Below are 72089 nucleotides of genomic sequence, written 5' to 3'. Positions count from 1 at the left end.
GGCGCATCATCACACGCGCAGACACGCACCCTCACGCGCGGCGAAAGGAAGAAGGCGAGTGACGCGGCCGCCACGTCAGTGCCACGTCATCGACACGTGTCTGACACGTCATCGCCACGTCAGCTCGGACCGCTACGTTATCTGCCACGTGTCCCCACGTCATCGCAGAGCCGTTGACCAAGCCATCAAGCTATTGACCGAGCCGCCATTGACCGTGCCGCGCCGTTCCGGAGTAATTATCCAGTGCATCTCAGACGCACCAGATTCTGCAGATCTGAACCGTGCACACTGTTTTTGCCCGATCGAAGTCATTCGGAGTCCGTTTTTGACAATCTAATTGTGCTTTCCAACTATTTGGAGTATTCTGGACACATCCATACGGTCAGTTTTTTGAATCAAAGTTTCTAAAAAAAATAGTTTAATGGCAGAATCTATAAAGACCAGATCAACCGAGTCCGTAAGTAATCCAGCGAGTACAAGCAACTCTAGGCATTGGACCCCGGTGTTCCATGCTAAGTTCGAGGTAGAAAAGTTTGATGGAAGCAGTAACTTCGGCATGTGGAGATGCGAAGTTAAAGATATACTTGTCCAGATGAACCTGCACTTCACTCTGGGAGACAAACCAGATGACCTAGACGGGATAGAATGAGAGAAGGTGAATCTCCTGGCCTGCAGTTCCATCTGACTTTGCCTTGCAAAAGAGGAGAAGTACGCTTTCACAGAATATGATATTGCGAAGGACCTTTGGAAGGCACTGGAAGATAAGTTCATGAAAAAGAACATTGAGAATCAGCTCTACTTGAAGAAGAGGTTGTGTTCGTTTCGACTACAAGAAAGGTATTTCGATGAACGAACACCTAAACAACTTCAACAAAATTCTTACGGATTTGAAAATTTTGAATGATCACATTGGTGATGAAGATAAAGCACTGTTATTGTTGAATTCCTTGCATGACTCATATGATCATCTCACTACCACTCTACTATACGGTAAAGAAAAGATCAAGTATGTTGATGTTGCAAATGGTTTGGTAAATAATGAGTTCAGAAAGAAAGATAAGTTTGCAAACAGGAACTCAGCATCCGAGGCATTGACAGTCAGAGACAGAACAAATATCAGAAGATATGCAGGGCGAGGAAAGTCTCGCTCAAAATCTAGAGGAAAATTATCGGATAGAAGACGTCTTGCAAAAGATGAGTGTGCTGCTTGTCGCCAGAAGGGGCATTGGACAAAAGATTGTCCCAATAAAGACAAGAAAGAAGAAAAAGTGAACATTGCACGAGATGGAGATAATGGTGAAGGATCAGCCTTCACAGTTTCATCATATGGCCAATCTGATGAATGGATAATAGATTCCGGATGTTCCTACCACATGTGTCCTAACAAGCAGTGGTTCTCGAGTTTACGAGAGTTCGATGGTGGAGTTGTGCTGATGGGCAACGACCAAGCTTGCCAGACAAAGGGGATTGGAACAATTCGACAGAAGATACATGATGGAACAATTAGAATTCTTGAAGATGGTTCGGTATGTACCAAATCTAACAAAGAATCTCATCTCAGTGGGAGTTTTAGACTCCAATGGTTACAGAGTAACTATGGAAGGTAAAGTCCTCAAAGTTGTTCGAGGAGCATTTGTTGCAATGAAGGGTACTTGACAGGGAAATTTATATTTCTTAGACAGCTCTACAGTCACAGGGAGAGTGGCTGTCTCCACCAGCTCAGAAGATGATGCATCAGACACTTCGAGACTTTGGCACATGCGCCTAGGACATGCCGGTGAGAAGGCTTTACAAGGGTTAGTAAAGCAAGGCCTGTTGAAAGGCACCAAAATAGGAAAGATTGAGTTCTGCGAGCATTGTGTACTGGGCAAGCAAACAAGAATCAAGCTTGGTACTACTATTCATCGTACCAAAGGGATTCTAGACTACGTTCACACCGACGTATGGGGTCCTTCCAAGAATGCTTCATTGGGAGGTAAACACTACTTTGTGTCGTTCATTGATGATTTCTCAAGAAGAATTTGGATTTACACAATGAAGCACAAAGATGAAGTCTTAGACATCTTTCTTATGTGGAAGAAAATGATTGAGACCCTGACAGGTAGAAAGATAAAGAAGCTCAGATCTGACAATGGTGGAAAATACACATTAGATCCCTTCTTTGAGGTTTGCCAGAATGCAGGAATAGTGAGACATTTCACAGTTCCTGGAACACCGCAGCAAAATGGAGTTACAGAATGCATGAACCGCACTTTGGTGGAGAAAGTTTGGCGTATGCTGTCACAGTCTGGATTGAGCAAGGCATTTTGGGGTGAGGCATTGAACCATGCTCGTCATCTTGTCAACAGACTACCTACTGCAGCACTAGATGGCAAGACTCCCATGGAGGTATGGTTAGGAGTGCCAGCTACTGATTATGATCAGTTACGTATCTTTGGATGTCCAGCTTATTTTCATGTTACAGAATCTAAGTTGGATCCAAGAGCCAAGAAAACCATCTTCTTGGGCTTTAGTGACGGGGTCAAGGGATACAAACTCTAGTGCCCTGAATCAAAGAAAGTTGTCACTAGAAGAGACGTTACCTTTGATGAGTCTACAATGCTGAAGCAATCAAATCCTCAAGAAAATGATAAAGCATTGAAGAAGTCAGTGCAGGTGGAGTTTGAGACTCCAGCAAAGACTAGTCAGCCAATCAACCATCCTGAAGAAGTCTCAGTGGATAGCTCTGAAGAGAGTTCAGATGAAAATGAAGATTTAGAGGCCCCACAACAATCAGAACCCATTGCGATCAGGAAAGGACAAAGGATTACTAAGCAACTCAGTTGGATGACCGATATGGTACCCTATGCACTTCTAATCATTGAAGACAATGTTCCTTGCACTTTTAAAGAAGTCGTGCCGAATGCAGAAAGTGTTAATGGAAGGAGGCTATGGATGAAGAGATCGGGTCACTTCACAAGAACCAGACTTGGGAGTTGATGCAACTTCCAAAAGGCAAGAAAGCAATTGGGTGCAAGTGGGTTTACACCAAGAAAGAAGACATCCTAGGCAGAGACAACATCAGATTCAAAGCTAGAGTGGTAGCTAAAGGCTATGCTCAGAAGGAAGGAATAGACTACAATGAGGTATTCTCACCTGTTGTGAAGCACACGTCTATTCGTATCTTGCTAGCTTTGGTTACACAGTTTGATCTCGAGCTCGCCCAACTCGATGTCAAAACTGCCTTCTTATATGGAGATCTTGAAGAGAAGATATACATGTCCCAGCCAGATGGTTTCAAAGTTGTTGGAAAAGAGAATTGGGCTTGTAAGCTAAACAAATCATTGTACGGATTGAAGCAATCCCCGAGACAGTGGTACAAAAGATTTGATCGGTTCATGATAGAGAAAGAATACACAAGAAGTCAATTTAATCATTGTGTATATTCCCGTAAGCTTCCAAACGGTTCCTTCATCTATTTGCTCTTATATGTAGATGATATGCTGATTGCATCTAAGAACAAGGTAGAGATTGACAAACTCAAGGCACAGTTAACAAGAGAGTTTGAAATGAAGGATTTGGGAGAAACAAAGAAAATTCTTGGCATGGAGATCAAGAGAGACAGGAAGAAGGGCACGGTTTGTCTGACACAAACCCAGTATCTAAAAAAGGTATTAGACAGATTTGGTATAAATGGGAAAACAAAAGCTGTGAGTACACCATTGGCCCCTCATTTCAAGCTCAGTGCTTCGATGTCTCCACGTACAGAAGAAGAACATAAGCATATGGCACAAGTTCCATATACAAATGCAGTTGGTGCATTAATGTATGCTATGGTTTGTACAATGCCTGACATCTCGCATGCTGTGAGTATGGTAAGCAGGTATATGCATGATCCAGGAAAAGATCACTGGCAGGCAGTGAAATGGATCCTAAGGTACATACATGGCACGGTTAATCTGGGATTGAAGTTCGAGAGAGATAACCGATTTGGACAGAATTTGGTTGGATATGTGGACTCAGATTATGCTGGTGACTTAGACAAACGCCGGTCAACAACAGGGTATTTATTTACGCTTGCTAAAGGGCCGGTGAGTTAGAGGTCAACACTTCAGTCAACAGTGGCTTTGTCTACTACAGAGGTAGAGTATATGGCAGTGACAGAAGCCTTTAAGGAAGCTATTTGGCTACATGGGTTGATTGAGGACTTGGGTATTGTTCAGAAGCACGTTGAGGTGTTCTGTGACAGTCAGAGTGCCATTTGTTTGGCAAAGAACCAGGTTCATCATTCCCGCACCAAGCACATTGATGTTCATTTCCATTTTATCCGAGAAATTGTGAATGAACGGGATATTCTGCTTCAAAAGATTAGTACTGCAGATAATCCGGCCGATATGCTCACAAAAGTGGTTTCTGGGATCAAGTTCCAACATTGTTTGGACTTGGTCAACATCTCTCGGAACTAAGCACCTTCGGGTGCAAGGCAGTGTTGATCGATCACTATGGACAGAGGGCAAAGGCTGACAGTCAAGGGCATCTCAGCAGGGGGTGCAGAACATCCAATCAGGGAGTGTATGATATCTTGGTTACGCAAGTTCAAGCATAGCAAGTGCAGATATCCGAGACAGAAAGCGTGGAAGAGATCTGTGGGAGATAGGAGCAGAGGCTCTCTCCAAATCAGAGAGTGGTGTGAGTTGAGGATGTAGGATTCCCTCCTCCTCTTGTATCTCTGGTGTATTATCTCTAGCTTCAGGAGATGCAGACTATGTTGAAATTTGGGCGTAACAAGATTAGCAGCAGTGTGTGCAGTAGATCACCTCACATGGGTTGAGGGGGTGATTTGTTGATATCACCCTATGTGAGGGGGGTGATTTTCTTCCTGTGGGAACACACAAATTAGTCGGTTGCAACATTCCTCCATTACGGCTGCCAACCGACAAGCCGCCATGGTTGACAATCCACCTTCGTTGAACAACAGCTGGCCATGTGCAAGGCCAGCCAGCTCTCTCCCTTTGAGTGTATAAATAGAGGTAGAGAGAGCAGAGAGATTATAGTGAGTGGTAAGCCTAAGAGAGATTACAGAGAGAGAGAATACAGAGTGTTGTAATCCTTTGTTCAATATAGTAAATCCGCTGCCCGTGGACATAGGCGACTTGCCGAACCACGTTAAATCTCTTGTGTTATTGCTTGTGTGTGTTTCCTGGTGTGCCCCTGATCCACAACAGTTTGGGACTGCAAAGGAGATTTTCGGACCCTGCAAATGCAACACAGTGAAATAAATGCTCAAGAATTAACAAGGTTATCCAAAGTGTGAACAAGAATCAACTGAATTTACTCTTTTTGTGGTGGATGGTGCTTTGGGTTGTTTGTTTGATGAAAACAAATGTTTCACAAAACTACCATGCCAAGGTTTCTTCAAAGAAATTATTTTGTTACACTTTTCATTTTTTTCTTTTTTTTATCGACGAAAGTCAGTTATTAATTGTTAAATTAACACTTATGAGAATTGGTCTCCCTATCCTTACAAAGTAGTAAGTACTTGCCTCCTAATTCAATTATTTTATTACACTTGATAATGTGTACACACACCTTTGATTGGTTAAGATAGTACAAGAGAAAAGAAATTCTATTAACTTATAATTTATATCTACATTTTTGTTGAGAATTATTTTGTGTGGTGGAGATCAAATTGGTGAATTATGGGATTTGTGAAATGAATTTGAACTATTGATTGTTATTTTTAGATAAATTTTAAGTAACAAATTCTGAATTTATAGCCCCTATGTAAGAGAAAAGCTATAAAATGAGAACACAAGAAATTTACTCAAAAGGTTGAAGTGTGGTCTAGATTCTATTTTGTACAGCAAAACCTATATTTTTTGTTGATATTTTTTCAGTAAATTTTTTTGGATACATTGCATTGCTAATAGTATAATAAATCTCATTTAAAGTGTAACGGATTTCTTTCTCTTTTTCGTTATTAGCTAAAAAGAGAGATTTTATTGATGAAAAAACGACTACAAAGTAATGAGATACATTAATAAAGGGGAAAGAAAGTGCAAAAGAATCACAATAAAGCAACTCCATCCCAATTAGGTTGGCACCGGGAAGAATACCCTATCATTTGCAAGTAGTAATCCTCATAAGTTTGTGAGCTACCAACAAGACAGTAACAACAGAAACAAAACTGACAGCAACACCAGCCCAAAAGGACCAATGCACCACTAAACTACATTACACACCTGATCTGTTTCAAATTGGATACTAAATCATGCATTGAGTAATCAATCCCTTCCATGTGTAGCTTTGCCCATATCCACTGAGTAATCGGATCACATTTAAAGTGAAGGAATGTATTTTATTCACATATTTGGTTAGTTGAGTCAAGTGTGAATAATAAATCATACTCTCCTTCGCGTAGCGAACAAATTCAATCAATCAAGTTAAAAGTTTGACTATATTCACCTATTTATGAGATGTTTAATTTGATATATTCTCAGGATATCCACATTTAATCTCATATCAAGTTTGGCCAAACCAACAGTACTAGTTAAAGACAAGTCTACAAACCTATTTTATACTCTCTCCACCTATAATGTTACGTGCATAAGAAAATCAATACATTACCCAAATTCATTTTGGCCTCATATTTTTATAATTTTTTGTGCACAATTAGGATAACTAGTTGATTTTGGTTGCAAGAGAAGATTAAATAGAAGCAAATTAAGAAGTGATGACTTACCCAATCATGGCAAGCAAGCATGAAATGATCAGCACCAAGGCTTCGATTCCAGTAAGGATATTTGTTGGCAATGACATCAACATAGTCCTTTGCTGTGTTTTTCATGGGACCCCAATCATGAGAATCAACAACATAAACAACTTGAGTTATCATTGTCACACTGAATGGAAGGAAATAAAGATGGGCTCTCTCTGGATCTCTGGTCCTAAACTTGCTAATCTCCATGCCCTGAATGAAAAGTCCCTCAATTGCATGTGTGCGCTTGCAGGGACCATAGTGGAAGACTGGGGGGTCTCCCTCTTCATAGACAAATACTTTGAGGTGCTTTTCCATCTCCATGTAGCTCTTGCAGTTTGGATTAAAAATTATTCTAGAGATTTTATTATCGATTTTGAAAAAATAAATAAAACATAAATATTTGGTTGATAATGTTGTCGGTTTCTTGTTTTACGTTACGTAAGAAAGGAACAAATGTTTTGAAAACAAAGAAACGTTTTTTGTGAGTTATTGAAGGTTGACCTTCTGTTACTTTGTAGTGTTTGAAATTTGAGTGATAATTGAAACATAAAGTACTAATAAAGTGAAATTTAAGTGAAAGTTGGAGAGTAAAAACGTGGTATGGTATAATTAATTCAAACCTTTCTTTCAAATTTTACAAAATATGGTATAATTAATTTTAAGTAATTAATATCCAACAGTTTTTTTAATAAAAATAATTTTAAAGTAAATAAAAAAATTAACAATTTTAGGATGAGGATTTGGAGGCCTTAGAGGCTTCCTCATTAAAAACCCTCTTTTACTTAATATATATATATATATATATATATATATATATATATATATGTAGATATAGATATAGATTATATTATATTTAAAAAAAAAAGAAGCTATTTACCCTTCTACTTTTTATATATACACTTCATATTATGTTTATGGAGAAATTATAAAAAAAATTCTCAAGATTTGACTATTGTAACAAAACTAACAGTTGACTAGTACAATGCACGTGTTATTTTTTTTTTTTCAAAAAATATTTGACGATACAATATCTGTTATAAAAGAATAATTTTAATTTTAATTATTTATTTTAATATTCTATAAATTGTGACATGAATACATATTAATTTTAGTTATATTATATGTGTATTTTGATAATTTTAGTTCTATCGTATTGTAAAAATATGATTATCATATAATAATTTTGTATGATATATATTAAATTATAAAATAGTAAAATAAATAATCATTTTGAAATTAAAAATAATAGTTAAATTAGAAGAAAAAATTAGTAATATAAAATTAAAAGTAATTCCAACTATTTAATTTTCTTTTATATTCATTTGAAAAATAAAAATATGTAGAAATAGAAATTATATAAAATTTGTTAAAAAAATTAAATATAAATATGTTGTAGTTGGATTATCATATAACAATTTTATATGATATATATATATATATATATTAAATTATAAGATTATAAAATAAACACTCTTAATTAAATTAAAATATCAACTATATAAAAGTAATTTAACAATGACTAACCAAGAAAGAATCATATAACATCTAAACCCAAAAAGAAAAAATAATTAAAGTATCCAAACAATTGATAAATCTGAGTGTGTGAAGTGTTTAATCATCTGTAATATGATATCAAAACATAAAAAAACTTATTGTTCAACAATTGAAAAAGTAATTCAAGCCGTAAATTCAAACTTTAGAAGTTCTTGGAGAGTATTATTGTGTAGGTTTTTCTTCTTATGAATTGTGATTATATAATACACGAGAAAATAAGAAGGAAAAAAAAAAGCAATTTAGTATTAAAAAAAAAAATCCACTAACTTTGAAAGAATTAATTCATTATGAAAAATATATGAAAAAGAAATATTTGTCAAATAGAGTCCATATAAAATAGGTAAAGTTAGTATAATTTTAATCAAGTTTGAGTTTGTGTACAACTCTATATGTAATTAACAAAATACATGCTGATATGGTTCTCGTAGAAAAATAAATAAATCCTTATAATGTGCCACTGAAGAATGACTTATTTTTGTTAATTAAAATTGACAAAAATATATTTTAGTCATTAAACTCAATATAGGTATATATAAAATCTATAAAATATTATTTTTTGTCAATTTTACTTAACGAAAATAGTTATATAATTTATATTAAGAACATATCAAAAAATTAAGATTTAAATGGATAAAATTAATAAATTTACAAATATCAAATTTTGAGATTTTTTTAAATAAAAGATCATACATATCATCAGTGTCAATACTGTTGAAATTGAAGTATTATTGATTGATTGTATGTATGATACAAGATTGATGTATTGTTATTTTTATCTGTATATTACAAGTCCTATATATAGAGAGGTTTTGGGAGTAGTAGGTGTAGAGTGGGTGGTGGTAGTAGGTAAAGTGGAGGTGGTAGGTGGAGTGGGTGAGGAGTAGTGGAGGTGTGTAGTGGTAGTGGTAGGTTTTAGTGGTGTAGGAGGTGTACATTAACAGCCCCCCTCAAACTCAAGGAGGTTAGACACAAACCAACTTGAGTTTGGAGAGAGTTACAAAACAGAAAAAATAAACTGATAAATAAAATAAAACAGGATAGGAGACACGGTATGGTCGTGTCAGACCGTTGTAGCAGACAGTTTACGGGGTCATGTCAGACCGTTGAAGCAGACACTGTGTGGTCGTGTCAGATGTAGAAGACAGTTTACGGGGTCATGTCGGACCGTTGTAGCAGGACAGTTTACGGGGTCATGTCGGACCGATGTAGAAGACAGTTTATGGGGTCATGTCGGACCGATGTAGAAGACAGTTTATGGGGTCATGTCGGACCGTTGTAGCAGGACAGTTTACGGGGTCATGTCGGACCGTTGTAGCAGACACTGTGTGGTCGTGTCAGACCGTTGTAGAAGACAGTTTATGGGGTCATGTCGGACCGTTGTAGAAACTGACCGGAATCAATGTCGGGACAGTTTATGGGGTCATGTCGGACCGTTGTAGCAGATTGTGGTGGTGCACCAAGGGGGCGACTTAGGGAGTGCGCCATGAGGTGACTTGAACATGAGACTGTGTATAACCCCCCCTCAAACTCAAATAGGTGTGAAGATAGAAACCTATTTGAGGTTGAAACAAAGGGATTGATAAAGCTGACCGGGGTAGAAGACACTGTATAAGTGGGTAGATAGGCGGCCCAAAAAAAAATATACATGTAGATATATATCGAGCCCTCAAAAGTCGTGCCCTCAAAAGGTGTGCCCGCACCCTCAAAAGGCGTGCCATCAAAAGGCGTGCCCGAATGCATCAAAAGGCGTGCCATGAAAAGGCGTGCCAGTTTGTCGGCGAGAAGAGGCGCGCGATGCGCGTGGCTGCCTCGGCTATTTAACCAAGACGGAGCTGAGGCCGAGGCAGAGGCTGAGACAAGAAACTGAGAGAAACCTCTGAAGAATTCTGCGTTGTGCTGAGAGAGAGAGGCTGTAACACTGTTGTGCTGAGAGAGAGAGTCTGTAACACTCTGTTGCGAGAGAAAATGGCTTCGTCGTCCCGTGGGCTGCTCACTCTCTTTCCCGATCTCAACGAGTCCACAGGAGAGAGAACTGGTGCGGTGTCCCGTGAACCTCAACCAAACACCACTGGGTTTGCTCCGTTGAACTTTCCGATGCAGTCGGTGGAGCAAAAAATGGCAGTGCAAACGGATGTGGAGGCTAATCAGTATACTTTGAAGGCATGTGTGGAGTCCATGACGGCGGTCACAAACTTGTCGCACCGGCTGCAGAGTAGGACAAATGAGGTGCAGCAATTAAACTCCCAGCTGGCTCTGCTCCAACGCATGTATAAGGATGCGCGAGCAGAGATAAGCGTGCTAAGGGCAGAAAACAAGGAGCTGAAGCGGAAGGCCACCGTGATGTTCCGATTTGGAGGTCCTCCATATGCTGCAGTGGAGGAGTATGGGGGAGTGATCATGCCCAGTGGAGTGGGAAACACGGAGGCAACACCGGCAAGGGCCGCCCAGGACGGAGGCAAGAAGAAGAGACCTGCAGCAGAGTAGAGAAGAAAAATCCCACTGTGGGTGGGTGTTTTGTTTTGTTTTGTTTTGTTTTTTTTTTTTTTTTTTTTTTTGTGGTTGTAAAATGGTGAGCGGGGTGAGCCCCTGACATGAATAAAAAAAAGTTTGGTGTGCAGGTTTCTTCTTCGGGTTGTTTTTGTTGTTTTTTTTTTTTTTTTTTTTTTTTTTTGTTTTGGTTTTGTGTTTTGTTTTTTTTTTTTTTTGTTATTGTAAAATAAAAAAAAAAAAAATGGGAGATGCAAATGTGGTGGGGCGGGTCCGACCACAAATGGAAAAGGATGGAAAAGGAAGATGATGGGTTTGCTTGGTGTGGCGTGGGTTGTCAAAAGATGGAGGAAAATAAATAAAAAAAAAGAAAAGAAAGTGGAGTGGGGAACATGAGTGTGTGGAAAGAAGGAAAAAGAAAAAAAGATGGGTTGGAGAATCGCACTGACAGATCGTGGTTTGGAGAGGACTTGTGGGTCTAAGCTCTGAAACAAGAAGAGCATTAAAGAGCATTAAAAATATATACAAGATCATAGTGCGTTGGCAGGCACTATGATGTCTTTCGACTCTGTAACGGATCCAAAATTTTTTCTTTCTCACTGACTTGGGATGGTGAAGCAAATTCTTCATCTTTGACTTGATTTACCAGCTCGGGTACATGGATGATGTTGGTTGCATCAGTATGGAAGTTTTGGTGAGAAGGGTTTGCCTGAAAAACTATACTTTGTCGGCGAGAAAAGTGAATGAGAGGAGGGAGACGAGATCGCTGATGATGTGAGGACGGTGTAGCTGGTGGCGGAAGGAAACACGGTTGTTCTCGCATTGTACACCGGTCTTTGAAAAGGTCTGTTGGTGTCCAAGCTGCCATGGAACACAACACCATTGAATTGACTTGGTGGAAAAGTGAGGAGGTTCCATGAGGTGACTTCCAGGAGGTGGAAGCGAGTGAACCCACGTAACCCGCCTGGTCGAGAACGAGTTCGGTGACTCGACTCAGCGCTGAAATAACGAGGTCGCATACCCACATGTGAATTTGTCGCTGAAGAGGTTGCCGCATGGATCGAGAGTGAAGTCCCATGAGCTCAGACACGAACCGGGTCTGACTGAGTTAGGAGCGAGTCCGTTCTTGAACTCTCTCAATGCCTCTGTGTCTTGCCAAAAAAAAATGATGGAATGGGCTTCGAAGAAGGAGTCTTTCGACATGGATTGCTCACAATAAAGGTGAATTGAGTGGATGAAGAGAAGAACAGTGAGTGAGACAGAGAGAGATAGCAAAGTTGGGTGACATTACTGCAATTGCTTTAGCGGTAGTGACTTTGGAAGGTACCTCACAGTGGACGAGCATTTCGTCGAGAGAGATCGGAAGGGTGGTGTCGTGGCCATCATTGTTGCAGACATGGTGTTTGACGAAATGTCTTAGAGGGATTTTAGGTTTGCTTCGGCGAGGTGGTAAAGAAGAGTGAAGGTATGTGTCGAAAATTCTAGCGGACTTGGTTGAGGTCCGGCGGGCGGCCAAGGCGAGGTTGCCGCCCGCCGGTGAAGCGAAAAATACTAATTTCTTAACCTTGCTCTGATACCATGTTGAAATTGAAGTATTATTGATTGATTGTATGTATGATACAAGATTGATGTATTGTTATTTTTATCTGTATATTACAAGTCCTATATATAGAGAGGTTTTGGGAGTAGTAGGTGTAGAGTGGGTGGTGGTAGTAGGTAAAGTGGAGGTGGTAGGTGGAGTGGGTGAGGAGTAGTGGAGGTGTGTAGTGGTAGTGGTAGGTTTTAGTGGTGTAGGAGGTGTACATTAACAAATACATAGCATAAAATGGAGACTGTGTCATCTTACTTCAATTTTCATTTGAATGTTTTTTTTTTTTTTTTTGGGATACAAAAATATCAATGCCAATCCCAAGATATTAAAAAGAGGAAAAGGCCATTGTAGAAACCACCAAAATAACCGCCCCGGTTGATGTTAATACTATCCGGTTTTATTCCTATCCATCCATTCATGTTCTCCCGCTATATAAACCCCAACAACTCCTTTCTTTCAAACTCTCTCTCTCTCTCTATAGATAATTGTAATATTTGTCTGCCTATTTACAAACTAGTTCTGAATTGCTTTTTGTCTGTGTTTCTTTGTCCCAATGGAGGCCTCTTCTTGGTTTCTTAGGATTTTGGTAGTTGTGATATTGTGTGGTACTGTCTTTCTTAACAATGGTGGGGTTGTTGAAGCCTCACACAAAGTGTATATGGAGTACCAGTCTGTTTCTGCTGTCGAACTCAATCACCTCTACAGAACTGGCTTCCACTTTCAACCTAAAAAGCACTGGATCAATGGTAAGTCTCCCTATTTCCAAAATAATCGTGTTGCTATTTATTTCTTATTTCCTATTTATTTATTTATTATATGTGCAATTAAAAAAAAGAAAATATTTGGGACCCCCTTTTGGAAGATCCCCACCACCCCCACAGTGATGTGGATCAATGATGTGTTTGTATTATTTTTTTTTTCTTTCTCTTTCTTGCTTGGACCAATCACAAGTAAGTGGGGATTGTGGGGTGATATTTTATGGAGGTCTTAAAAAAATATGCGTGTTATGAGTCAGTTGTGATTCTGTATGTCTGTTTTTGAATCTCTCTCTGTATATCTGTCCATATATGTCTGCTATTGTGTTTCTATGGAGATGGTTATACAAAGGTAGTTTATGAGAGGTAAATTTGGGAATATGAAAAAACCATAACATAAATATCAAGCCAAACTTTTATTTATAGAATAAATTATTAACATGTGTATTGTGTGCATAATTTAAGAATGGTTTAATTAACAAAGTTTGTAATAACTGTATGATTTTTATAGAATTGTTTGCTAGAATAATTTGTTACTGATAATTTTGATATTGTGTAGTATTCTTATATGTTTTTGTTTTGAAGGCATGAGTGAAAAATCAGCCAACTCATTTTGTATGCATTTTTTATTTATATATCTTTGTTGGGAATTTGAGATTCGGAAAAAGAAAATATTTTTAAGATGGTTAGGGTCAAGCTACACCTAACATAAAAATTTATTGTCAATAACTTCGTACTAATCTAGTAGTTTATACATTTAAATAGAAGCATTATTTTTTAGGAAGCCTCGAACATGAAATCTTGACTGGAGTACACGCTGTCATTGACGATACATGCATTGTAAAATTATTATGTAACCTAAATTCCAAGTTATTTAATTTAGTTATCTTTCCCAATATGAAATATCTTTCAGTTACTCACCAATATATATATATATATCTTTCTGCTTTGGTCTCTCTTTAACCAATTCAAGCATAGTAGTCTAATCCACAAACAAATCAGAGACAGGATTTTACTAAATTTATTAATATGGTCTATTTTTTTTTAAAAAAAAAAAATTGTCCATTAATGTATTCACATTAAGTCATAAATTTCTCCATAAATGTGTAAATATTTTTTAAAAGCATCGCTGATGTGGAATTTCTCTTATATTATTTGTGTACATGTCAGTTCCAACTATGGAGTTAGGTCGAGCTATAAATATATATACGTAGTGATTTGTGAGTATTGTTATTTAACCTCTTTTTTCTTTTATTTTATTTTTTGAATAAATATGGTTATATTGTGTGGTAAGTGAGCCAGTTTAATGATAAATAAAATTAAATTAAAAAAAAATTATTGATCCAAATCAAAAATAGAAACAGCACAAATGAATAACATAACATGAATAAAAACGAAGACGCCAAATTCAAAAGTACCCTTACCTAAAACATGTTCCAATTAGGGTAAGGTCGTTACTAAGAAACATATGTTTGGAGAAATTGTAAATACATAGAATAATCTGACACACAGAAAGAGTTGCACCAAAGATAAGAATGAATTTACACCATGCACAAAGGAGAGTTGCATCATCATGAAAATGCAATTTTTTTTCAATCCTTCACTGAAACGCAATTTTCCCAAGTTTTTTTTTTTTTTAGGTCATAAATGCTTACAAATGAATAACAAGGTTGATAATTTGAACCTCCAATTTATTCTCTGAAACTTTTTTATTTTTTATGGAATTTCTCTGAAACTGTTAAAAGTGATAAACATGTTATTTTATTCGAGGGCAGGATTAGCAGCAATTGTTGCAAAATATTTGATTCAAATTGGTTAATTGCATCTATCAAATTCGTGTGTAGGTGAAAGTAGGGGTGAGAATTAATAACACTATCTAACATTATTTAGCATGATAAGACTGGTTTTATTTTTTTGACAAGAATCTAATTGTAACACAATATGATAACATGATAAATAATTAGGTTAGATTAGTATCAGATTTGAATGATAATAAACCCATTTTATGAAAGATTTGTTACATATTTTAATATTATATATCTATCTAGGAGTGTCATGATAGGTTTAGTCACATATGTAACCTCATATAGTTAAGTAAAGACGTAAAATAGAATTCTGGATCAGTACGATCTTTTTCTTTTTTTATTTAAGACAACTCAATATTTTCATTTATTATTTTGGTAATAAACAAAAAAATAACAGGGTTTAATGTTTTGCAATTATTTTTTTATAAATAAATTTTATCTAGTAAAATTTAATTTTATAAAATTTAATTTGTAGGGAATTTTTTTTCATACACTTTGTATGAGAAAAAAATAAAAATTGATTTAGTATTTAAGAAATTTAAAACTCAGAATAATACAACATGGATCCTTATTTTAAGAAGAATGATAGAGATTTATAATTTTAGTTTCACAAATTTACATACAATGATTTGATAAGAAAGTTAGGCCCTGTGTAGTTGATGTAGGACAAATCACAAATTAACACTTATCATGCTATATTATTGTTTGTCAAATTAATTTTTTTTTTTAATAGTTTCAAACATGTTTCTTATAAAGTTGTAGACCACCTCTACTGCACAAATTCTCCCAAATCCTATTTTGTTCACAGATTCAAAAAGTGAGTAAATAATACATACACATTTATTTATTTATTTATTTTTATTTTAGGTGAATATACACACACATTTGGACTGATGTAGAATAATAAGACCTACCACTTTAGATAGGTGTTATGCACACACAGATATATATATATATATATATATATATATATATATATATATATATATATTAAATATAAGATTCAAATATTTAAATGAAGAGGAAAAAAAATTCAAGATTTAAGTCTTGTAAGAAAATAAATCTTAAAAGTTTTAATTTTATCAATTTAACTTATAAAATTTTGATTTATTTTCAATCTAAATAATCTGCCTACATCCATTAAATAAAATCGATAAAAAGATAGATATTTTAGTTATTAAATTCAATGAAGACAGAATTTTAGATATATATATATATATATATATATTTAAATTAAGTTTAATGATTAAAATATTATTTTTTCATTAATTTTATTTAACCAAAATGAAGGAGAATTTAAACTGAAAGTAATCAAAAGATTAAAATTTAAATTAATAAAATTAAAAATTTATTTTGTTACAAAATTAAATTTTGAAATCTTTTTTTTTTTTTTTTTTTTGTATAGATCGCTCAGTAAATTCATTTTCGATTCCCCATCCAACTCCAAAAAATGAGTTGTCTTGTCTTACACGTCAGTTTTGGAATCAATATTTGGGATTCTTTTTGTCTTTATTTCTTGGAAGTGTCGGTGAAAATGTTTATTTTATTTTGGAAAAATATCAATTTATTGTATTTTTTGTATAAAAAAAAGAAGGAGAGAGAGAGATGAGATTAATAGTAAATTTAAAAATAATAATAATAATTAATTTTTTAATTTTATATTATAAAGTTTCAAATATATTTTGTAAAACTATCACTAATTTGTAATTTTTCCTTAATTTTTCTTTGATCACTTCTGTCCTCAAAGTTTAAAATCACGAAATAATTGTAGAATGGGTGGTGGTTTTTTTCATGAACAACTCTTCAGTGGTTCAATTCAACCATCACTTATATTTATTGACAGACCTCTTCCAAAACAACAGTGTTAGTTACTTGGGCCTTCGGTGCCTCGCTGAGTAGAGGGAGTGTCTTGCATAAATTGATCTGTATAGAGGGAGTGTCTTGCATAAATTTTAGAATTACTCAAGTTTACCTAAATATCGATTATCAAAAAAATAAAATAAAATAAATAACAATAATAATCACAGTTCACTTATACTTTATATGTTTGATATTTTTCTTTTAATATCTTGTAATTTCAAAAGAGGTATAAATTAGAATAAACTATGAATACATTTCTAAAGATTTGTTTAAAATACGAATTGTCTCCTGTAATTTTAGAAATTACATCTCACCCTTTGAAATTTGTTATTTCATAATAGATGACCCATTTTACTAAATAATTATCAAGTCATTCAACAATTTTTAATGACGCCAAATATTTATTTCAATTAATAATTCAACTAATTTTATTATTATATAGGAAAGTAGTTAGGGATTTTATTTTTTCAATTAATTCTTTTAAATAATTTTTTTTGACAAGGAAGTATTTATAATTTTCCAAACTATAAGTGACAATGTAATTTAAGCAAGTCTCAAGAAATATGTTTATAATTTCCCTAAAATGTAAGTTGGTATATAATTTTGGAAAAATCGGTCTAGGGTCCCTCTCCCACTTTTCGGAATGGAAGAGATCCACAAAATTATTTTTTGATGTCTAAGGTCCTTAAACATATGTCAGAGAAATTTCAGTCCTTTATACTATATTCATCATCTAACCCGCGTCGACAACCACCTCCGTGAAAACGCAGAGGCCACCATGGACGTCCCCTCCGACCATATTCCTTACCTGAAGAAAGCCTTCGACGGACTCGAGACTGGGTTGGCTGGCTTCCTTCAAGCTTCCGCACCTGATTGGATCATTTACGACTTTGCTCCTCACTGGTTGCCCCCTATCGCCACCAAACTCGGCATGCATGATGATGAAAACGACAGAGTCGATCCAGTGATTACCGAGTCGAGCTGGACATTTGGTGCTGACTCGGACAGTGTTTACTTCTTCGGCAACGATAGAGACAACAGTGTACTGAGCGAATTTGGTTGGAATCTTCGGCCCGAGTCGGTTGTTAGATGAAGCTTTGCATTTGTGTAGAAAATGAAGTCAGGTATGAGGATCTGGTTTTGCATGGTATTTTTGGAATAGAGAAGATGGCTAGTGATGCCATTTACTGGGTTCTCCTCCTCCTGGCAAGAGACTAGTCATGTTTGAGGTTTGATTACTCAGATTTTCTTCAACGAGAAATTATTCGGTGGATTAAGCAAGCTCCTGGATTTTCTCTGGGTTGTGGAGTCTAGAGAAATTCTCTGGGTTGAGAGAATTTCTCTGGAAATATGTTTGGGAATTTTCTCTGGGTTGTGGAGTCTAGAGAAATTCTCTGGGTAAGAGAATCTCTGAAAATAAAGGGTAATGTGCTTGATTGACTTTGGGTTACCAGTTGATCGAGAAGAGGACAATGACTTGGCAAATGGTCGTGATCCGATGCTGAAGAAGTTGCAGAACTCTCCCATTAATGGAAGACTGAAGCGGAAATATAAAGGCCACGAATTGGAAACGAAACATAATGGTAGAAAGAATTTTGAATTTTGTGCTTTCAGAGACTCTGTTTTATTTGTTGGACATCTTTAAAAAAAATCTGTGTTGATCGTAGACAAACCATGGATGGAAGTGGTTAAAACTTTTGATGCCTCACCTGTTCATTGACATATTCATGGGACATAACTGCTTGTTGAAGGTGATTTTCTAACAGCTTAGGTGGAAGAGAGAGAGTTCAAATGACTTTTAGGTACAAAATAATTTCGTCTTAAAATAGTTTATTTTTTGAGACAAAAAATTTGGTCCCAAAAAGATAATAATTCACACTTAATGTCCAATTTTCATTGCTAAAAATATAATAACAATACTTTTCGTAACAAAAATATTTGGTACTGAAAAAATAATTTTGTCTTTAAATTTTAACCTCTAAACTAATTTTTTTGTAGTGATAGTTCAATGACATTGAGTATAGCAATTTCTTGTATCTAAATTTTATTCTTATATATATATATATATATATATATATTAATGTATGTACACCGTGCTTTCAGTGAACAAGAAAAGAAAAATAAAAAAATAAGGAGATAGGTAGAAAAATAAAAAAAGAGGAAAAATAAATAAATAAATAAAAAGCAAAGAGGGAAAAAGGTGGGCAGGAGAGAGAATATATGAGTGAACAAAAAAAAAAGAAAATAATGTGGGCGTGAGAGAGAGAATACATGAGTGAACACAAATGGAGGAAAAGAAGTGTGAAATAAAGAAATCTTGACCTTATAATGAATTTGAAAATTAACCTTAGCCATTAATACAAAATGTATTTTTTAGACATTTTAACACATTTTAAAAAACAATCCAACTTTATCATACAAATATATATTATATTTTAGAAAATTTGGATGAGACTATCTATAGCGATCCCGGTATTCCCTGTTGTTATTGAACTGTAATCCGGACTTGGTTCCATAGATTCGTTGTTGTCTTATCCTCATTTCTATCACTTACTCTTTGTTTTAGAGTTTTGGGTTGTGTTGGGCAAGTTGGGAATTAGTTGGTTGTGTTTTAAAGCTTTGAAATTTTGCCCAAGTTTTGGTCTCTCCGCTCGAGCGGCGGTTTGGACGCTCGAGCGTGAATTTCCTTCTCTCAGCATTTTGGTCGTCTGCAGAAAATTCTGGGAGAGTGCATCCGGCGCTCGAGCGGATCTTTGGACGCTCGAGCGTGAACCTGTGTCTGACACTCGAGCGGGGTGTTGTACGCTCGAGCGGACCTGTTTTTATATCAGTCCGTGAAATCACCTTTTTTATCACTTTTTGATTTTCTTTCCCTCTCTTACTTTTTCAAAACCTTCATTGGAGAGCACCTCACTCTAAAACCGAACTTCTCTCTTAGGATTGATCTAACTAGAGTGTTTTCCTCACCTTGGGCCTTTGTAAGAAGTGTGTTGATCGTCGAGGGCTTTGTTGTGATCCAAGAAATTTGGGATTTGGAGCACTTTGATTTCGGGTCGTCTTCTCTATTTGAGTTCTCCATTTGAGGTAGGGATTCTCCTTGTTCTTTTTCAATACTTCGTCTATAGATAGACATGTGGTAATTTTGTATTGCATAAAAATCATATCCATGTTGGATTTGTTGAAATCATGTGAAGGAACCTAGGGTTGGGTGTTGAAAAATGGTTATGTTGTCATTAATGGTTGTTTTGGGCTAATTGGAGTGTAAATTAGCATGTTGTAGTTGATAGAAGAAAAAGGCCTAAATCATATTTTGATTGATAAATTAAAATGGAGAATAGTGAATCTATATTGTAAATCTCTATTGTTGAGGTGGGTTTGGTGAAGGTGTTAATGCCTAAGGGATTAACTTGGCTTTGGAATGGTTTGAAATGAATGTAGTGGACTAATGTGAGTTATGACTTTAATATCAATGGAAGTGGCTTTGTAAAACAAAGGAATAAATTTGGTTTGTAACAACAAAAGTGACAAAGTTGATTTTGTGAAAACAAAAGGGATATGGAACTTGTTTTGTGAATTGGGAAAGATATTTTGAAATACGTATGAAAATTGGATTGTTGTTTCGTGAGTGTTGAATACACAAATGTGTGAAATTGTACCTTGAACTACCATGTTGATGTGTTGTCGGGTTTGTGGTCTCATAGTAATTGAGTCTTTAATAGATGACTAAATATTTGCATCTAGAGGTTTTGTCCTTGGTCATCGGTGGAGGATGACGTGGTTGTGTTGAATTGTTGTGTATGCATTACACCATTGTTGATTGAACATCTTATGTGATGAAATATTGAGATGCATTAAATATGTATGCTTGTTAGGGAGGAGAGAGGGGTTGTACTCCAGTGTGTGTGAGAAGATGGGGGATGAACTCCACACACCTATGTGTTCATATACTTTAACACATTGTTTGTACCTGGATGGTTTATGTATATAAGTTGTACATGTTGGTTATGCCCTGTTGCATTTCGATTGGTGGTATTACACCTTGCGCTGATAATCAGAGGTACCGTTACCTTCCAGCTAGCGCCTGGTAAACTGACTGCGCTGAGAATCTAAGGTACCACACCCTTCCAGCTAGCGCCTGGTAAACTGGTATGTTGTTGTGAAGAGGTGTATCTTTGGCTTACTATGCACATGGCTAGTAGAGCAAAGTTTTGTTGTTGATATTTCAGTGTGTTTAGGGAATATCATGGATTGTGTTGATTATGGTTCTGGAGGGCCGAGTTGCCTCATTGGTTTATCTTATGCACGTTGGTGAGTTGTTATTCTTTTTTTTAACAGTACTTGTATAGAGTTGATTGTATCGGGAAAAAGCCAAAATGTCATATTTGTCGTTTGGAAAGTGTGAAGGAGAACGGACTTTTTAAAGAAACATATACTTTGAAAAGCATATCTGTGTATGTTTGGAAAATGGAAGAGTGTGGTGGGCTTAGTGAAATTATTTCCTAAGGTAATGTTAATGTTATGAAAGAGTGGGAACGGGGATTAATGAAAAGAAAAGGAAAGATGAATCGCCTATGGCGTTGATTGAAATGGTTGTTTTCAAGAAATGTTCTTACTTATGTTATTTTTGTATAAATTGTCACATTACTATTCTAGTATGAGAATGGGTGTTCATGATCATAGCTATCTGTAAGTTGTTATTGTTGAGGATCATGTTGAGTTCCCTACTGGACTATATGTTCATCCCACGTTGTTGAATTCTTTTCAGGTATTAAGCAGGTTGGGTTACAAGATTTGGATCTACTTAATTACTGGACACGGGGCCTCAGTTATGTTGGCGGAATGCCATTGTTGTGAAAGGGTTACACCCTGCTTCTTGTACCTTAAGTGATGTAAGCCCAAGGGCAATTTATTAAGTATGTTCATGTAATATTTACTTTGCATACGAATGAGAGAATGTTAATCACTTCTACAGATTGAATGTATGAGTTTATTTCCGCATGTTATCCTTGAAATTGAATTAAGTTAATGGATTTGGTAACGACTTCGAGTAATAAAAGGTGGGGCGTGATAACTTGGTATCAGAGCGAGCCGGGTTTGAATACTTTGGGCTCGTGGGAAGTGGTTTTTACCACGGTGGGTTTACTACGTATTGTGAGGACGTTGCATATAGATATCATGAAAGTTAGGACTTATGTGTTGCATTTATGTGAGCATGGGATTCAGTCTCCTGGATAATATTCATAGTCAGTGAACTTACTTTGAGGTCGTTTTGGAAACACGCCTGATCAACGTGGTTTCTGATGGGAATTCCTTGAGAGTTCCGAGATGAGTGGCTATCCTTGTGGACTTGATTCGATTATGTGTTTATCTGTCTAAATGACTGTATGCAAGAGAGGTGTATATTTTGTGACTTAGTAGTGAAGTGTGCCTCGGAGAAGGCTATAGTGTTGTGCACTAAGCGTGGTGTTTGCTTTTGTGCTTTATAGGATGTCTACACGAGGAAGTAGAGGACGGTTGAGTAATAGGAGTGTCGGTAGAGGCACAACAGTTCCTTTAGCACCCGCCGTTGCAGCATCGGCTGTCGGCGAGGACGTCGCACGTGAGATTGTGAGAGCAGTGCAAGACGCCCTAGCTCGCACTGAGGGCGGCAGCGGGCATGCTCTCAAGCTTACTAAGGAGTTTTTCCGCTTCGGTCCACCAGAGTTTGTGGGGGAGGCTAAACCGTTGGAGGCAGAAAGCTGGTTAGAGCAGATTACCAAGACACTTGATATGCTCAGAGTCGAAGATGAGGAGTTGAGGGTTTCTTTGGCGACTTTTCAATTGAAGAGTGATGCGAGTTATTGGTGGAAGCATGTTAAGAGTACGGTAGGTGGCACGTGAGTTGCTTTTACCGAGGCCTTTTTGGCCAATTATTTCCCTCATTCTGCACGGGAAAGGTTGAGGGATCAATTTTTGAAGTTGCGTCAGGATGATACTCCTGTGGCACAGTTTGAGATGCGGTTTGCTAGCTTGTCGAGGTTTGCTCCAGAGTTGGTGGCAACAGAGGAGCGTCGTTGTTTTGAGTTTGAAAGGCGGTTGTGTTTTGATATTCGGGAGAAGGTAGCTGGATCCTTTTGGAAGGATTATTATTATTTAGTTGAGGCAGCGGCCCATGTGGAGGCCATGGTTACGAGTGATGATGGGGTTAAGGAGAAGACCATTGCGGTAAGTCCTTCGGTTCCTAAATACTCTAGGCTCAGTAAGGGGTGGAGGCGGAAACATGCTCAGTCGGGGGCTGGTTCCTTTTCTACGTCAGGGGTTTCGGATTCTTCTGTTGGGAGGTCCGGGGAGGTGCAGGTTTCAGACCAGTCTCAGCGTAGGGGGTCTGGTGGTTGTTTTATTTGTGGTCAGCTGGGCCATGGTAGACGTCTTTGTCCTTTGCGTGTAAGTTCTTCGGGTGTTTCAAAACCCAGTCAGACTCAGTTGTACCAGTCCAGTCAAGGGCGCTATCGGTACCAGAAACGGGCAGGGCAGGCTTCGGGAGCCTCGCGAGGGGCGACTTATTAGTTAGTCCTATAGTATTACCCTGGAGGGGGACTTTTGTATTGTTGACCGGTGTTGTATTATGTGAATCATCTTGTTATTGACCGGTGTACTGTTGGATGCTGAGGCACCATGTTTTTGTATCGTATATATATGTACTTTGTTGTTGTTGGTTTAACCCTCATGTATTGGGGTGTATGAATGGAACCTCGAATCCTCTTTTTCTGTTGAGGAGTTGTTGAAGGGATCAATGATCCTGATGTTGTTGCTTGCTTGGTACCTGTATGTTGGTTCGTGTTTTGGGCCTTGCTACTTAGTGAGTCCGTGGTGACCCCATCGGTTGTATTGGGGTAGTGTTTGTGGTGTGATTGGTTATCAATTGTGGGGGTATAGTTTGTGAGTGGATGCTGGCAGCATTCTTTGGAGGGAGAACAGTTTGAGTTCTAGAGTAATGAGAATAGCGTTGGTCAAAATTGTCCTTCGTGATTGGGTTGTTGTAATTAAGGTTTACCAAGTCGGTTTTCGGTCGAGGAGATGAGCAGGCTTGCTGCATAGCCATAGAGGGGAGGTAGTAATCCCTGTAAACACAGTGTTGACGTGGTTTGATTTTAGGAGATCCATTGAGCTTCCTAAGTTTGGGGGTTTGTGTGGGGAACTCCGTGTTTGTGGTTAGTGGCACTTCAGCGTGTGATTTACTGGGAGTGGTGAATTGTTGAGTTGATTAGTCAGCTTGTGGTACAAGGTTTTGGGTTGACATCGGTCACCGTGAGGTTAGTCTCATTCGTTGTAGACTTTGTGTGTTGATTGAGGAAAACCGAAACTAATCATCCGGTTGCGTCATTGAATATGACGGTTATAATAATACAGCAATTTGTGTATTGAATGATCATTGTGAATGATTGGATTTTCTTTTTACATTATATATGTATATTGTTTGGGAGGAGATAGGGGATGGACTCCAATGATACAGCACCAAAATGTGTATCTGTTGAAAGACTGATATAGCTCATATGCTTATCTATTGTGAAGTGAAAAAAATGTTTTATATGAGTTACTATCTCATTTAAATTGTTGATCAGGTTCTGAACCATATTTATGATTTTAACTAAGTTAAGTAAAGAGAGGCGGAATGAAATTGCAAAACCATGAATTTCTTATGCCTTATGTGTTGATAGTACTGTTGTTATTTCTATTAGCTATTATTATAGAAATGTTATGTTTTGTGTTGGTTATGGCATCACTGTGTGAGTGATGGTGGTTGATGATGTTATTTTGGAAAGAAATGGAAAACAAAAATTTTCTGGTGGTTGGGCCACCTAAAGATGTTGTTCAGAAATTGATTTAATTCAAGGGTTTAGAGGAATTCCAAATGAATATTTTGGCAAAAAAAAAAAAAAAAAAAAAAAAAATTGTGCATGGTTATGTGTTTTGGACAACATCGTGTTGGTGAGAAAATTTATACAAAGTTTTTGAGTTTTGCGTTGAAAATGCAAGGTTTATTTTGAAATGTCTCATGAGCAAGAAAATGTTTTCCTTATATTAATGTGAAAGATTTGCCTTGAGTATCCTTTTATTGGAGTAATGGTTGTTGAGTAGTGACTTAGCTTGAAGCGCTGGTCAGATGATGGTAAACTGGTTCAGAAGGGTTGATTTGTTATGGCTTTTATGCCTACAGTGTTGTCGTTCGGAACGTGTTCCCCTGGTTAGTCTCTTCCTTGGTAAGAGTGGATTAAAGGTTTGTAGTGAGAGTAGTTTCTTTCCTAGTACCCGGGTGTTGGTGTTGTGTGATCAGTTGGCTATGTGTTTTGGCGCATCCTTAATTTTGGGGACGAAATTCTTTAAGGGGGGGAGGTTATAGCGATCCCGGTATTCCCTGTTGTTATTGAACTGTAATCCGGACTTGGTTCCGTAGATCCGTTGTTGTCTTATCCTCATTTCTATCCCTTACTCTTTGTTTTAGAGTTTTGGGTTGTGTTGGGCAAGTTGGGAATTAGTTGGTTGTGTTTTAAAGCTTTGAAATTTTGCCCAAGTTTTGGTCTCTCCGCTCGAGCGGCGGTTTGGACGCTCGAGCGTGAATTTCCTTCTCTCAGCATTTTGGTCGTCTACAGAAAATTCTGGGAGAGTGCATCCGGCGCTCGAGTGGATCTTTGGACACTCGAGCGTGAACCTGTGTCTGACGCTCGAGCGGGGTGTTGTACGCTCGAGCGGACCTGTTTTTATATCAGTCCGTGAAATCACCTTTTTGATCACTTTTTGATTTTCTTTCCCTCTCTTACTTTTTCAAAACCTCCATTGGAGAGCACCTCACTCTAAAACCGAACTTCTCTCTTAGGATTGATCTAACTAGAGTGTTTTCCTCACCTTGGGCCTTTGTAAGAAGTGTGTTGATCGTCGAGGGCTTTGTTGTGATCCAAGAAATTTGGGATTTGGAGCACTTTGATTTCGGGTCGTCTTCTCTATTTGAGTTCTCCATTTGAGGTAGGGATTCTCCTTGTTCTTTTTCAATACTTCGTCTATAGATAGACATGTGGTAATTTTGTATTGCATAAAAATCATATCCATGTTGGATTTGTTGAAATCATGTGAAGGAACCTAGGGTTGGGTGTTGAAAAATGGTTATGTTGTCATTAATGGTTGTTTTGGGCTAATTGGAGTGTAAATTAGCATGTTGTAGTTGATAGAAGAAAATGGCCTAAATCATATTTTGATTGATAAATTAAAATGGAGAATAGTGAATCTATATTGTAAATCTCTATTGTTGAGGTGGGTTTGGTGAATGTGTTAATGCCTAAGGGATTAACTTGGCTTTGGAATGGTTTGAAATGAATGTAGTGGACTAATGTGAGTTATGACTTTAATATCAATGGAAGTGGCTTTGTAAAACAAAGGAATAAATTTGGTTTGTAACAACAAAAGTGACAAAGTTGATTTTGTGAAAACAAAAGGGATATGGAACTTGTTTTGTGAATTGGGAAAGATATTTTGAAATACGTATGAAAATTGGATTGTTGTTTCGTGAGTGTTGAACACACAAATGTGTGAAATTGTACCTTGAACTACCATGTTGATGTGTTGTCGGGTTTGTGGTCTCATAGTAATTGAGTCTTTAATAGATGTACTAAATATTTGCATCTAGAGGTTTTGTCCTTGGTCATCGGTGGAGGATGACGTGGTTGTGTTGAATTGTTGTGTATGCATTACACCATTGTTGATTGAACATCTTATGTGATGAAATATTGAGATGCATTAAATATGTATGCTTGTTAGGGAGGAGAGAGGGGTTGTACTCCAGTGTGTGTGAGAAGATGGGGGATGAACTCCACACACCTATGTGTTCATATACTTTAACACATTGTTTGTACCTGGATGGTTTATGTATATAAGTTGTACATGTTGGTTATGCCCTGTTGCATTTCGATTGGTGGTATTACACCTTGCGCTGATAATCAGAGGTACCGTTACCTTCCAGCTAGTGCCTGGTAAACTGACTGCGCTGAGAATCTAAGGTACCACACCCTTCCAACTAGCGCCTGGTAAACTGGTATGTTGTTGTGAAGAGGTGTATCTTTGGCTTACTATGCACATGGCTAGTAGAGCAAAGTTTTGTTGTTGATATTTCAGTGTGTTTAGGGAATTTCATGGATTGTGTTGATTATGGTTCTGGAGGGCCGAGTTGCCTCATTGGTTTATCTTATGCACGTTGGTGAGTTGTTATTCTTTTTTTTAACAGTACTTGTATAGAGTTGATTGTATCGGGAAAAAGCCAAAATGTCATATTTGTCTTTTGGAAAGTGTGAAGGAGAACGGACTTTTTAAAGAAACATATACTTTGAAAAGCATATCTGTGTATGTTTGGAAAATGGAAGAGTGTGGTGGGCTTAGTGAAATTATTTCCTAAGATAATGTTAATGTTATGAAAGAGTGGGAACGGGGATTAATGAAAAGAAAAGGAAAGATGAATCGCCTATGGCGTTGATTGAAATGGTTGTTTTCAAGAAATGTTCTTACTTATGTTATTTTTGTATAAATTGTCACATTACTATTTTAGTATGAGAATGGGTGTTCATGATCATAGCTATCTGTAAGTTGTTATTGTTGAGGATCATGTTGAGTTCCCTACTGGACTATATGTTCATCCCATGTTGTTGAATTCTTTTCAGGTATTAAGCAGGTTGGGCTGCAAGATTTGGATCTACTTAATTACTGGCCACGGGGCCTCAGTTATGTTGGCGGAATGCCATTGTTGTGAAAGGGTTACACCCTTCTTCTTGTACCTTAAGTGATGTAAGCCCAAGGACAATTTATTAAGTATGTTCATGTAATATTTACTTTGCATACGAATGAGAGAATGTTAATCACTTCTACAGATTGAATGTATGAGTTTATTTCCGCATGTTATCCTTGAAATTGAATTAAGTTAATGGATTTGGTAACGACTTCGAGTAATAAAAAGTGGGGCGTGATACTATCCTAGTCACTTATACATTTTCTCTACTACTATTCTATTCAGAGAGTGTAGGTATATCTTAAAGGCTGCCTTTCTGACTATGAGGGATGGGTATGAGTAATGGAATTAGTACGATACGAGTACGTCGATACGATAAAATTAAAAAATAATAGGGTACGGGTACGTCTTGGTACGCTTGTAAAAAAATATTTATTTTTAATTTAAAATAATGCAAAAATTAATTAAATGGTTGAATTTGTTAAGATTCAATCTACAATTAACGTTTAATGTTAAAAGTAAAAGTATAAATCAAAATTAAATGTCAATATATTAAATAATTTACAAACCATAGTTTAATTTTAAAATCATTCTAAGAATAAAACAAAAATATAAAAAAAAATCTAGTGAAAGGAGTTTTATCTCTGTAGTAGAAGAAAATATTATTTCAACTGAGGTACGGTACGGCTTGGGTATATACTAGGTATGTCTGGATACGGCAAAAATGAAGAAGTAAAATTTTGAATACGTGTTTCGTGTATCCAGTACCTATGCAGAAGTACTATACGAAATATTATATGCCGGTAAGCACCCGGTATGGGTACGACATATTTTTCAATGTATCCATGTTTCATATGGTTTTTTCTTTACTTTGGCTAAAATAATATTTGAAAATATGTTTTTGGTGTTTTTTTTATTTATAAAATAAAATAAAACTAGTTATATTTAAAAAATGAAATGTTGATAATAAAACCAAATAGGATAATTGATATTACCCATTACAGAAAGTTTGTAGTTGGTAACGCTAAAACCAGTGTGATTAAAGGGTAGTTAATAACTGTGTTCTTGGATCCTAGGTTTTTGGATTTTAAAAATATATATATTTCTATTATTGTTCACTTGATGGAGGCCACTTATGTTATTCTTGTTTTCCTATTGCTTCCCATGATTATTATAATGAATTTACCTTATTTGGATGATTTTGCATTGAAATTATTGTTTCCTTATAGCTATATATTATTATTACGATTGACTTTTTTTTTTTTTTTTTTTTTTTGTGCGTGTCCTTTTTTTCCGTTTCATGTCCATCTTTGGGCTACAAACGACCGACAGATCCAAATGGTGAGTTTTTCTACATAATTTGATTATTCATCACCACCAAAAAAAACAAAAACAAAAACAAAACAAAATTGAACCTTTCTAACAAAATAAATTTAAAATTTATCAATTTAAATCCTGATTTTTTATTTTATTTTCAATCTAAATTATCTGCTTATGTTGTTAATTAAAATCAACAAAAAAAATATTTTAGCTATTAAACTAAATAAAAATGATATTTTAAGCATTTATATTCAGTTTAATAGTTAAAATATATATTTTTATTTTATTTCATGTAAACAAAAATAAATGAATGGTTTAAATTGAAAAAAAATTAAAAAATTAGAGTGCAAATTTACCAAATTAACAACTCAGTGTTCATTTGTCATAAATATCAAACTCAATTTTTTTTTTTTTTTTGTACTTCAACATATATCTCTTGTAAATTAAATGTGAACAGGACCAATGTACTACAATGGAATATACCATTTCTTTTACCAGTACAATCCCAAAGGTGCAGTTTGGGGCAACATTGTGTGGGCCCATTCGGTATCGACGGACCTCATCAATTGGAAGCCACTTCCTCCAGCAATCTACCCTTCAAAGCCGTTCGATCAATACGGCACTTGGTCTGGGTCGGCCACAATTCTCCCAGGCAACAAGCCCATCATACTCTACACTGGGATAATTGATAAAAACAACACACAAGTCCAAAACTATGCAATACCCGCTAACTATTCGGATCCATACCTCCAAAAATGGATAAAGCCCAACAACAACCCGTTAGTGTTCCCGGTCGGTGTGAATAAAACTGCTTTTCGTGACCCGACAACTGCATGGTTCGGCAAAGATGGGCATTGGAGGATTTTGGTGGGAGAAAGGAGAAAACATAGAGGGATGGCCCATTTGTATCGGAGTAGAGACTTCATGAAGTGGACTAAGGCCCAATACCCATTGCATTCTTCGGCCATGACGGGTACGTGGGAATGCCCTGACTTTTACCCGGTATCTTTGGATTCTGAAAATGGGTTTGAGGTTTCTGTGATTGACGGAAATATTAAGCATGTTTTAAAGGTGAGTCTGGATGAAACAAGATATGAGCATTATACAATTGGAAAATATTTCTAGAAGATTGATAAATATGTACCAGATAATACATCCGTTGATAGTTGGGCCGGGTTGAGATATGATTATGGAAACTTTTATGCATCAAAGACGTTTTTCGATGCTGGAAAGAATCGGAGAATCTTGTGGGGGTGGGCTAATGAGTCAGATACTTCTATTGAAGATGTTAAAAAAGGTTGGGCTGGAATTCAGGTAATATATATATATATATATTTAATAAAGGGTAAATTATAAATATATTTTTTGATATTTACTTAAAATACAGATTATCCTCTATAGTTTGAAAAATTACAAATACCCCCTTATTTGAATTTTTTATTTAACAGAATTAACTAAAAAAATGAAATTCATAATTACTCTCCTATATTGTACGGGGAGAAAATATTCAGGCAAGCCCGTATTCCTTTCTTCCAAGTTCCTGTCTGTCCGATCGACCTACGAGCACAACGGCGATGAGCTACCCAGCGGTGTGTGGCCGGAAAACCCCTCCGACGGTCAAGTTAGCACACACCTTAGGATAAAGAGAGAGAGAGAGGAGTGTTAGAGTGTAGGAGTTCCTTACAAAGTGTTCGTCTCCTCCGCATGGGGGGCGCAGACATGCTTATATACCCTTCTGCACCCCAAACCTGCTCCCAATGGTCTCTCGACGCGTGGCTCTGTTATCCCATCTGTCAGCACAAATCCTGCTGAGCGTCACCTAATCTCAACTGCCCGCTCACTCTACTAGGAGCTCAGCAGCCGAGCTGTACCATCTTATCCGCCAACGGTCGTGCTGTGCTTCATGTCCAAGCACTCCACTAGCTAAGCTTAATAAGGATCGGGATAGGCAACATCTCGACAAAGCCGTGCAAACAAGTACCTCGGTTGACCACGCCTTTCCGGGCGCCGGTCACTTAACTTGACTTGCTTCGCCTCCGTCAAACATGTAGCTCGGTCCAACTAAGCGTTGCCTTAACCGAGCAACTTCTTTCCAAACTGGGCCACACATCCTCGGCCCAACTCTGTCCAGCCCAGATCTGTCCGGCCCAAATCTGTCCGGCATAACTCTATATCATTAATCTCCCTCTCAATTGCCCCTTAATTCCGTCCACGAAAGTGTGACTGGGATTACTCACTTCGACCGGGATAACATTTGGTCGCCCTTCAGAATGCTAAAGGGCGACCGGGCCAGTTAACATCACTGTCTGCAAACTTGCCCGGTTATACTTCTCGGTTGATGTCCTCTTCTTTGAACGTAGCCCAGTTGGCTCATCGACTCTTCAACCTGTCTCTTCAGTTCTGACATCGTCATTAATGGGGACACGTGGCGGGCTGCCATTGGTTCTCGAGCAGCCAACCCACCGTTTTGCTAGAATTTGAATTTGGGCGGTCTCTTTTCCCCTATAAACATGCCCCTGCCCTCTTCCTTCCGTTCTTATTGCCTCTCTTGCTTATCAAGCTTCACAGAGCCCCTGTCCCTTGTTCCTTGCCAACGCTGAGTTTGTGCTTGAAGAAGAGGACTCTGCCCTACGCTCGTAAGTCCTCAAACTTCTCTTTTGTTGTCGTTTTCTTTGATATTTTACATATTAGGGCATGAAATTGTAGCTTTTAGGCCTTGGGCACCTAAAACCATCCCAAACCCTCCATTGTTAACGGTGCTCTTCATTTTTCCAGAAGAACACTGAAGAACTGGGGCGGACCGGGCTCCTGGTCTTCATTTGATCCAAAAAACCAATCTAACCGAGAAAATAACATGTTTGTCTCAACCCCAGCAAAAACCGAGATAGCAAAAGGAATCGATCGCTCGACCGGGCTAAAATCTGGCCTGCTTGGGCGACCGAGCTCCTTGTCAGCCACTACGACCGAGGTGGTTTGGCACTCTGGACGACCGAGCTAAAGTCAAGCTCGCTTTGCGCGACCGCGCTCCCTCTTACACTTGCCCTCCTTTTCCTGCAGAGTCTAAGGGGACCACTGTCCAATCCTGAGGCTCCCAAAGACCAAGCAGCCACAAATCACCTGACAGTGCCAAACCAAAGCCGAGCTAATTTAGCCGGTCATCAATGGGGAAATTCCGCTTCCTCGTTGATACTCCGACTGCCCTAGCTACGTTCAGGGAGGAGTACGGCATCCCGACCGATGTCCACCTGGAGCTCGCAGAGGAAGAGACCACGCCTTGGGGTAGAACAGGACAATGCCCCTTCATCGTGCTGTCAATCGTCGAAGGAGGCCTCTGGTTCCCACTAAACCCACTTATCACTGAGTTCCTCTGCCGCACCGGGCTGGCACCCACACAAGTGTCCACCAACACTTATCGAATTATCAACGGCGTCCACGAACTGAACAATCGGCTAGGCACCAACTTAGGTCAAGTTGAGATATTGAAGCAATACACGATGGGTCACACCGGTGACGGCCTAGCCTATTATTTGAAAATCAGACCGAGCAAGGAGAAAATTGTAACCGGCACCCCGGATAAAGATATGCACGACGACGATTTTTTCTGGGTGTCGGGCAATTACGAAACAGCCGAGGTACCGGGCTGGTTTATAAGTAAGAACTTCGGTTCCTCATGTAAGCCGCTCAAACTTGCTCGGTCAGCTTACCTCTTTATTCTGTAATTAACCGGTTTTCCTGTTTCTTTTGCAGCAATCCAAGCCTTGCAAGCCAACTATCAATTTCCAACGTAGAGGCAATTCGGACCGTGCTTCGCTATTCCCACCGAGATTGCAATGATTTGCTCAGTTACACCCCAACCTACAGGTACTCTGCTCCGCGCCGGAGTAGAGTAACAGACTTCCTCCGTGCTCCATCGCCACCTCCAGACCCTACCCTTCCTGACGTCCCCTTAATCCGGTTGACAGACGAACAAGAAATGGCCAAAAGAAGCCGAATCAAAAACCTTCTCACTGCAACCTTGGCCGAGATACCGAGCGTCGTCGCCCGCTCCCCGACTGCCGATCAATCAAGTACCGCCGTGGTCACCTTAGCTTCTCCGGCCGCCGGGCAGTCTAGCCAAGAAACACGCCGGGCTGGCAAAAGACCACGGGTAGATCCCTCTGCCGAGCTCGTTGCCGAACTGACAACCAAGAAACCTATCGACAGGGTCAGCCCCATCCCAGCATGGCGGCCGCAGCTGAAGGACCGGGGCAAAGAGATCCCGGTAAATGCTTCGGTCAAAGGCGACAAGGAGCATTTGCTTGCCTTCGACCTCTCAAAGGCTCTGCTGCTGCCCAGCGACGTGGTTGGCAGCGACCACATTCCTGACACCCGGCTGGTCAAATCCGCCGTGAAGTCCATGACCAGGGTAAGAATTTCAATCTTCTGCTTCAATTTTCACAAGTGTTTGCACGATTTTTTCTCTGATCAAATTCTCATTTTGCAGGCCATCCAAAAGTAGCACTTGGTCATGGAGCGCATCCACAGACTTCGGCAGAAGGCGAGTGATACCGCCAGCCAAGTCGAAAGCCTCCAAACCGAGCTTGGCCGAGCAAGGTCATCGCTCGAAGCCGCCAATTCCGACAACAACAGGCTGCTTGGTCAACTCGAAGCAGCCGAGAAAGAGAAAGACGGGCTCCAGGCCGAGCTTGACGAGCTTAAGAAGTCCAGGAAAAAGGACTGCGAGGACGCCAATAACGCCGGCTTCAACGAAGCCGAGGAAAACTACAAGAAACAAGTCTTTGCCACCCAGGACATTTACTTCAAGGCTGGATGGAAGGCTTCCTGTCAACAGCTTGGTCAGGGTCCTGACACTGACGTGTTTGCTTCTCCATCGGCTGTCTTCTTATCGACCTACCTCATTCCATATGCCAATGACACCTTCAGCGCGCTGCAAGCTGAGGCCGAGGAAGGACTTGAAGAAGAGGGCGAGGCAGACGCTGGAGAGGATCAAACCGAACAGGAGCAGGCCGGCTAGACTGGGACCAGTGTCCAGGACCCAACTGCCACGGTCAACCTGGAGGCTGATGAGGAATTCCCCGATCTCTCCCCCCTAGCTTAGGTTTCTTTTTTCTGTTTCTGTAAATGTAACCGGGCTAAGTTCCCCACCTTTTGTATGAACTTTTTATCAATGAAAAGCTTTGATTTCATGAAGTGTTTGGACGGTTGTCATTAGTTCCTTTTTCAACAAAACATCTCAGTATAAATTGTAAAATTGAACATAACACCCAAGTTGAGCTCACCCACTTTTTCAACCGGAGTAAATCATCTGGGTTGGGAATCCGAAGTTGGACAAAACACCAACTCTTCCAACCGGAGTAAATCATCTCGGTTGGGAATCCGAAGTTGGACAAAACAACAACTCTTCCAACAGGAGTAAATCATCTCGGTTGGGAATCCGAAGTTGGACAAAACACCAACTCTTCCAACCGGAGTAAATCATCTCGGTTGGGAATCCGAAGTTAGACAAAACACCAACTCTTCCAACCGGAGTAAATCATCTCAGTTTTTACATTAAAACAACAGTCCAAGTGCTAAAGCAAAATTACTTCTATATATTGACAAAAAGAATTACATTTTGAAGTGCAAGCCAAAAAATTCCTTTGCACAAGAAAAGAAAGCAAAAGCTTAGAAATAATACAGTTTCAGGTTGGCCGCATTCCATGGCCGGGGTATTGCTCTTCCCTCTAGATCCTCCAAGTGGTAAGCCCCCTTGCCCTCCAGACCGGTGATCTTGTAGGGTCCTTCCCAATTTGCCCTTAGTTTGCCTTCACCTAGCACCAGGGTGTTGCCTATAACTTTCCTCAAAACCCAATCACCAACTTTGAACGGTCTGGGGTGCACCGTCTTTTTGTACTTCTTTGAGAGCTCTTGTTGGTATGCAGCCACATGGATGAGGGTCTTCTCCCGACGCTCTTCCACTAGGTCCAGCTCCAAGGCAGTAGCCTCGGCATTCAGTTCGGGCTCAAAACTCTCGCTTCTTAGGGTGGGCATGCCAACTTCCAAAGGTATGACCGCCTCCATGCCATAAGCCAAAGCAAATGGAGTTTCCCCGGTAGATCGCCGCGGGGTTGTTCGGTATGCCCAAAAGACGCTGGGTAATTCCTCAGCCCATTTTCCCTTTGCCTTCTCCAGCCATTTTTTCAGTCCATCTAGTATAGTCTTGTTCGATGCCTCGGCTTGACCATTGGACTGCGGGTAAGCCGGAGTGGAGTTGTAGAATTCAATCTTCAAATCTTCACAAAATCCTCTGAATAGGCGACCGTCAAACTGGGTGCCGTTGTCAGAGATCAAGATCTTGGGGACGCCAAACCGCGTGACCACGTTCTGCCAGACAAACCGCTTCACGTCTTTCTTTTTGATTGTTGCCAAGGGCTCAGCTTCAACCCATTTCGTGAAGTAATCTGTGGCCGCAATAAAGAATTTCCGGTTGCCCGGTGCTGTTGGTAGTGGCCCCACTATATCTAGCTCCCACATGGCTAAGGGCCAAGGACTGGTGAGGGGAAGAAGTTCCTTAGCAGGCTGATGGATCTGATGGGCGAATTTTTGGCATTTTTTGCACTTGCGGACGTACTTTTGTGTGTCGGCCTGCATGCACGGCCACTAGTATCCCTGCGAAATAGCTCGGTAGGCCAAGGACCTGCCCCCTATATGGCTGCCACAAATGCCTTCGTGAATTTCGTACAAGAAGGCCTCCACACTACTCCGGTGCACGCACTTTAGATAAGGACCAGTGAAGGACTTTTTATACAATGCATCAGATGGAGAGAGCCAAAACCGCTCTGACTTCACCCGGACTTTGTGTGCTTCTTTCTTGTCAGTTGGTAGAGTCCGGTCTCTGAGGAACAAGATTAAGGGGTCTATCCAGGAAGGACCTAGCGCGGCGCAGAGTACATCCGTCTGCCCGGCGTCTTCAATGCTTGGCCGTGGAAGAAAGTCAATTAACAGGGGGTTTGGGGACGTACTATCTACCATGGAAGCGAGGCCGGCCAGCTAATCAGCTCGGCTGTTTTCTTCACGGCCAATCTGTTGGACTCTGATTGCCTGAAACTGCTTGATGTGGTCCCTGACCAAAGCTTGATACTTCATCCTTCTGTCATCCTTGCCCTGGTAGACCCCAGAAACTTGGTTAACCACAAGCTGGGAATCACTGTAAACCATTAACTCTGATGCCTGCATCTGAAGCGCGCTCTTGAGACCGGCCAAAAGCGCCTCGTACTCGGCCTCATTGTTAGATGTAGGGAAGCCAAGGGTGATAGAGTGTTCAATTGTCAACCCATCTGGTGATATCAAAACTATACCCAGCCCGGCGCCGTGACGGTTCGAGGCACCATCAACAAAAAGTTTCCACATCTCCCCCACGAAGAGCTTCCAGCATTCTGAGGGGTCTTGAGAGGCTTGAAGGTTGATGGGGTCACAACTGCTCGGCTGTGCGGTTTCAAGTTCTGTGTTGATTGGTTCCAATTCAGTCCCCCTTGATGATTCGGCACCGGACTCAGCAAGTTGATCTGTAATGCTCAAGTCCGTAGGCGAATCATCAGGTTGCGGTGCTATGCCGACCGCAGGTTCTGAGCTGTGTGGTTCCATTTCTTCCCCCCTTGGTGATGCTAGACCGGACAGAGCAGATGGGTCGGTGATACTCAACTTCGTCATCGCATCACCGGGTGGTAAAGCCGTGCAAACTGAGGGTGCTTCAATGGTGCGCGCAAACTTCGCGTCGCTACCTCCACCAACTGGTTGTATCTCGGATGGTCTTGCGTGCATCTCATCATCTGCCATGGTAATATCGACCGGGCATACCGGATGAGTGCCAGGTGAGAATTCGGCGACGAAGTCGGCCAAAGTCTGGGCTTTGATAGCAGTGCGCGACTGGAACTTCACATCAAACTGTCCCAACTCGACCGCCCACTTAAGAATCCGACCGGAGAAGTCTGCCCGTTCGAATAAGGCTTTGAGGGGGAACTCGGTTAAGACGATGACAGTATGTGCATGGAAATAGTGTGCCAATTTTCTTGAAGCCATCACTAATTCCAAAGCAAGCTTCTCCAACGGCAAGTATCTCGACTCTGCCGGTAGCAAAGTTTTGCTGACATAAAAGATGGGGAGGTGCTTGATTCCATCAGCCCGGACGAACACCACACTGACTGCATGCTGTGATACGGCCAAATAAAGATAAAGTTCTTCTCCAGGCTCCGGTGTGACCAACAGTGGCGCTGAAGAAAGATACTCCTTGAGCTTGGCCAAGGCTCGGTCACATTCTTCATCCCAGGAGAACTTTGATTTTAAGGACTGAAAGAAAGGGCGGCAGTGATCTGATGACCGGCTTATAAATCGATTAAGCGCGGCGGTCATTCCGGCCAGATGCTGCACGTCTTTTGCCGAGCTAGGCCGTTTTAACTCTTGCACGGCTTGAATTTGTGTAGGGTCTGCTTCGATACCTCGGTTCGTGACTAAGAATCCCAAAAATTTCCCGGATCCCACGCCGAAGGCACACTTGGACGCATTCAGGCATAGCTTGTGCTTTTTGAGAATGGCGAACATCTCGGCCAAGTCGGACAAATGATCTACCTAATGTCGGCTTTTAACCACCATATCATCAATGTAAGCTTTCATTGTCCGACCCAGCAAAGGAGCAAACATCTTGGTCACCATCCTCTGAAAAGTTGCCCCAGCGTTCTTCAAACCAAAAGGCATGACTCGGTAGTAGAAGAGTCCCCTTGGTGTAGTACATGAGGTGATTTCTCGGTCGGGGCCATGCGTGGCAATCTGATGATAGCCGCGGTAAGCATCCAAGAAACTTAGCCTATTATGTCCAGCCGTCAAATCCACAAGCTGGTCAATTCTAGGCAAAGGAAAGCTATCTTTTGGACAAGCTCGGTTGACGGTCTTGTAATCAACGCAAACCCGCCACTTTCCATTCTTCCTCGGTACCACCACTGTATTTGAGATCCACCGAGGATAGTGCACTTCTTGAATCGCCTGTGCCTCCAGCATATTCTTGACTTCCTCCGCAACTACCTTGGCGTGATGCAGCGCCGATCTCCTTGTCCGCTGAATAACTAGCTTGGCACCGGGGAAGACATTGAGATGATGGCAAATAAAACTAGGATCGAGACCGGGCATGTTGTATGGCGACCATGCAAAAACTTCGATGTTGGCCATCAAAAACTCAACCATCTCGGTCCGTTCTATGGTTGTAAGGCTTGAGCCGAGCAAGAAGAACTTGTCCGGCTGTTCTGTATCAATTCGTGTAGACACCCCATTTTTGACCAACCTTAAGACTCAGACATCACTGATTGAGCGCTCAGTGACGTTGCATATCGTGCTCGTTCAGAAGCCTCAGAGTCGCGGCCGTGCGCCCTGCCTCCGAATTTCCGAACCCTCTTCTGCGCCTTGCCTCGGTTTGCGAACCAGACTTGGTTTTCTCTGTTTCTTTTCCTGAGGGGAGAGAGAGGTCCCGTAGACCATCTCTCAGTGGCCGTGGGCTACATTTTGTGGCTGTAGGCCATTTTGTCCATTTCGGAGCCCGGTTTCCGGTTTTTCGGGACCGTTGGCCGTGTGCCTCGGTTCGGGACCGCCTAACCATCTCCGTTTGCCTCGGTTTTTAGCATACTTCTTATGTGCTCCCTTTTGAGGGACACTGAGGTCTGAGAGACCCACTTCGTGGCCGAATGCCACTTTCGGTGTTTAACAGGCAGTTTTCGGGGCCCCGAACTGCACGTTTTGGCCCCCGAACTTTCGTTTTGCATCGATTTTTGTTCATTTTTTGCTGGTACCTCTGTTTTATCACCAGGAAGGTCACTGGAGGGTGGGAGGCCATCAATTACCTTAGCAACTAGTTATATTCCATTTTCGCCCCCCAGCGCCTGTTTTTCTCACTTCCGAGCCAATATTGAACACCCTTGGGCAATTTTCTTGAACTTTTAACTACATATTTGTGATGTACACACATGGGGGGACCCTAAAAGTTGGTGGCCGGCCAATAATGTTGCTTGACCCTTTTGAACCCCTCTTAAAAATGGCCTATTCTCTCTCCTGTTTTGCAGTTTCCAATTTTGAACCATAGGGTTGTGTTGAGGGCACCTGGGAGGACACCTATTTGTGGTGGCCGGCCAGAAAATCAACTTGACCTTTTTGACCCCTAGCCGGTCGGCCATGGGGGGTAGCCGGCCGGCCACCTGCAACTCCAAAAGCTGGCCGGTCATGATCCTCACAAAGTGCACTTTACAGCTGTATAGCTGTTTCCCCCAGAAAATATCTCAATCCGGGGGACAGCTGTTGGGGGAGAACTTGGTCTTTTTTCCCCCACTCTTTCCCTCCCTTTGGTCCCTCTCTTTGGTCCATATAACCAGCTGCCATCTCTTGTATTAGGGGTTAGAAAAATTGCTTCAAGCATATACATACATATCTCCATCCATCTCTCTCATTTTTCCTTGAAAACTCCTAAGTTCTACCTCATTTCTTCACCACCACCAAGCACCACCACCACTACTCCATTTCCAGCAGCTTGAGAGGCTTTCCAGCAGCTAGGAGGCATCACTTCTCAAGCCAAGAAGCAACCAAAGACTTGTCTTCAAGGGTGAGTTTCATTTCCCCCTCTTTGGTCCATTTCTTGTGTCATTTTTAAGCCATATATGCTTGTTGTTTTGAGCTCTGGCCCTAACTGAAAGTGGCCTTATTTGGAGCTCTTTTTCACTTTTTCTTAAGGGCTCAACACTGTTTGAGGCCCCCATATTGCACTTGCTTCAATATCCTCCTTGAATGCCATTTTCTTGCATGATGTTTTTAGCCTATATGTGATCTGTTTTGGAGCATGATGTAAACTTTAAATAGGCTTATTTTGAGCCCCTCTTCAACATTAAAGAAGGGCTCATCACTGTTTGGGACCTCCATCTGCCACTTCATGTTATATCCCTCTTTGGTCCCCTTTTCTTGCATGCTTTGGCAGCCCATTGTGCTTCTATTTTTGGCCTTTTTACAGTACTGAAAATAGTCTTATTTTGGCCCATTCTTCATGTTTTATTAAGGGCCTTTCATGGTTTGAGGTATATTTTATACACTTCATGTTATATCTCTCTTTTGGTCCCCATTTTTGCATGCTTTGGCAGCCCCTGATGTTGCTGTTTTTGGACTTTGGTCCAAACTGAAAACAGCCATATTTTGACCCCCTTGTCATGTTTCATTAAGGGTCTTTGGCTGTTTGTTAAATATTTTGTATACTTTGTGTTATAGCCACTTTTGAGCCTCATTTTGCATTGCATTTCTAGCATGTTTGTATACTGTTTTTGGGGCTGCCATAAACTGTAAATGTGCATATTTTTGGTCCCTCTTTAGTGTTGTAGAAGGGCATTTTTTAGTTTGGGTTTTTCATATACCACTTGTTTCATTGCCCTCTCTTGGCCCCTATTTTTGCATGCCATTGTTGCCCTATCTTTGCTTGCTGTTTGGCCATGATTTGTACTGGTAAAATGCTAATTTTGGGGCTTCTGTGCTACTTTCTATTCATTGCATGTCCATATTGTGCATATTTGGTATAGCTATAGGCCATTTCGGGTGTCAAAATTTATGCTTCAGGGCTATTCCATGCATCGGGTGCACTTTCGCCTCATTTCGAGGCTGTTTTCCCCCACATTTCAGTGCTGAAATTCCATTAGTATGTTTGCATATCATTTTCCATGCTATTGCATTGCATATGCCATTGCCTCGATTAGCGTGCCCGTGTGCACGCGTTTCGAGGCACTTCATTTTCATCCATCGGCCTCTTATGTGAGTGTGGCTGAGGCTCTCTCATGTTAGGATAAGTCCATGTTGCATTCTATATGCCATTTTAGCCATATTGCATTGCATATGCCATTGCCTCGATTTGCGTGCCCGTGTGCACGCGTTTCTAGGCACTTCATTTTCATCCATCGGCCTCTTATGTGAGTGCGGCTGAGGCTCTCTCATGTTAGTGTAAGCCCATATCATATTTCCATGTCATTTACATTGCGTATGTCATTTTCTCGGTTTGCGTGCCCGTGTGCACGCATTTCGAGGCATCTCATTTTTACAACATAATGCATACTAGGTTGTATCTTAGATCGCATTCAGTCATTTTCCTCGGTTTACGTGTCCGTGTGCACGCATTTCGAGACATCTCATTTTCATAGCATTGTGCATGCTAGGCTGTATCTTAGTTGCATTCATGCGTATCATGCATATTGCATCGTGTTCGGGATAGGAGTTAGCCCGGGCACGGGAAACGAGGTGCGTTTCGTACTCCAAGTGACGGAACGTGTCTCAATTCCCAGTCACCGACACTCCGGATTACCCATGATGGAGTTAGGTTCTTGTTGTGTTTACACGTGCATTCATTCTATATTGAGCTGCACATTTCGACTCCTCTGCCATCATGCATCGATATGCGTGATTGGTGGCACGAGGATCAAGACGTGCATATATCTGTGAAAATACACTGCCATGTCCCTTTCCTGCTCTCTGTTGCAGCAAAATGAAGAATCAGCAACTTTTTGGAGTTTGGCACGCATTTCAAGAAAAGGTGTAAATAGAGGCTAATTGGGGCATCCCAGTGGATTTCCGTGCAAGGCAGCCCAGACATGCATCATTCATCAGGAGCAAGGCAGTCCCTGGCTTGCACGCCAGTTTTATAGCTTTCTTAGTTAATTTGATTAATTAATTAGGAATTTGTACATTATTTGGACTGTAACATTTGGACTGTAATATTCTTTTATTTGGGACTGTATATTTATTCGGACCCTCTGTGCGAGGGCATAATTGTAATAAGTGTGCGTGTGTGTGTTGTATGTCTTCCAACCCCACGTCTTTCTCCCTTTTATTTACCTGCTTATGATGGTTAGATTAGGGCATATTTCAATTAGCATACAGTATGACAGCATGTTTGCATCATTCATCTATTTTGCATGCACCGGGCTCGGCGCATCATACTAACTGCATTTGTATTTCAATTCCAAATTGAATACATGTTAGCTGTAGCATTTCATATGCCATGTTTAAAATAGCCGAGCCTGCTATAGTTTGCATTTTTGCATGTGTTGCATTAGGCATTTCTGTATACTTAGGATCATGCATGACTTCTAATGTAGTTTCTGTTTTGGCTTGGAGTACTCGGTGAGTTTTAATGCTTTAGCATCCTTGCATGCGTGTGAGTGAATGCCATGAATAGCATGCTTACCATGAGGCTAATTGCTTATGTGATATAACTGTCTGAATGCCTGTGGGTGAAGGTTGGGCTATTTGGATTGGAACAATTCATCAAATGATTGTTTTAAGCCCACTAGATAGTGACAAAACCATTGTTTTCTAAGCCCACCCGAGGGTGGCAAATCCACGTCTTAGCCTACCTGCGGGTAGCACCATCAAACCATTTTCAAAACAAACAAACATGAAATGTTTTGTTCCAATTTAGGCGACTCAGTCTATACTTGTATGCTGTGCGCATCACATAGTAACCTAGGCTAATAACCGGAATAAGAACATACAATGTTTTCAAAAATAGATATCATGATTAGTAGAGGCCGGTCTCTGACCGGGCAAGCGGGGGTGCTCACGAAGTGACCTTCCCCAATCGTACCCAAGTTCCCGAGCCGAGGCAACTTTGGTGATGACGGACACGTGGCCTTTGGCACCGAGTCAGGGTTTCCTAAATTTCCCAAAAATAAAATATTTAGGTGGCGACTCTGTATCTGGCAAAGCAGTCCATGTTTGGCACTTCTTTTTAAAAATCTGTTTCTCAAAACGATTTGCCGGATTTGGACTCTTTGGTTTAGATTTAGAACCGTGACAAATTTAAGAGTCCTTGAGCTGTAGTGACCCCAAATGAACAGAACGGGAGCTCGTTCCTCCCGGGGCGTTCGGGGACGTCTACAGTTTCTGGCGACTCCGCTGGGGATTTAGAGAACTTGACTCGAACTCATGATATCTGTTTTTGACTACACTTCCGTGTTTCTTCGCATTGCATGTGCATTGGTGCGCCTAGGACACCGTGTTTGCCATCTGCTATTCCTGAACGGTTTGCCGGAGGCTTGTCATGTCAAGGCATGACCATAAGGCTGACCGGTTGTAGGCTCTGCCAGTATGGGAACACAAACCCCGGTTTTACCGGGGCACCCTCTTTGACCATTCGACCTAGTGCATATTCGGATGCATAGTGACCATTCCAAACTAGGACAGGTTACTCACCCGTTTATAGGTTGTTTGAAAACCGCTGCGTGCGTAGTGAAACCCTAGCTCCTGACAAAATAGGACAGGGAAACCCTACCCCAACATAGGGGTGTTTTGGCTCTCACTTATCTGTTATGTGCTTTAGAGTGCGTCTCCACAGGAATGCATGTATCAGTATATGAGTTTGGGCATCAGGCCTGCGGGCATCAGTTCAGTATTGTGGGTATCAGGCCTGCGGGCATCAGTTCAGCATTGTGGGTATCAGGCCTGCGGGCATCAACTAGTATTTGAGAATCAGTTATCTGCGGGTATCAGATTCAGTTTTAGGGGACAGTGATACAGGGATAATAATCAGTGTTTGAGGACAGTGTATATTTAGCTTACCAATTGTGTGTTGTTATGCCCGGCTGTGTGTCATGCATTTACTTTACGATGTTATGCTGTCCGTTTATCTGTTTATTTATTTCCTTATTGCTTTATTTATCTTTTGTCTAGGGCAGTTCTAGCACAATTGCTTCAAACTCAGCAGATACCCCCCAAGCACTTTGGATACGAGGTCGCCGACTCAATCGATCTGAGGATCTAATTGACGGACAGCCAGTGTTCCATTCTCTACCCCCTGTTATCAGAAGAAGGCAGAGAAAGCACAGTGTATCTGAACAGAGATCACCAGAACAGTGGTTTCCCCCATTAGTGGACAGTCGGATTGAGATCCCCATTGTTGCTGTAGAGATAGATCTGCCGGTAGTTCAGATAAATCAAAACAGTATGGCAGCACCAACAGGAATTGAGGAGATGGTGCGCCAAATGCAAGAAACCATGCGGGCCATGCAGCAGGATGCCATTCGCCGAGATGAACTCGCCAAGCAACAGGCCGAGATTATGACCCAGCAGGCTGAGCTGATTACCAGACTGCAACAACAGAATACAGCGTCTGCTTCACATCAAGTCCCTCCTCCACCAGGGGCTCCATTACTTGAGCAGACACCCACTGTTCAGAACGCCCCGCCAAACAACCTGAATACCCTGCCGACTATCCAGAACCTACAAGAGGACACGAACCCCCTAACGGGGCCAGCTCCGCTCCCGCTTCCGCCACAACTGTCCAAGGCCAATACACCCAATCATCCGGACTCTCCCTTTGAGTTTGAGATTGACCACACAGCTCTGAAATTGAGCAAACTTGAGAAGCTCTTCAAGAAATCGCAAGGGGTGAAAGCTATTCCGGACATCGGGGATGGATATACCGATGTAGCCGTGACATTGCCCGATAGGTTCAAAATGCCGCAAATCGACCGCTTTGATGGGTCCGGCGACCCCATGGTTCATCTTCGGCTATTTTCAAACATTCTGAGGCCAATGGGCCTGACTAGACCTCAGAAACTCTCACTATTTGGCCAGACTCTGTCAGGTGTTGCCGCCACCTGGTATGCAAAGCTAGAAGATGAAGTAAAGAGGAACTGGGATGAGATGGCCGAGGCCTTCGTTGCGCAGTATTCCTATAACACGCAAATCGAGGTCACAACTCGTGATCTCGAGACGACAAGGCAGGAGCCCAAGGAAACCTTTTTTGATTTTGTAACCCGGTGGAGGGCAAAGGCGTCGATGATGACCTTGAGGCCCACCGATAAAGATCAAATCCGGATGATTGTGCGCAATCTCCAACCAAAGCTGATGCAGAGAATGATTGTAATCCCCTTTCCCACCTTCTCAGATTTACACGAGATGGTGGTGCAAATTGAGGATGCCATGAAACAAGGTCTGATAGACCAAGACCGGGAGCAACCCCGGAGAACATTCAACCGGAACAACAATGCGGGCCCGAGTGGCGCTGTGACTGCAAGAGGTACAGAGGTGAGCATGGTCACTACCATTCCCCCTCCCCTTCCAAGGCCCATGGCGGCCACACCTTTCTCCGGCGCGTCCGGAAGCAATACACAAACCACCAGATTCCAACCTCGAGGCCAAAGAACCTTTACACCCTTATATATGCCCCTGACCAAAGCTCTAGGGGTATTGATCAGAAAAAAGCATTTGAAACCTCTGGAGCCAAAGCCACTACCGAATCCACTCCCTCCCTCTCATGACCCGTCAAAATACTGCCCATATCACCAACAACACGGTCACGACACTGACCGTTGTTACAGATTGCGTCATGAGATCCAAGATCTTATTGACAAACAGGTGATTGCGCCTCCCGACAAACCTAATGTCACAACCAACCCTCTCCCACCACATAACCAAGCTCCCCCTCCCAACAGAATCAATTTTATCCAAACTGGGGTCGCATCTTACGATCCTAGTATCTATATCACCCCATCCTACCTACCCAAGCCGGAGGTGTTCCTCCCCGATTGCACTGACTTCTTATGCATGGTGGACATCTCCAAAACCCAACCAGAGCCGATGGTGGTGACCGTCGAAGATGGGGCAGGGCAGATTTCGGGAGAGAATGGGATTGTTGAATCTGGGACTAAACAGAGTTTTGCTGGGATAGCCTATAATCCAAGCGAGTACATCCTATCAACAAGCCAGATTGGGTTGGGCATAGAATTGCCAGAGATGGGAGAATTGTGTGTAATCCAGGGAGATGGATTCAGGCAAGGGGCAGATGATCTGACAACTATAGAGGAGGACTTCGCCAACCTGTAATTTTTCGATGACCAGGAACCGGGAGATTCGGCAATCAACTGGTTCGACTATGAGGAATCGGCGGAGGCCACTGGATGGCTCGAGGATCAACCAGATGAAGTGGGGGAATCCCAACCAGAACAGAGCCCGGCAGGGGCAGGAGTATCAGCTGTGGCCGGAAGGGCCGGAAGTCAAGTTATATCGTCGGAGAGCGCCGGTGCTAAGAATTCCGCTCGGGACTTGGGCATTGTGGATACGGGAATTGTTGAACAACCAGCTGTACTGACGCAGCTAGAACAAGAAAAATTTGAGGATGCCGAGAGAATTAGGAAAGCTAAGGGCCCTGAGGGGACCGAGAGTGCCGTGTGCACGAAGATAGAGAACGCTGCGAGCACGCAGACGGAGAGTACTGCGAGTGCAACTGAACCGGAGCCAGACAGGTGTCTGTTGGCTGCTGACGGAATGTGGTGGGAAGACGATGACTTATGTCTTGCCCACACGGATGAAGATTGGGGAAATAATCAACCGGATGACACTTGGTACCTCTATGAGGTTGACCATATGACGAGAAGTGGGCGGTACTTCAAACCCCCACACCTAGACCAACCCGAGGCATCCGGGAAGGATAGAGAAGTGGAGAAGCAGAAGGAGAAGCAGATTAAAGAGGAAGCCGTGCTGAAATAGTTAAAGAAGATACAAGCAGACATCTCCATCTGGGGACTGCTAATGGCATCGCGGGTACATAGGCAAGCTGTCCTGTCTGCTATGGACAAGTCCAAACTCTCCATAGATACCACGCCTGAACAGCTGGTTGGGCTGGTTTTTCCGGGAGGAGGTTCCCCGGCATTAACCTTTTCGGACAAGGAACTACCGCCTGAGGGCACAAATCATAACAAACCTCTCTATATTTCTGTGGAATGTAGAGATAAGTGGATACCGGTGGTACTTGTTGATACCGGGTCTGCGATTAATGTCTGCCCGACCAGAACGACATATGCAATCGGGTTGAAGCCCGTGGACTTCGTCCCAACTACTCAAGTGATCAGAGCATACGACAATACCAGCAGAGAAGTGATGGGGACTGTTAAAATTCAAACCAAGGTTGGTCCAGGACAACACAGCATTGAATTTCATATCTTGGACGTTTCTGTAACCTTTAACCTACTTTTAGGGCGACCGTGGTTGCACCAGGTCAAGGTAGTCTCTTCCACTCTACATCAGATGCTAAAGTACCCTCACGGGAAAGGGGTAGCGATCGTTTTTGGGAATTCATCAATCCATCCGCCGCCGGAAGTGTCCACACCTGTCTTGGAGATCGAGCACGGCACGGAGGATGTGTTTTTATCGGGGTTCACTTTGGCTGAGGCTCGAGTGGTACAGAATGTCATGGCTGTGAATGAGGGTATGTACGTCAGTGCTCAATCTGTCTACCTCATGAACAAGCTACAACATATCCCCGGAATGGGATTAGGAAGAAGCGGCCGGAAAGGCGTCGCGGCATTGGCCAAAGTGCCACACAACCCTTACACCTTTGGATTGGGTTATCTGCCCACCAAAGAGGACTGGGTGAGGAAGGGGAAAGAGATGGCCGGAAGAGCCAGAGCAAAGAAGGTTGGGAAGCCATTTGAGTTAATGCATAGGCCCATCTGGGGTACCCTAAACGGACGCTTCGTCCGGGAGGGGGAAGACTTTCCATTCTGCGGCTTCCCAGAACCATGGTTGAACGCGGAGAGGAAGCGCGTGCCTGGTTTCGAAATCTTCTTCGACTTACAATTACCTGGGGATGACGTTACCGAAGCGCAGACAGACCCACCAACCGAGGTTGAGCAGTGTAAAGCAGTGGATTCTGAAAGCACCGAACTTGAGATGGGGGTAGCACTGGCGTGTCTACTTTCAGATCCTTCGATCGACCAAGAGTGCTTGGGGGATAACTCCTCGGTTTCCATGATTGGAGATGAAACAGCTGCGGGCTTTCCAGCGACTATCTTGGATGCATCTATCGCACCCTCTCTCACTTGGCAATACGAGGAGGGATTTTTGTCCAACAACATCGGGTCAGGTAGTGAGCCGGAATCTGATTCCACCGAGTCCTGTGAGTCGGAATCAGGTTCCAGCTCGACTGAGTCTGAGTTCGGTATTCCTGGGGGTGATAACCCGGATGCCACAGTCCTGTCTAGGTCGTCATTTTCTTTCTCTTTTGAGTCTGTTGTAACAGAAGAATCAGACGGCTTGGAAGTGTTTAATGAGAACGATGTGGATGTGGTTTCTGAGTATTTTTCTGTGCCTTTGATTTATTGCTTAAATCAGGATTTTCAAAATTTTGATAAAAACGACGAGGGAGAAATTCCTCCGGTTTTGCAACGGTTAATTGATCAAGAGCAGGAGAGACTTGTTAAACCCTTAATGGATGAAATCACTACCGTGAATATTGGTACTGAGAAGGACCCGCGGCTGGTCCAGATTGGGTCCACGTTGTCTTCGGAGGAACGCGAGCGCTTAGTCGCTTTATTAAAAGATTTCAAAGATGTTTTCGCGTGGTCCTACGAAGACATGCCTGGAATCGATCCTGAGATTGTACAGCACCGGATCCCTCTTGATCCCGAGGCCCGACCTGTCAAACAGAAGCTCAGAAGGATCCGCCCTGATTGGGCCATTAAGATCAAGGAAGAGGTCACCAAGCAAATCGATGCAGGCTTCCTGCTGGTATCCGAATACCCGACTTGGTTGGCCAACATTGTTCCGGTGCCGAAGAAGGATGGCAGAATTCGGTTCTGTGTAAACTTTAGAGATTTGAACAGGGCCAGTCCGAAGGACGACTTTCCCTTGCCGCACATTGATGAATTGGTGGATTTCACGGCAGGACACGCCTTGCTTTCGTTTATGGATGGCTTCTCAGGCTATAATCAGATAGTAATGGCACCCGAAGACCGGGAGAAGACTGCATTCACTACCCCGTGGGGTACATATTGTTGTAGAGTGATGCCATTTGGGTTGAAGAACGTTGGAGCTACTTATCAACGGGCAGCAACTACAATATTGCATGATATGATCCATAAAGAGGTCGAGGTGTATGTGGAAGACATGATTGTCAAGTCCAAAGAAAGAGGAGGCCACTACACCGCCTTACAAAAATTATTTCAAAGGATCAGAGAGTTTCGGCTGCGGTTGAATCCCCAGAAGTGCACGTTTGGTGTTACAGCGGGAAAAATGCTTGGGTTTCTGATTACTCAAAGGGGCATCGAGGTCGACCCTTCAAAAATCAAGGCCATCTTAGAAATGCCACCACCAAGGACTGAAAAGGAGGTGCAGGGCTTTCTGGGTAAAGTGCAATTCATAAGACGGTTTATTTCTAAATTAACCTTGACTTGTGAACCACTTTTTGGTCTCCTGAAGAAAGGAAAGAAGTTCCAATGGGACGGCCGATGTCAAACAGCTTTTGAACAGATCAAAGCATATCTACAGAACCCGCCTGTGTTGTCACCACCAGAGCCGGGGAGACCGTTGATATTGTACCTTTCGGTAACTGAGACTACCATGGGCTGCATGCTCGCACAGGAGTCAGAAGACAAAGTGGAAAGGGCCATCTACTATCTGAGCAAAAAGATGCTGGATTACGAGACCCGCTATACACCGCTGGAGAAGGCTTGTTTGGCCTTGGTATGGGCTACCAGGAAGCTGCGGCACTACCTGTTAGCTCACTCTGTAATGTTGGTTTCACGTTTGGATCCCATCAAATATCTTTTCGAGAAACCAGCACTTACGGGTAGGCTAGCTCGTTGGCTGCTGTTGCTCTCTGAATTTGATTTGAAGTATGTAACGCGCAAGTCAGTAAAAGGAAGAGCGGTAGTAGAGTTCCTTGCCGACCACCCGGTTGAGGGGGATGAAGCGGTTGAGTACCTATTCCCAGATGAAGCCATTTTGCACATCGACGACGAATATTGGACGATGTACTTTGACGGAGCATCAAATCAGTACGGATATGGGATAGGGGTGTTGCTGATAGCACCCGACAATTCCCGTATTCCTTTAGCCTTCAAACTCCGATTCAAAGTCTCGAACAATGAAGCAGAATATGAGGCGTGCATTGCCGGCCTAGAAGCGGCCTTGGAACTAGGGGCAAGACGCTTGGACGTTATCGGGGATTCGAACCTTGTTGTTTCTCAAGCAAACGGAGACTGGAAAGTCAAGGAAGAAAAGATGATGATGTACCACCAGACCTTGGACTTGTTAATTCCTCGGTTTGAAAAGCTAAACTTTGCTCATCTTCCAAGAGAGAACAACAGGTTCGCAGATTCTCTAGCAACTCTATCTTCTATGATAGACATCCCATTTGGAATCCGGATGCGTCTAGTCGTCATTGATCAAAAATTTGCACCAGCCTACGAGTCAATTTCCGCCATAGATGAGGCTCAAGACGACAACCCCCGGTATTACGACATTTGGAACTTCTTGGAAAAAGAGACGTATCCACTAGGGGCAAATGCCAAGGATAAGAGGGCCATCAGAAGAATGGCTGTTTAGTTCATCATCTGCGGGGGTAAGCTGTACAAAAGGGGTCATTTGGGAATGCATAAGCTCTGTGTAGAAGCTGAAGAGTCGAAGCGCCTGATGGAGGCCATCCATGGAGGGGAGTGCGGTGCACACATGAATGGAGTAATGCTGGCCAGAAAGATCCTCAGGCAGGGCTACTACTAGTCAACCATGGAGGAGGATTGTATCGGCTTTGTTCGGCGATGTCACAAATGCCAGATCCATGCAAACCGTATGAACATCTCGCCGTCAAAGCTGTACAACATGACTTCCCCATGGCCATTTTCCGTTTGGGGAATTGATGTGATCGGAACTGTTACCCCGAAGGGGTCAAACGGGCATGAGTTTATCCTGGTAGCGATAGATTATTTCACAAAGTGGGTCGAGGCCTAATCATACGGGGTGTTGAAAGCGTCGCATGTCGCAAAGTTCTTCAGAAACAACATCATCTGTCGCTACGGGGTGCCAAACGAGATAATTTCAGATAATGGTTCCCACTTCAAGAAGGAAGTGATAGACTTGTTGGAAAAATACAACGTGGCTTTCCATAAGTCATCTACATACCGGCCGCAAACCAACGGAGCGGTCGAGGCCGCCAACAAGAATATCAAACATATACTGCAGAAGATGGTGGAAACCTACCAGGATTGGCCAGACAAGCTGCCATTTGCTCTGTGGGGCTACAGGACTTCAATCAGAACTTCTACTGAAGCGACTCTGTATTCATTAGTCTATGGGATGGAGGCCGTTCTACCTATCGAGATTGAGGTTCCGTCGTTACGAGTATTGGCTGAGTGCCAAATAGCCGAAGTAGATTGGCAGCAGAGCAGATTTGAGGAACTCATGCTTTTTGATGAAAGAAGACTGAAAGCACTGTACCACATTCAAGGCTATCAACGCAGAATTGCCCAGGCTTTCAACGAGAAGGTTAAGTCCAGGAATCTGAAAGAAGGAGATTTGGTGCTCAAGGACAACCGACCTCCCATCCACGACCCAAGGGGCAAGTTCAGACCTAATTGGACTGGTCCCTACATCATCAAAGCTATCTGGTCAGGTGGAGCTGTGGTTCTGATGGATCTAGATGACTTGGAGTTCTCACAACCGATCAACATGGACAAGTTGAAGAAATATTACCCTTGAGAGGCTCGCTAGGCCGAAAACCTGAAAGGGCGACCTAGGCAAAAGTCAGAGCACAAAAAAATAAAAAATATAAAAACTGAGCTCGCAAGATTGAAAACCCGCAAAGGGCGGCCTTGGCAAAAGTTAGAGTGTAAAAGGAGAGTGAAAATACCCGAGTGAACCTAAGCCTGAACTACGTAAGGCTTGATTCCCATCTTTGGGATACGTAGGCAACTTCACCTTGAAGTTCAGCCATAAACTCTTCCTCGATCAACTTTGTCCATTTTGACCATCTCGGTCATCTTTATCCATCAGCATTTATCGCGATCTCCGGTACAGTGCTATTCAGACTAGGGGCAACTTTCCGTTGCCGCGACGGTGCAAAAGCTTTTCAAACTAGGGGCAACTTTCCGTTGCCATGCAGTGCCGCGGCACTCTTCAAACTAGGCCAACTTTCCAGTTGCAAGGATCTGGGGTTGTGCATCTCAGTGACAGATCTTAGGCGTGTCCGATTTTTGATCCATATCGAAAATGGTTTTGAAAAGTTTTAGTAAAAGTTGATTTTGTTCAAATTAACCTTTTTATAACTTAGACCATTTTTGGACAAAAGCGGAAAATTTTCAGTACCACAACCTTCAATTTCATTGATTTCAAAACAGAGTTCTCATGCTCTTGCATACAATCGAGGTTGCTTTTCATTACATTCATAAAGAAAACTTGAAAATACTAATAAAGCAATAAATTTGGGGCATAGTCGAGTCAAGTATCTCTGCGCCCCCTCCCAGAGCTGGTCGAAGCATCTGATGCCAAGCTAGGCCCAACCTGTGCCTCCTCGTTGAGCCAATCCAAGCACTCGTTAGACAAAGTGCAACTGAAAGAGGGAGCAGGAGCCAGAAGCTCTCTAGTCCTCCATGCTGTGGCATATCGGGCAAGCTGTGCACCTCAGACCGGGAAAGTAGCTGGGTACTCAATCCCCTCCGGTGGGCAGGTCTGATCATGACCGAACTGGCGCAGGAACTGGAACGAAAAATAGAATACATAGTGGGTGAGACCAACCAACTGGATCCCAATCAGCCGGGACATACTATAGCTCATTGCCGGGAGGTTGAGCCAAGGACAACGCCAAGCAATACGATCTGCGGACAAGTTGCACATCCAGTCAAACCACCACCCTTCGTCAAGGGCATCGACTAGGCGCTGTCGAAAGAAATAGCCTCGAGCTGAGTAGGCTGGGCAAGAGTCCACAACCTGCAATTTGTCCATTAACCATACCTGGGGGAGGGATGGAAAATGAGAGAATAAAGAATAGAGAGATGTACGGTGAGAGAAAAGTAAGACAAGGGTTTTGTGAGAAAAACCAAGCCTGAGGGCCGAGTGATGTGAGCAAATACATATGTAAGGTTGGGTGGGAAACATTACCTGCAGCAGTAGTGGACTCCCAGCAAATCTGGTCGTCTCCCGGCGATAGACAGAATCCAAGCACATCAGCGTCTTAGCCAAGGTCATGGCGATGCAGCTCTTTCCTTCTCTCAAGCCTTGGGCAACTTCAATCAGGCGAATGCTAGCTCCGCCGAAGCCCGAGGAAAGCAGAAAGTGAGACAGCAAGCACAAGCAAAGGGCGTGTTGCCAGAAACCTTGCCAATAATGGTTGCTGCGGTCACCGGCGTCAGAAAAGTGATGGATCAAACCAAGGATGTCCAGCCCCCCATTACAGGTTAGAGATCGAGCATCATGCGCGGTGAGTCCGCACATCCGCCCCAAAGCCTGGGCATGATCGAAGCAAATCTGGGGCAAGATCTCTTCTTGGCCTTCAGATTCCATCAAAACTTGAAAGTCTTCAAAAGTCGGACATACCTCTTGCCCGCCGAAGCTAAAGACGTACGTCACCGGATTCCAAAACCTCGCCGCGGCATGGAGGAAAGGAAGGTGCAACGGAGTACGACTCAGTGTGAACAGTGCATTCAAGCCGAAACCTCGGAAGTTCAGCTTTTCAGAACCATCTAGAGAAGCGATCCAAGCTGTGAGGTTTTCAGCAAGAAACGCCTCCATTTCTGATGCAAAACTGAGGTGATTTGAATGAACCATGGAGCTAGGGCTTTTAAAGAGAGAAAAACACTATTCAGGAGGACACGTGTCAAAAATTGGGCGGCTGCAGGGGTAAGTGGCCGGCTGGCCACCTTTTTTGGTTGGCCGGCCATTCTCTTTTTCAAAACTAGCCGGCCATTCTCTCCCTCTCCATAAAACTGGCCGGCCGGCTCCCTAAGGTGCCCAGCCATGCTCCAGTGTATCTCCTTGGCCCTGTTTTACCCTCCTGGGGAAAGTTTCGAGCATTTCCATGCAACGGGAGAGTCAAAGGCCTTCATTTCCCTCTGTTTCGGATGCATTCCGGTGCCCAGATCGTCCGAAGTACACTTTGTTGTTGTTGAGTTTTGTTTATCGAGTTGTTGTTTTGATTATCGAGTTGTTGTTTTGCTTATCGAGTTGTTTGTCGAGCGGACGTGTTTCGTGTTTTCGAGTTATTGCTCTCTGTTTAAGCAATCTTTGTTTAAGTCTTGTTTATTTACATTGTCAACACTGTTGTATTTTGCTTATTGAGTTGTAAACTTCCTAAGGTTCTGTTATATCTTAGAAAGTTAAGTTGTTGCGTCGGTTCACTACCTGACTGGATAAAATGCACAATACACGCTTCCATTCAATCTCATTTTGGTACAAAAGGATGCGATACGATGCCAAAAGTTTAAAGTACAAATACCTTTTCAAAAGCTGTTTCATTCCATCATATTTTACAACAAACAAAGGTACAAGTTTTACAGAAAAATAAAACTGCCTAACAAATATGCAAAGTGCTACAAACTACTAGCAAAAAGGAAAATAAAGCAGGAAACAGCAGCATCTGTGCTCTCAGGAGCGGGAATAAGAGGCCCTCCTCGTCCTCTTCTGCGAGACAACCTCTGCATCACCATCATCATCCGGGTCGGAGCTGTCGTCCTCAGGATCCCCCTCGGCCTCGCCTCTACTCCCGGAACCAAGACCGGAGTCCCCCTCCTCAGCAGATGTCTCTGACTGACGGTCTGTGGCCTCCTCCTCCTCCTCCTCGGGCTCCGCCTCTACAACATATGCCCTGCGTCTGCGGGAGGACCCTCCTCGAGCTCCTCAGAAAGGCCTGGATGGCCCAGCTCCTCTGAAAGGCCTGGATGACCCGGCTCTGTGAAAAGGCCCAGATGGCCCAGCTCCCCAAGGAGGCCCAGGTGGCCTGGCCGGCGGCTGAGCGTGCATCGGGGGCATCTGAAAATAAAGAGTTCAATTCAAATACATCAGTCCAAATACGTACATCAGATGCAGATACAAGCAAAAACTACATGAAATGAGTGCATGTAAACACAGTATACAAATGGGGTGTGTGTCAGATGTGCTCTACACAAGTAGCCTATCAATGCAGTAGAAATCAGCATGTCATCAGAAGTATGATAAAATGCCAGAAAACTAAAGGGTACCTGGATGCCCGCGATGGACAACTGTGCCTTCCTCCGCAGGACCATGCCCTCGAGTGAGGCCACCAATCCAATCACCTCCTCCACATACTCTCGGGGTGGCTGCAAATACGAGCTCATAATCATCAGTGAATAAAGGAATGTCTAAATGTTTGAATGATAGAGGAAAAACAGTGGAGCATACCAGTGGTGAGTTGGGATCAATGGCGTATCGATCACCGGGCATCGGAGGCTCTAACGGGATCGGAGTCGGAGAGGTGGTCCCATACTGCCACCCCATCAGCTCAGTTGGCATATCCGGCCATCCAGGATGAGGATAAGTCAGAGGAATCGGGGGAATCGGTCTACCCCCACCTCTAGATGTACCAGCCCTGCTGGTGGAAGGGGCGTCTGCAGCCCGAGGCTGGGCCTGGCCCGAGGATGGCATACCAGCAAACCTCGTCATCGGGGTGCGAACTCCCGTCAATGGAGGCATCAAATATGTATGACGGTAAGTGGCGTAGTCCCCCTTCTCGAGATGCAGCAAGGCATCACTACCCAGCATAGCACCGACTACCTCCTGGTGAGAGAGCCTATCGGCAGTCCGCATACTGACTGGAGGTGCTGTAGGAGGGTCCTGAGAATTGTACCCCCATACCTGACGCAGAAGGCGTTCCCCCAGAAACCATGCCCTGCCAACCGGTCCTTCGAGCAGGACCCTGTACTGGGAGGTGCCGGTTCCTCCGGCATACTGAAATCGGAGACCATCGCCCAAAGGCGCCCAGGGCTGCCATGTAATCTGCGGATAACAAATGCATAAATCAATCAGAAATTGGGAATATGTGGAGCAAATCAAAGATGAAAATGGAAAGAACTGAGGGTTCTGAAGTACCTCCGATGGGCGCACAGTGTCAAAATACTGCCGCAGATAAATGAAAGTCTCTCGGGGTCTCGGCCGGTGTGGGCCCTCGAATACCAGTGAATACGGGGTCGTGAGAAGCCCTGTCACCTCCAACTCTGGGGCTAATATCGGGAAGTATACATAAACCCATAACTGAGAAAAGTAGTGCAGAATGTAAGTATAAAGTGCTGAACGCAAAATACAGACTGTAAAGTGCGCTGTGTGTGCAATGTATAAGTAATGAGGAGCAGAAATGTAAATCAAGAGGACAGAAATTACCTCCCAAGCTCTCCAATAACGGCCAAGTAAATCTCCCTGCCCGCGGGAGGTCGCGCTCATATAGCAGCAAAGGGTAGCCAGGCCGGCGCCACCCCAGTCGTATCGACTGACCTGTGATAAGTCAACCAGAGCGCTCAACAGATATAGCCCAACCATGTTCCCTCTATCGGCGAACAGAGTAGTCCCGAAGAGGAACATCAGGAAACCACGGGCATACTGCTCTGTCTCCTCAGGAGTCTCGGGCTCCATCTCCGCCCGCCGGAAGTGAGAAGAGAACCAAGTATATCGAACTCTCCCAGAAGCTCTGTCGACAGGCGGGCGGGCCCCCAGCAGATATATCCAAGCGGCCTCCCACTCGCCCATGTCCTTGTCATAAGGAATGGACCAACCTCCTATGTCCAGGCCGGTTAACACAACAAAATCCAGAGGAGTCATAGTCATGTCCCCAGTGGCAGAGAAATGGAAGGAGTTGGTGGTGTCCCACCATCTCTCCACCAAAGCCGCCATCAGTGTCCTCCTGGCAGGACAACGCGATAATCCAATGCAGAAGGCCTCGAACCCTGCCAGATCTACTAAATCTCGGACAGCCTCCGGGAGCTCAACATACCAGTCCCTCGTGGCGGTGGAGCCATATCCCCGTACACCGCGAGAACCAACCTGCATTCAAAATGAATACATGTGTCAGTATGAAATGAATGGGCTGTGTGCCAATGAAATGAATAGGTTGTGTGCCAATAAAATGAATGGGCTGTGTGCCAATGAAATGAATGAGCTGTATGCCAATGAAATGAATGAGCTGTGTGTTCAAAGTGTGATGTACAAGCTACGTGCAAATGAAATGAATGAACTGCGTGTCCGACTTCTAAAAACAGTGGGCTGCGTGTTCACCTATCAATCTGGGCTGCGTGTTCAGGAAATTAAAGTTTGGGCTGCGTGTTCAACTTTCAATCAGTGTGGGCTGTGTGTTCACTATCAATCTGGGCTGCGTGTTCAGGAAATCAAAGTTTGGGCTGCGTGTTCAAACTTTCAAACTGTGGGCTGCGTGTTCACTATCGATCTGGGCTGCGTGTTCAGGAAATTAAAGTTTGGGCTGCGTGTTCAACTTTCAATCAAACTGTGGGCTGCGTGTTCACTATCAATCTGGGCTGCGTGTTCAGGAAATTAAAGTTTGGGCTGCGTGTTCAACTTTCAATCAGTGTGGGCTGCGTGTTCACTATCAATCTGGGCTGCGTGTTCAGGAAATTAAAGTTTGGGCTGCGTGTTCAACTTTCAATCAGTGTGGGCTGCGTGTTCACTATCAATCTGGGCTGCGTGTTCAGGAAATTAAAGTTTGGGCTGCGTGTTCAAACTTTCAAACAGTGGGCTGTGTGTTCACCTATCAATCTGGGCTGCGTGTTCAGGAAATTAAAGTTTGGGCTGCGTGTTCAACTTTCAATCAGTATGGGCTGCGTGTTCACTATCAATCTGGGCTGCGTGTTCAGGAAATTAAAGTTTGAGCTACGTGTTCAAACTTTCAAACTGTGGGCTGCGTGTTCACTATCGATCTGGGCTGCGTGTTCAGGAAATTAAAGTTTGGGCTGCGTGTTCAACTTTCAATCAAACTGTGGGCTACGTGTTCACTATCAATCTGTGCTGCGTGTTCAGGAAATTAAAGTTTGGGCTGCGTGTTCAACTTTCAATCAGTGTGGGCTGCGTGTTCACTATCAATCTGGGTTGCGTGTTTAGGAAATTAAAGTTTGGGCTGCGTGTTCAACTTTCAATCAGTGTGGGCTGCGTGTTCACTATCAATCTGGGCTGCGTGTTCAGGAAATTAAAGTTTGGGCTGCGTGTTCAAACTTTCAAACAGTGGGCTGCGTGTTCACTATCAATCTGGGCTGCGTGTTCAGGAAATTAAAGTTTGGGCTGCGTGTTCAACTTTCAATCAGTGTGGGCTGCGTGTTCACTATCAATCTGGGCTGCGTGTTCAGGAAATTAAAGTTTGGGCTGCGTGTTCAAACTTTCAAACTGTGGGCTGCGTGTTCACCTATCAATCTGGGCTGCGTGTTCAGGAAATTAAAGTTTGGGCTGCGTGTTCAACTTTCAATCAGTGTGGGCTACGTGTTCACTATCAATCTGGGCTGCGTGTTCAGGAAATTAAAGTTTGGGCTGCGTGTTCAACCTTCAATCAGTGTGGGCTGCGTGTTCACTATCGATCTGGGCTGCGTGTTCAGGAAATTAGAGTTTGGGCTGCGTGTTCAACTTTCAATCAGTGTGGGCTGCGTGTTCACTATCAATCTGGGCTGCGTGTTCAGGAAATTAAAGTTTGGGCTGCGTGTTCAACTTTCAATCAGTGTGGGCTGTGTGTTCACCATTAATTTGGGTTGCGTGCTCAGAAAATCGGAGTTTGGGCTGTGTGTTCTACTCTAAGTCAGTGTGTGCTGTGTGTTCACCATTCAATTCGGGCTGTGTGTTCGACAAAGTCAGTGTTTTGAGCCGTGTGTTCACTTCTTAACTAATATGTGCCGTGCGTTCGCAATCAATTAATGAGCCGAGTGTTCAGAAATTCAAGTGTTTAAGCTACATGTTCAGGATGCAAACAGAAGTACTATGTCATAGGCTAAACTGTGTATTCAAACATGGCAAAAGGCATGAAATGTACGAAAAATGCAGAAAATGAAGTAAATACCTCTCGTGCCTCGTAGGAGAGGTGATGCTTTGGCTCCCGCAGGAGGAGATCTCCAGGTGCTCGCTCGTCAAAATCCGTAAAGTGACGAAAAACGGCCCGAGGGAGAACATGCGCCGGCGGAGCGTACCTTCCAGGAATAAATGGGCGAACCCTCGGAGGCAAAGACATGGCATCAAAATCATCTCCGGCACCCGGAAAACCTCCACCATGAGGGAAATTGCCCGCCATTTCCAAAAATCTGCAAAAGGAGCGAAAATGAGCCAAAATTGGAAAAAGTCAACAAAAGTCAACTCTCGGGAAATGAAAAAGTCAACAAAAGTCAACTCCCGAGAAAATCTTCCAAATATTGAGACAAACTCACCTCAAGTGGCGAAAATGAGAAGAGAAGCCCCGAAACCAAAATTTAATCAGTTCAAAGTACTTGAAACTGAATATTTTCGCGAAAATAACTTGCGTGGGGCGTTGGAAAACGCGTATGGAGCCCAGATCTGAAGAAGAAAATGGTTTGGGAAGCAAGTGGAGAAGATTTCGTGGCTGCATTTATAGGCTCAAAGTGTTTGGGTGAGAGAGCACAAAGAAAGGGAGGTGAAAAGACTGGATTGCCCTCGGATTTGGGCAGGTGGCCGGCCAGCCCCCTTTTCTGGCTGGCCGGCCATTCTCTTTTTGGGAAACTAGCCGGCCACCTCCTACCCTCCATAAAACTGGCCAGCCATGTCCCCCACAGGCTCACCTAGCTCTCTGCAAATTTTGAGGAAGATTGGAGTTCCCGGGACCTGAAAAAGTTCAAAGAAAGTGCACTTTCTGTTGCGAAATTGCTCCGCCGGAACTTCAGCTTCAAGTTCTGACATGTGTCTCATCATCATTCATCGAAATCAAAGTGTATCCTTTTTGAATGTGGTGTAGCCTTTCCAGGAAGTGGATCGGAGGCCGTGATCGAGTCATCTTCGCCGAAATACGCGTTTCCTTGCTCGTCATTTCGTAACAAACGGGCACCTTGGTTTATGCTCGTTTTGGACTATCATGCACGTAACTTGCATTCTCATGAGCATACTTGCACTTTTATGCACATTTCTTGATATTGGCATACCTCTGTGCTTGAGCATGCGTTGTCACGCACGTTCCTTTCTCGCATCGCGATACATTCACTCATCGGCACTGCGTGTGTCAAGCTTTCGGAATCACATTGAATATATGTTGGTAGCATATTGTACTTGTTGAATTTCTCTCTTTTGCAGGCACGATATTGTATGTACGGTTCATTTGAGGCTGGTGCGACCAGACGAATCGCGCAGGTATCGTATCTTCTCCGTGTGAGACGTGGCGAGGATTGAATAATTCTCCGCATTCTTAACTGCATGAAATGTAGTTGTTGCTTTGCATTCTTGCTTAAAACTGTTGCATCTATTTGCGAATACTTGCTTCGTTACAGCTTACTGCATTTACACGATCATTGAGTTACTTCCGGCTCGGTGCATATCACTTTGCATTTTGCCCTCTTTGCCTGCGGGCATGCCTACGGGCACATCTCTTTTTATCTTGTATGTTTGTCTAAGTCTTCGGCCTCGTCAAAAATGGGTCGTCTCTGGGCTTTGACATTCACTCCCGTCACTTGTGACTTCCGAGTTCTGTCAAAGAGGGGCAACTGTAGACACCACATTTTTTACCGACCTTAAGACTCAGACATCACCGATTGAGCGCTCGGTGACGTTGCATATCGTGCTCGTTTAGAAGTCTCAGAGTCGAGGTCGTGCGCCCTGCCTCCGGATTTCCGAACCCTCTTTTGCGCCTTGCCTCGGTTTGCGAACCAGACTTGGTTTTCTCTGTTTCTTTTCCTGAGGGGAGGGAGAGTTCCCGTAGACCATCTCTCAGTGGCCGTGGGCTACGTTTTGTGGCTGTAGGCCATTTTGTCCATTTCGGAGCTCGATTTCCAGTTTTTCGGGACCGTTGGCCGTGTGCCTCGGTTCGGGACCGCCTAACCATCTCCGTTTGCCCCGATTTTTTGCATACTTCTTATTTGCTCCCTTTTGAGGGACACTGAGGTCTGAGAGACCCACTTCGTGGCCGAATGCCACTTTCGGTGTTTAAGAGGCAGTTTTCGGGGCCCCGAACTGCGCGTTTTGGCCCCCGAACTTTCATTTTGCATCGGTTTTCGTTCATTTTTGGCAGGTACCTCTGTTTTATCACCAGGAAGGTCACTGGAGGGTGGGAGGCCAGCAATTACCTTAGCAACCAGTTATATTCCATTTTCGCCCCCCAACGCCCATTTTTCTCACTTCCGAGCCAATGTTGAACACCCTTGGGCCACTTTCTTGAACTTTTAACTACATATTTGTGATGTACACACATGGGAGGACCCTAAAAGTTGGTGGCCGGCCACTAATGTTGCTTGACCCTTTTGAACCCCTCTTAAAAATGGCTTATTCTCTCTCCTGTTTTGCAGTTTCCAATTTTGAACCACAGGGTTGTGTTGAGGGCACCTGGGAGGACACCTATTTGTGGTGGCCGGCCAAAAAATCAACTTGACCTTTTTGACCCCTAGCCGGCCGGCCATGGGGGGTAGCCGGCCGGCCACCTGCAACTCCAAAAGCTGGCCGGTCATGATTCTCACAAAGTGCACTTTACAACTGTATAGCTGTTTCCCCTAGAAAATATCTCAATCCGGGGGACAGCTGTTGGGGGAGAACTTGGTCTTTTTTCCCCCACTCTTTCCCTCCCTTTGGTCCCTCTCTTTGGTCCATATAACCAGCTGCCATCTCTTGTATTAGGGGTTAGAAAAATTGCTTCAAGCATATACATACATATCTCCATCCATCTCTCTCATTTTTCCTTGAAAACTCCTAAGTTCTACCTCATTTCTTCACCACCACCAAGCACCACCACCACTACTCCATTTCCAGCAGCTTGAGAGGCTTTCCAGCAGCTAGGAGGCATCACTTCTCAAGCCAAGAAGCAACCAAAGACTTGTCTTCAAGGGTGAGTTTCATTTCCCCCTCTTTGGTCCATTTCTTGTGTCATTTTTAAGCCATATATGCTTGTTGTTTTGAGCTCCGGCCCTAACTGAAAGTGGCCTTCTTTTGAGCTCTTTTTCACTTTTTCTTAAGGGCTCAACACTTTTTGAGGCCCCCATATTGCACTTGCTTCAATATCCTCCTTGAATGCCATTTTCTTGCATGATGTTTTTAGCCTATATGTGATCTGTTTTGGAGCATGATGTAAACTGTAAATAGGCTTATTTTGAGCCCCTCTTCAACATTGAAGAAGGGCTCATCACTGTTTGGGACCTCCATCTGCCACTTCATGTTATATCCCTCTTTGGTCCCCTTTTCTTGCATGCTTTGGCAACCCATTGTGCTTCTGTTTTTGGCCTTTTTACAGTACTAAAAATAGTCTTATTTTGGCCCATTCTTCATGTTTCATTAAGGGCCTTTCATGGTTTGAGGTATATTTTATACACTTCATGTTATATCTCTCTTTTGGTCCCCATTTTTGCAAGCTTTGGCAGCCCCTGATGTTGCTGTTTTTGGACTTTGGTCCGAACTGAAAACAGCCATATTTTGACCCCCTTGTCATGTTTCATTAAGCGTCTTTGGCTGTTTGTTGAATATTTTGTATACTTTGTGTTATAGCCACTTTTGAGCCTCATTTTGCATTGCATTTCTAGCATGTTTGTATATTGTTTTTGGGGCTGCCATAAACTGTAAATGTGCATATTTTTGGTCCCTCTTTAGTGTTGTAGAAGGGAATTTTTCAGTTTGGGTTTTGCATATACCACTTGTTTCATTGCCCTCTCTTGGCCCCTATTTTTGCATGCCATTGTTGCCCTATCTTTGCTTGCTGTTTGGCCATGATTTGTACTGGTAAAATGCTAATTTTGGGGCTGCCGTGCTACTGTCTATTCATTGCATGTCCATATTGTGCATATTTGGTATAGCTATAGGCCATTTCGGGTGCCAAAATTTATGCTTCGAGGCTATTCCATGCATCGGGTGCACTTTCGCCTCATTTCGGGGCTGTTTTCCCAAACATTTCAGTTCTGAAATTCCATTAGCATGTTTGCATATCATTTTTCATGCTATTGCATTGCATATGCCATTGCCTCGATTTGCGTGCCCGTGTGCACGCGTTTCGAGGCACTTCATTTTCATCCATCGGCCTCTTATGTGAGTGCGGATGAGGCTCTCTCATGTTAGTGTAAGCCCATATCATATTTCCATGTCATTTGCATTGCGTATGTCATTTTCTCGGTTTACGTGCCCGTGTGCACGCATTTCGAGGCATCTCATTTTTACAACATAGTGCATACTAGGTTGTATCTTAGATCGCATTCAGTCATTTTCCTCGATTTACGTGACCGTGTATACGTATTTCGATACATCTCATTTTCATAGCATTGTGCATGCTAGGCTGTATCTTGGTTGCATTCATGCGTATCATGCATATTGCATCGTGTTCGGGATAGGAGTTAGCCCGGGCACGGGAAACGAGGTGCGTTTCGTACTCCGAGTGACGGAACGTGTCTCAATTCCCAGTCACCGACACTCCGGATTACCCATGATGGAGTTAGGTTCTTGTTGTGTTTACACATGCATTCATTCTATATTGAGCTGCACATTTCGACTCCTCTGCCATCATGCATCGATATGCGTGATTGGTGGCACGAGGATCAAGGCGTGCATATATCTGTGAAAATACACTGCCATGCCCCTTTCCTGCTCTCTGTTGCAGCAAAATGAAGAATCAGCAACTTTTTGGAGTTTGGCGCGCATTTCAAGAAAAGGTGTAAACAGAGGCTAATTGGGACATCCCAGTGGATTTCCGCGCAAGGCAGCCCAGACATGCATCATTCATCAGGAGCAAGGCAGTCCCTGGCTTGCACGCCAGCTTTACAGCTTTCTTAGTTAATTTGATTAATTAATTAGGAATTTGTACATTATTTGGACTGTAACATTTGGACTGTAATATTCTTTTATTTGGGACTGTATATTTATTCGGACCCTCTATGCGAGGGCATAATTGTAATAAGTGTGCGTGTGTGTGTTGTATGTCTTCCAACCCCACGTCTTTCTCCCTTTTATTTACCTGCTTATGATGGTTAGATTAGGGCATATTTCAATTAGCATACAGTATGACAGCATGTTTGCATCATTCATCTGTTTTGCATGCACCGGGCTCGGCGCATCATACTAACTGCATTTGTATTTCAATTCCAAATTGAATACATGTTAGCTGTAGCATTTCATATGCCATTTTTAAAATAGCCGAGCCTGCTATAGTTTGCATTTTTGCATGTGTTGCATTAGGCATTTCTGTATACTTAGGATCATGCATGACTTCTAATGTAGTTTCTGTTTTGGCTTGGAGTACTCGGTGAGTTTTTATGCTTTAGCATCCTTGCATGCGTGTGAGTGAATGCCATGAATAGCATGCTTACCATGAGGCTAATTGCTTATGTGATATAACTGCCTGAATGCCTGTGGGTGAAGGTTGGGTTATTTGGATTGGAACAATTCATCAAATGATTGTTTTAAGCCCACTAGATAGTGGCAAAACCATTGTTTTCTAAGCCCACCCGATGGTGGCAAATCCACGTCTTAGCCTACCTGCGGGTAGCACCATCAAACCATTTTCAAAACAAACAAACATGAAATGTTTTGTTCCAATTCAGGCGACTCAGTCTATACTTGTATGCTGTGCGCATCACATAGTAACCTAGGCTAATAACCGGAATAAGAACATACAATGTTTTCAAAAATAGATATCATGATTAGTAGATGCCGATCTCTAACCGGGCGAGCGGGGGTGCTCACGAAGTGACCTTTCCCAATCGTACCCAAGTTCCCGAGCCGAGGCAACTTTGGTGATGACGGACACGTGGCCTTTGGCACCGAGTCAGGGTTTCTTAAATTTCCCAAAAATAAAATATTTAGGTGGCGACTCTGTATCTGGCAAAGCAGTCCATGTTTGGCACTTCTTTTTAAAAATCTGTTTCTCAAAACGATTTTCCGGATTTGGACTCTTTGGTTCAGATTTAGAACCGTGACAAATTTAAGAGTCCTTGAGCTGTAGTGACCCCAAATGAACAGAACGGGAGCTCGTTCCTCCCGGGGCGTTCGGGGACGTCTACAATTCGCACCTCCACCAATTCCTCGACAGCTTTGTCCACGGCCTTGATGCCCACATCATCCAAGACGCCCTGGTCCTCCGGTCCCTCAATCATTTGAACAAATCCTTTGGCAGCCCGGCTCCCGTTGACTGCCACGAAGCACTGTTTTGACATGACCTGATCGCCTCAAATCTCCTCGATTGCCCCCATAGCCGAGGGAAATCTCATTACCTGGTGAAAAGTCGATGCCACAGCTTGCATGGCGTGAAGCCACCCCCTTTCAAGGATCAAATTGTAAGTAGATGACACCTGTAACACCCAGAACTCCACCTGTTTGACCACGGATCCCGCTTTGACCGGCAAGATAATCTTTCCCAAAGGCCACTCCGGTTGTGAGTTGAAACCAACCAATGGCGAAGTCGCCGGGGCCAAATTCGTATCTCGGAGCTTGAGCTGTTTGAAAGCGTCGTAGTACATGATCTCGACCGAGCTTCCCTGATCGATCAAGATCCGTTTGACTTCAAAATCTTTGACGCGGAGCGTAACTACTAAGGCGTCATTGTGCGGTGTCTGAATGCGCTCCAGGTCCCTTGAGGAGAAGCTGATCACATCTTTCGCTTCTGTCTTCCCCCTCTTGAGCGCAGGCTGAACTGACAAGACTTCCCGCATGTGCTCTGCCTTCTTGATCATACCACGGAGCTCGCAAACACGCGCCGGTTCCACTATGTTGTGGATGATATTTACAACCTCTTGAGGAGGTGCATCTCGGTCATCTGGTCCCCGCGGGTCAGCCGGAACCTGATTTGCCTTGGCGCCCCCATCAATGTAAAGATCCAGGTGCCCGGCTGCGACTAGCTCTTCCAAGTGTTGCCTCAAAGGCAAACAGTCCTCTGTTCGGTGGCCCCGCTCCCGATGAAATGTGCAACGATACCGTGGATTGTAGCCCTTTTGTCCATCGCCCAACTTAGCAGGAAACCGGACATATTCCTCGTCTCGGATTTCGCTAAGTATGCGATAGATTGGAATCTTGAAGACCGTGGTTACGCCAGTTCGTGCCTTCAATCTTCTGTTTGCATCCGCTACGTCATCTCGGGGGTAGTCATCCTTGTCATTCCGACGTCCTCTACCCCGGTTTTTGCGATTTGAGCCACGGTCCGATTCCTCTGCTCGGTCACTTGAGCGGCTGGACTCTTGCCCAACTGCGTGCACTTTGCCTGCTGTCTTCTTGTCCATTGCTATCGGAGTTGCCTTCACGGTAGATGCTGACGCGTCATCCTCGACTCGGATGTGCTCATTGATGCACTGCATGAGCTGCCCCATGGAGGTCGGTTAGTGCATGGTAAGCGAGTCCCGCAGTCTATGGCCGACCGGGAGACCACGCATCTCGTTGAAGGTTTCCCAATACCTTGAGTTGTATGCCTTCAGTGTGTCGCTCGGTTCCATCTTGACGCTTAGTAAGTGATCGACTTCCTTTGGTGTTTTTGTGTTGGTTTTGAAGCGTGTCACAAACGCCTCGGCCAACTGATGCCACCTTTGTATGCTCCCTTCCTGCAACCTCTCGAACCACTTTAAGCCCAGCTCGCCTAAACTTGACGGGAAGATTAGGCACATAAGTCCGTCATTTCGCCTTTGTCCGGCCATAACCTGTCGGAAGTGGCTCACATGCATGTAAGGATCAGTTTTTCCGTCGTAGAGTGTGAACTTAGGCTGGTGGAAGCCTGCGGGAAGCGGTGTTGTTTCTATTTCTAGGGAAAAAGGGGTGGCACTCAGCCTGGCCAAGTCCGTATCTTCAAAGAGTGGCACTGCTTGGCGGGGTGGAGGCATTCTGACCTCCTCGCTGGCGTGAACCCCGTAGGATAGCCGCTGGAACGCCGGTATTCTCTGAGCATCGCGCTTGCGAGCCCGCTCCTTTAAGACCGCCCGTAAATCCTCTGAATGAGCGGAGTGAGAGTACCTCGACGTCGTCACCGGACGTGAGGGTTTGTAGGTGCTGTCTTGCGCGCTGGACTTTTCTACATGTGCGTCGGAATCACCAACCTGGTAACTTCTGGTAATAGATATGGACTGAGTGCGTCGCTGACTCTGACCGCCTGAACGGCGGGATGGGGTGTGCTCACTGTGGTCACCCACTCCAGCTACACCTTTCCCTTTGACATGCCACTTTAGATCCTCCATCTCCGCCGCCATTCGCCGGATGACAGCGTCTTGGTCCCTCAACTTATTTTCCAGACGTCTGGCGTGTGAGTCTCTCCTCCGCCGGTGACCGTCTGGACTCCGTGAATGACTATGACTTATTCCGCGCTTATCCCGTGCGTCTCCTAACTGTCCTCTGGTGGGCGTTCCCAAGTCCACCATTGGATGGATGGCGGGAGGGCCTTCTCTCCTTTGGGTGAACTCCGGGGTGGCTCCGTCTATGGCAGACAACGGAAACTCGTCGTTGTTCGCCATGGACGGCGATCAGATGAACCTAGAAGACAAGGTTTTGTCTGTCAAGCTTCCCACAGACGGTGCCAGTTGTACAGGGAGCAAATATTCAGGTAAGCCTGTATTCCTTTCTTCCAAGTTCCTGTCTGTCCGATCAACCTGCGAGCACAACGGCGGTGAGCTACCCAGCGGTGTGTGGCCGGAAAACCCCTCCGACGGTCAAGTTAGCACACACCTTAGGATAAAGAGAAAGAGAGAGGAGTGTTAGAATGTAGGAGTTCCTTACAAAGTGTTCGTCTCCTCCGTATGGGGGGCGCAGACATGCTTATATACCCTTCTGCGCCCCAAACCTGCTCCCAATGGTCTCTCGATGCGTGGCTTTGCTATCCCATCTGTCAGCACAAATCCTGCTGAGCGTCACCTAATCTCAACTGCCCCCTCACTCTACTAGGAGCTCGGCAGCCGAGCTGTACCATCTTATCCGCCAACGGTCGTGCTGTGCTTCATGTCCAAGCACTCCACTAGCTAAGCTTAATAAGGACCGGGCTAGGCAACATCTCGACAAAGCCGTGCAAACAGGTACCTCGGCTGACCACGCCTTTCCGGGCGCCGGTCACTTAACTTGACTTGCTTCGCCTCCGTCAAACATGTAGCTCGGTCCAACCAAGCGTTGCCTTAACCGAGCAACTTCTTTCCAAACTGGGCCACACATCCTCGGCCCAACTCTGTCCGGCCCAGATCTGTCCGGCCCAAATATGTCCGGCATAACTCTATATCATTAATCTCCCTCTCATATATGATAATAAAATCACCTAAATTATTAATTGAAAACATATTTTTAACGTCATTAAAAACTATTAATTTACTTGATGATTTATTAATAAAAGGGACGATTTGTTATGAAATTAGAAACCTCAGGGGTGGAATGTAATTTTTAAAACCACAAGGAACGATTCATATTTTAATCAAATCTTAAGAAGTATATTTGTAATTTACCTTTTAATAAATCATGAGTACATAATGAATCATAATACACTCACATACTCGTACATTACTATTTGAGGATCTCCTTTTCATTGATTAAGAACTTAAGCTAATTTTTTTTTTTTAATGGCATTATTTTAGACAATTCCAAGAAAGGTCTGGCTCGATAAAAGTGAAAAACAGTTAGTACAATGGCCGGTTGAAGAATTAGAAACTCTAAGGAGGAGAAAGGTTCACCTAAGTAATCAAAAGCTCAATTTGGGAGACCATGTTGAAATCAAAGAAATTACAGCTGCACAGGTTTGATTCTTGTAGTAGATTTTCTATTCTAATCGTCTTGTTTTGTGGCACCAAAAATGATCACCTTCTTTAAACACTTTCATGAATAGAATTCACACACATGGTTGATCATCCCTTCACATGCATTAACATGGGTGCAATAGCACGGGTGCAAGTACGGATATGAATATGAATCTATTGATACGGTAAAATTTACAAATATTAAGATATGGATATGGTTTGATATGTTCATTTAAAAATATGTTTATTATAATTTGTAGTAGTACATGATAGATAACAATTAAAAAACTAAAACCTTTTGTAATGGTCCAAAAAAAGAAAAAGAATCCTAAGCTTTTTTTTATATTTTTTTTATTTTTACATTTTTAATAATTGCAAAAATATTCTATATTTATTAAGTTTTTAAAATAAGCTTAATATATTTTTAAAAATATCCTATATTTGTTTAGTTATATCTACATCTAAAAAAAAAAATTATATTTATGCTCCTGTAAGAATTCACAAAAATATTCGAAATACACTCATCTCATATCTAACTGCACTAGTTTCATACCCTAAGTATTGCTTATGTACTTGGAGTATATTGAGACTAATCCACGTAGTCATACAAACTTTCCCTTCGAAGTTTGGTATGGCTTTTTGTGTTTTTGTTTCTAAATTCTCTTTTTTGATATCTCATTCTGTCTAAATTATGATTTTAAATTGAACAAGTTCAGTCAGCCTAAGCATCTATCCAAGCTTTATGAAAGGTGTATAGGGATCTACTCAAGTCTGAGTTTGAATGAATGCCTGAGCTTGACTTTTGCCTAAACTTTTGCTCGAACCTTTAACCTGAGTTTAACTCGAAAGAAATTAGTCTAGGCTCGGGTTGCCTAAATTCAAACACACACACACACACAAAAACAAAGTTTTTTTAAACTAATGTCGAAAAAATATCTCCAAAAATACAAAAACAAACTATAATAAACATTAGTTTGAGTTATGTGTATCCAACAAAATATATTACACTATGATATGGTGAGAAAATATTCCCTAATTCATAATATTTCACATTTATTATATATAATATATTAATTAATAATAGAATTCAGTTTACTCGGGTTCTAAAAACCCTTGCCCAAATTAAATTTGGGTCAACAAGTCAACCCAGGTCGCCCTAACAAATTTCAAATTGTACTGCTCAAGTCTTAAAATTTTTTGAATTGAACTTAAGTTGCTCAAGTTAGGTCTGGTTGAGTTACACCCCTACTTTAAAGGCTATAGCTGATTGTGAACCTTTTTTTTTTTTTTTTTTTGGGCAGATTGATAATTCTGTTGTGGAAAGTTTTGGTGTTGGAGGAAAAACATGTATAACATCTAGGGTTTATCCAACTCTAGTAGTATTCAAGGATGCTCATTTATATGTATTCAACAATGGTACTGAAACGGTCACAGTTGAGAATCTGGATGCCTGGAGCATGAACTATCCTTTAATGAATTAAGTGGAGATGTAAAATAAATAAATATGACAAGGGTTAGTTAGACCAAGATCCTCTCAATTATTAGTAAGTACCATTTTATCTACTTATCTATGAACTTGTACATATCGACCCCTCCAATTATAAAAATTTTACAAATATACCCTTTCTTGAGGTGGTCCAGAGGAGATGAAACTGATATATTTTTAAAGTTGAGGGGATCAAAATTTACGGGTTCATATATAAGGGGAGAAATTGATATTTCGCTAATAATTGAAAGGATCTTGGTGTAAGTTACACGTAAGATAAAGTTCTTACTAATATCTTCATATTGTAATATTTGTATGGTTTTATATGGATGAAAAATCTAGAAATCCCCTAGATGTTGATTTGTGATTATGTATCAATTTTAAGCAGAATATAACAATCCCAATCAAACAATCAAGACAAAGAGACACAACGATTTTAACGTGAAAAAAACCACAATTGGACACCTCCAACTGTGATAAAAAAACCACGGGCAACAGCCACAAGAACAATCCACTAAGAAGATTTAAAGGAATTACACAGGTATACTCTCAATTACCTAGCGAATCCACAACGCCTAATTGAACCAACCTCTATGTGCCTCTTCCAACCCCATCTTCACCTCGGAATTGTCTTTCCAAAGAGCCACTCCAGGATCCACCGAAGCTTCAGGCTCGAATTCTTCAGACTCCACCGAAGAACAACTCTCTCTTTTGTGTATAACAAACCAAACTTTTGATGTACTCTCTTTAAACCATGAGTTGAATACTCAATAAAAAACATCAAAGAAACTAGCAAAATATCTCCAAATATAAACCTTAAGATCCAAAAATAAGATCTGGAGAAGTTCCTCTAGTGTTGGGAGAAAACCAACTATTTATAGAAAACCAAAGCAATCCTAGTTTCAGAAGAAAACCAACTCCTTAACAAATCTGGAAATCTGGGATCGCGCGGTCCGCTCGAGCGTGGGTCTTCCCGCTCGAGCGGAGACTTCAAATTCTGTGATTTCATACAGGCTCCACGCTCGAGCGTCGGTTTTGACGCTCGAGCGTTGAATCACACCATCTAGTACTTTTTCAGGCATAGCAGATATACTGTGAGCTTGTAAACCCCGCTCGAGCGCCCTTTTCCCCGCTCGAGCGGGAAGGCCAAAACTGGAAAAATATAACATGAACGGACAGGCAATTTTGAATGCATTTTTGCATTTTGCTTCGGGCCGCGAGCTGACTGGGCAGCTCGACCCCCGTAATAATCAGCGAAGTGGCAAACTTGTATACATTGACATCACAAACTTCTCTGCAAAGCACGATTCGGGTTGGATTCGCCTCTAACAATTTATAGCCTCACTGAAATATAAATGCGAATAAAATTACAACTCAAAGGAGTTTTGTCAAACGGGATTGCCAAGAAATAAAACCTAACAATGGACCTAAAAAATAGTTGTTAAGTACCTTGTCAAATTTTATGAGGTCAATTTACAGGATCCAGTCTATGTTCCACAGTTGAAAAAAGGATGCAGAAAATGGTGAAAGTTGTGAGTAAATAAGTACTGGATTTTATTTGGGTATTTCTTTTTCAAACCAATAATTACTTGCAAAGAATCATCATAAATATTTTTCATGCAAATTGTTATTTTTGTTTTGTTTTGTTTTATTTTTTTCATGCAAAATGTTTTATTTTACTTATTTATTTATTTATTTTTTTGAGTAGTGTGTATGGTATTAATAATGTGATAATTAATTTTGCCAATGCCTATTTTAAGAAAAGTTATTCAATAGTTGTGAGGAAATGATTTGTATGATACTTTACTATTAATTAATTTATCTAGTGCATTTGATCACTTTTACATCTCAAAAAATGTCAATAGACAAGTGTAGAGTATTAAGAACACCTAATCAGAGACAAGTCAAGTCTATTTGAAGCTTAATGCAATAAATCTAAATGGGGCAAGTACAGCAAATTTTACACGGTTACTTCTGTTTTTAAGGGAGATTTGGCTAAAAGCTCTCATCATAAGATTAAAGGGATTGGATAGCAAGTCTCTTGTAGAAAAAATCAAGATACAAATTTTTGGTATATAGTCTTGTAATTCCATGTGTGTGTGCCTATAATGAATAGGATTTG

General features: G+C 42.5%; 2 pseudogenes; both read left to right on the top strand.

Annotated features, from left to right (window-relative positions):
* The first annotated feature begins 2034 nt into the window (after positions 1-2034).
* LOC145821416 (putative mitochondrial protein AtMg00710 pseudogene) lies at positions 2035-2541 on the top strand (annotated as a pseudogene).
* Positions 2542-29320: 26779 nt separating this feature from the next.
* Positions 29321-69962, top strand: LOC114300347 (beta-fructofuranosidase, insoluble isoenzyme 1 pseudogene; annotated as a pseudogene).
* The last annotated feature ends 2127 nt before the right edge of the window (positions 69963-72089 follow it).

This window comes from Camellia sinensis, chromosome 3 (genome assembly GCF_055761805.1).
Source record: "Camellia sinensis isolate YWXY chromosome 3, ASM5576180v1, whole genome shotgun sequence".
NCBI lineage: Eukaryota > Viridiplantae > Streptophyta > Magnoliopsida > Ericales > Theaceae > Camellia > Camellia sinensis.
Note: the sequence above shows the minus strand (reverse complement) of the source record. Positions and strands in the feature narration are given on the sequence as shown.